General features: G+C 37.4%; 4 protein-coding genes and 1 long non-coding RNA gene across 9 annotated transcripts; 3 read left to right on the top strand and 2 right to left on the bottom strand.

Annotated features, from left to right (window-relative positions):
• The first annotated feature begins 24117 nt into the window (after positions 1-24117).
• On the top strand, positions 24118-25773 carry LOC121967969 (zinc finger MYM-type protein 1-like). Its single transcript, XM_042518500.1, has one exon. It carries the CDS (start codon positions 24118-24120, stop codon positions 25771-25773), a length of 1656 nt encoding a protein of 551 aa, XP_042374434.1.
• Positions 25774-27309: 1536 nt separating this feature from the next.
• LOC122055577 (vegetative cell wall protein gp1-like) lies at positions 27310-28608 on the top strand. Of its 2 annotated transcripts, none has more exons than XM_042617070.1 (2): positions 27310-28165; positions 28254-28608. In XM_042617070.1, exons 1-2 carry the CDS (start codon positions 27415-27417, stop codon positions 28427-28429), a joined length of 927 nt encoding a protein of 308 aa, XP_042473004.1. In that variant the 5' UTR covers positions 27310-27414; the 3' UTR covers positions 28430-28608. The 2 variants fall into 2 exon arrangements, with proteins under 2 accessions (XP_042473004.1, XP_042473005.1); XM_042617071.1 differs by having other exon boundaries at positions 27311-28165; positions 28257-28608.
• Positions 28609-31526: 2918 nt separating this feature from the next.
• Positions 31527-35623, top strand: LOC122055574 (calnexin homolog). Its single transcript, XM_042617067.1, has 6 exons — positions 31527-31727; positions 31821-31890; positions 33601-34730; positions 34830-34901; positions 35006-35122; positions 35212-35623. Exons 1-6 carry the CDS (start codon positions 31647-31649, stop codon positions 35356-35358), a joined length of 1617 nt encoding a protein of 538 aa, XP_042473001.1. The 5' UTR covers positions 31527-31646; the 3' UTR covers positions 35359-35623.
• A 478-nt stretch (positions 35624-36101) lies between these two features.
• Positions 36102-42623, bottom strand: LOC122055575 (chloroplastic import inner membrane translocase subunit HP30-2-like). 3 transcript variants are annotated; one of them, XM_042617069.1, is made up of 7 exons: positions 42221-42623; positions 38491-38606; positions 37940-38066; positions 36647-36795; positions 36483-36545; positions 36338-36407; positions 36102-36189 (listed from the first exon to the last, which is right to left on the bottom strand). In XM_042617069.1, exons 1-6 carry the CDS (start codon positions 42548-42550, stop codon positions 36380-36382), a joined length of 813 nt encoding a protein of 270 aa, XP_042473003.1. In that variant the 5' UTR covers positions 42551-42623; the 3' UTR covers positions 36102-36189; positions 36338-36379. The 3 variants fall into 3 exon arrangements, 2 of the variants coding, with proteins under 2 accessions (XP_042473003.1, XP_042473002.1); XR_006132901.1 differs by having other exon boundaries at positions 36145-36189; positions 36314-36407; XM_042617068.1 differs by having other exon boundaries at positions 36145-36407.
• A 24130-nt stretch (positions 42624-66753) lies between these two features.
• On the bottom strand, positions 66754-68685 carry LOC121968026. 2 transcript variants are annotated; one of them, XR_006107900.1, is made up of 4 exons: positions 68663-68685; positions 68368-68553; positions 67986-68055; positions 66754-67146 (listed from the first exon to the last, which is right to left on the bottom strand). It is a non-coding gene; the product is annotated as an uncharacterized LOC121968026 (long non-coding RNA). The 2 variants fall into 2 exon arrangements; XR_006107901.1 differs by having other exon boundaries at positions 67132-67146; positions 67976-68055.
• Positions 68686-72089: the final 3404 nt, after the last annotated feature.

The raw sequence follows: 72089 nt of genomic DNA, 5'->3' as shown, positions 1-72089 counted from the left end.
GGTGATATGTGAATTCTTTTGGATACAACAAATGATATGAGAGTCATGATCCAAACTGGATGTTATGTGTGGTGGCCTTAAATGAAGTTGAGGAGAGGCCCGGAGCAAGTCAAGGGTGACTCGATGTTTGTGGGGAGGCTTGGAGCAGTTTAAGAGTAATTGGATACTTGCGAAGAGGCTTGGAGTAGGTCAAAGGTGACCAGATGATTGTGGGGGCTAGAGAAAGTCAAGAGTAATTGGATATGGATGCTTATGTGGAGGCTAGGAGCAGGTCAAGGGTGTCCGAATGCTTATGACGAGACCCAGAGTAGGTCAAGTGTGACCGGATACTTACAGGGAGGCCTGGAGTAGGCCAAGAGTGACCGAATGTTTGCAGAGAGGCTCAGAACAGGTCAACAGTGACATAATGCTTGCGGGAGACCCAAAGTAAGTTAACAATGATCGAATACTTACGAGAAGGTTCAAAGTAGGTCAAGGGTGACTGGATGCTTACGAGGAGGCTTGGAGCAGGTCAAAAGTGATCAGATACTTGAGGGGAAGCTTGAAACAGGTTAAGAATGATTATATACTTACGAGAAGGCCTAGAATATAAGAGTAATGGTGGTTCTTCATTTGAGGGGCAGATTGTTGGGAATACAATCAAAGTCGCATATTGGAAAGATATGAAAAAGATCACGAGTTTAAAAAGAAAATATATCTCTATTGGTATGAGGCATTTGGGTAAAGTTCAAATACAAAATCATAAGAGCTTAGACCCAAAGTGGACAATATTTCTTTTGGTCAAAACATTGTCAATCTTAGTTGATGTTATGCTAAACTGGATATCTAGTGTCAACTAAAAATAAAATAAAATCTTAGGTTGATGTTAATGCGATAGTGAATTTGTCGATTTGTTGATAGCAATGACAAGTTTATGGGTTGATGAAGTGTATCACAATTATTCAATTTGTTTAGATTCCCTTTTGATTAGCTGAGACACCCTTTCTAATAATTAAGGTGCTCTGTCTAATAAATGCATTCTTTAAGATGATTCTAATGCCCCTAGGGCGCAGACGATGGACACATAACATCTCTGACGTAATAATCAGGAGTTGATTCTAAGGAATTGACGACATGAGATTTACCTCACCATGAGCCTATGGCATGTGTATCTGTATTTATGTCTCTCCATATCCATGGAGCCGACACTAGGGGGTCGTTAAGGTTGTTGGGATCCTTCGTACGGCTAGAGAGGGGGGTGTGAATAGCCGACCCCAAATCTCTCGCGTTTCTTCCTACAATTCGTTAGCGCAGCGGAAAATACAAAGAAACGAAAGAGAAGAAAACCAAACCTTAACACGAGGATGTAACGAGGTTCGGAGATTAGGGCTCCTACTCCTCGGCGTGTCCGTAAGGTGGACGAGTCCAGTCAATCCGTCGGTGGATGAGTCCCCGGAGAACCGGCTAATACAATATACTCCTTGTGGGTGGAGAAACCTCGCCACAAACGTTTGCAACAGCAAACAAAGAGTACAAGAACAAAGAGTAAGCAAGAAATACAATAAGAATACACAAGCACTCTACCAATCTTGCTTTCTCGTCGACTGGAGTCCGGATGAAGCAGCAGCTTCAAAAACTCTAACAGCAGCAGCTGTTCCAGTCGGTGAAGCTCACGCGAAGCTTTGGACGAGCTCAACAAAACTCAAGCACAGCAGCACTTAGCAACAGGAAGGAGGAAGAAGAGTTGTCGCACAGAAGATGCCCTCGATCCTTTTATACCTGCGAAGAAGAAACAGAAGAAACTAGCCGTTGCGTCGCAACGGCTAGAACTCTGATCGGTCACCAGACCGATCAGCCTAGGCGTATGAACCCTCTGTTCGACACCTGATCGGTCCCCAGACCGATCAGGTGTCGCGATCGAATCCCTGATCGGTCCCCAGACCGATCCCAGCTCTCCCAGCTCTCTCACAGACAGAGAATCGCACTCGTCTCTTGATCGACCGTGGAGACCGATCGGCATACACCTGATCGGTCCCTGGACCGATCAGGAGCTTCTTTTCTCCGCTTCTGATCGTTGCCTGATCGGTCTGTGGACCGATCAGGAACTCCACAGTATGCTACTGAGTGGAATCTGATCGGTCACAAGACCGATCAGGAAACACTGAGTATCACTGGATCGGTCTGGAGACCGATCCAGAGCTTGGTTTTTGCCCAAACCAAGTCCAAACCAATATCCGGTCAACCTTGACCTATTGGTTCATCATGCTTAGCATCTGGTCACTCCCTTGACCTGCTAAGACTCCCCACCAAGTGTTCGGTCAATCCCTTTGACCTACTTGGACTTTCCAACACCAGAAGTCCGATCATCCCTGATCCATCTGGATTTTCCAACACCAGAAGTCCGATCATCCCTGATCCATCTGGATTTTCCCTTGCCTGGTTTCACTCACCAGGACTTTCCAACTGCCTAACATCCCAGTTAGGACTTTCCCACTGCCTGGCTTCACTCACCAGGACTTTCCACACTGCCTAACATCCCAGTTAGGACTTTCTCATTGCCTAACATCCCAGTTAGGACTTTTCCTCGTGCCAAGCTCACTGCTTGGACTTCTCCGTGCCAAGTCTCCATACTTGGACTTTTCCAGTGCCAAGTCTCCATACTTGGACTTTTCGCGTGCCAAGCTCCCTGCTTGGACTTTTCCAGTGCCAAGTCTCCATAGTTGGACTTTTCCAGTGCCAAGCTCCCTGCTTGGACTTTTCCGTTGCCAAGTCTCCATACTTGGACTTTTTCCCGAATCAGGTCAACCAGGTCAACCTTGACCTACGGTTGCACCAATAATCTCCCAAACATCTATTCTTGTCCCATATCAAGAATAGAATTCTCTCACGAGTGTCAAACATCAACATGCAACTTAACTAGGTCAACCTTGACCTAAGGTTGCACCGACAATCTTCCCAAGTCAAACATCAAAATACAACTCGAGTCAAGTCACCTCGAAGCGGGTCAACCAGGTCAGCCTTGACCTAAGGTTGCACCAACAATCTCCCCCTTTTTGATGTTTGACAAAACTCATAATCAAGTTAGGTTAACCCGATAACCTAACTTAGGTTTCCCAACCATCTTCCAATGTCCAATGTTCTTTCCTTGAACATTCTCTGGACATTCTCCCCTTAGGTTAACCCGATAACCTAACTTGGGTTCTCAATAATTCTCCCCTTTTGACACACATCAAAAGAATTCCAATGTTCTACCTTGAACATTCCTTGACATTCTTCCCTAGCTTAGGTTAACCCGATAACCTAACTCGGGTTCTCCAATAATTCTCCAATGAACACTCTCCCTTTTGACACACATCAAAAGAAAAAGAGATATCAAGGTCAAGAGTTTCTTCCTAATGAAAGTCCCATACCTTTCATTGAAACTCTTAATTTCCCCCTTGATACTAAACTCAACAATCAACTTAGTGATAACCCCATATCACTAATCCTCAAAAGTCTTAAGGAGTAAAAACTCCTCCTAAAAGTCAACTCCCCCTTGACAATTAGGTAAAACATCCCCTAAAGGTCAACTCTCCCTTGACCATTGCACCAACAATGTCTTGGAGAGTTTCAAACCCTTAGAAACCTAAACCACAAACTTTCACAGCTGGAATTTCAGATATACAGTTGAAATTCAGCTTTTGGCATGCCCTGATCGGTCACCAGACCGATCAGGATCCCATTGGATCGGTCCCTAGACCGATCCACTTTCCCTGGGATCGGACTGCCTCTTACTGGATTGGTCTCCGGACCGATCCACACTTCCCTGGATCGGTCCAGTGACCGATCCACTCCTTTCTGGATCGGTCCAGTGACCGATCCAAGATCCCTTATCAGAATTCCTGAATTTTTACCCGAAATTCAGAAACCCATAAACAATTCTAGAAAATTTCAAAAATTATGAAACTTTGAGGATACACTCCTCATAACACATACTATCAAGGAAAAATAGTTTTCTATGAAAATAACTTCCATTTTTCAATCTTGATACAAAGTTCAAAAACTTTGAAATAGTTCAAGTTTAACTCAACTTTGTATCACAATGTTCAATGATGAATGCTATCACTAGGAAAGCTTCATCAAGGTTTTCAAATCAATTTTAAAATGCTTTTAAAACCATTTGAATTTAGGACCATAATCTTAGGGCTAGATGTACATGACTTGTACACAAGCTTTCCCTATGATCCTCCTTTCTTGAATTAGGCTCATCTAGATACAAGGACTATGCACCTTGATCCTAACTCATGATCCTAATATCTCACACACATCTAAGGTGTATCAAACCATATTCAAGTCAATTTGATGTGAGATATGGGTTTAGGTATCTTAGACTAAGGTCTCATGCATTTTCTAAACACAAATTTGATCTCAATATCAAAATGTGTTTTTCATCCTTAAATCAATTCAATTGATTATTAATGCAAGAGGTGATGACATGGCATAAAGTTTGAAACTAAACTAACACATGACATATAGATAACCTAATCATTATCATGACATTTCAAATGATAATTAAATTAAATATGATGTCATGGCATGACATATGGCAACCAATCATGGCAAGTTAGCACAAATAAAATATCTAAATTCCCTATCTAAGTATCCTTAATCACTTAGCTAACTTAAATTCTAATCCTAGATTGCCCAAAGTGCTCCAAGAAAATGTCAAAACCCAAATTGGCATTTCTTGATCTCTTGTTTGATTTATACCATTTAAAATTTTACAAGAGTAGCACTTCTAAATTAAGGCCCGGATTGCCTTGATTACCTAAGAGAATATCAAAATCCCAATTTGATATTTTTCTAGGTTTTTCCAAATTGTGCCAATTGAGATTAAAAATGAGATTTCCAATCTTTAGGCACATTTAACTCTTCAAAGGAGTAAATGATAATTCATTTCATTTTCAAAGGTTCACAAAACCTTGAAAATGCTCCTTGAGTGTCAATTTCCTCAAAGTTGGGTTAACTACCCTTCTTATTGGAGTTGACACTCTCTAACCCATTTATGGGGTAGAGAAGATGCTCCTAGGAACCCAATACCTATTAGAGCTCATTGGGTTCACTAAATATTCACTAGGGATAACTTCCCTAGCAACCCTCCTAATGACCCTCTTAGGCTTTGAAGCCTTGGTCATTTGGGTCTCATCAAGGTCAACTATAGGGGTGACTCCTTGTAACCTTGGTAATGGTCTTCCTAGCCCTAGGTTTTGTTCCATAATCAAATGGAACATTGTGGTAAGTGGGCTTGACCATTTGAGACTTAGGTTTGTGACCCAAACCTTTCTTGTCCTTGGACTTGAGTTTTTGACTCTTAAACCCTAGAGATGACTTCTCCATGTTTTTAAGAGCCTTTTCTAAATTATCAAGTCTTGACCTCAAGACTTGATTTTCCCTCTCCAATACCTCAAGTTTTAATTTGTCATTTTCTCTTGAGATATTCCTAGGCATGTGTCTAGTCTTCTTGGGATTTCTACCTAGGTTTTCCTTAACTTTAGAAGCGTTAATCCTAGGGTTGGTATTTCTAGTGTTATCCTTACCTAGGCTAACATGTTTAGCTCCTAAGCACATGAATTGGTTCCTAAAGTTAACATGCTTATCATTATTAACAATTGCAACAAAACTACTAGCATGAGTTTTATTAGAATTGCAATAATGAACCTTAGAGGTTACCTTAGGGTTTGCCTTAGCTCCCCCTATCGATGTGCCCGGTCTCTTGCCCTTGTGAGGTTGCCTCCCCCTCGGACATTGGCTCCTATAGTGTCCCCTTTGCTTGCATTGGAAGCACACCACGTGCTCCTTGCCTTTGCGTATCGGGACTCCGGCTTCCTTGACCTTTGGCGCCGGTGGAGTCTTTCTTACCCTCTTTGGACACTTACTCTTGTAATGTCCATGTTCCCTACACTCAAAGCACATAATGCGTAATTTAATTGAACTTAAATTGCTCGAGTTACCTAGGGTTGAGGGTGGATGCGAGCTCTCTTCTTCATCCCTTTCGGAGGTAGAAGCTTCTTCTTCTTGCTCCGAACTTGAAGAAGAACTTTCCTCCTCTTCGTCCTTAGATGTTGAGTAACCCTCAACTTCTAATTTGCTCCCTCCATGATGTGAGCTACTTGGCTCACTAGGCTCCTCTTCATGGCTTGAAGTGGAGCTCTCCTCATGGTACTTGGCCAAGTTATCCCATAATTCCTTGGCATTGTTGTAACCTATCTTACACAAGATGTTAGTAGGCAATGAAAATTCAATTATTCTCGTTACCTCTTCGTTGATTTCGGATTTGTGAATTTGTTCTCTTGTCCACTCCTTCTTCTCAAGTGGTTTTCCTTCCTTATCCACCGGAGGAGTAAAACCTTCTTGTACACAAAACCAATTCATTATGTTAGTCATAAGAAAGTACTTCATCCTTACCTTCCAATACGCGAAGTCGCCGCATTCGTAGAAGGGTGGAATGGTGACATCTTCTCCATAGAGATCCATTCTCTAGCTTTGCTCCCACGGGTGTTGATCCGATGAAGAGCGGCCTGGCTCTGATACCACTTGTTGGGATCCTTCGTACGGCTAGAGAGGGGGGTGTGAATAGCCGACCCCAAATCTCTCGCGTTTCTTCCTACAATTCGTTAGCGCAGCGGAAAATACAAAGAAACGAAAGAGAAGAAAACCAAACCTTAACACGAGGATGTAACGAGGTTCGGAGATTAGGGCTCCTACTCCTCGGCGTGTCCGTAAGGTGGACGAGTCCAGTCAATCCGTCGGTGGATGAGTCCCCGGAGAACCGGCTAATACAATATACTCCTTGTGGGTGGAGAAACCTCGCCACAAACGTTTGCAACAGCAAACAAAGAGTACAAGAACAAAGAGTAAGCAAGAAATACAATAAGAATACACAAGCACTCTACCAATCTTGCTTTCTCGTCGACTGGAGTCCGGATGAAGCAGCAGCTTCAAAAACTCTAACAGCAGCAGCTGTGCCAATCGGTGAAGCTCACGCGAAGCTTTGGACGAGCTCAACAAAACTCAAGCACAGCCAACAGGAAGGAGGAAGAAGAGTTGTCGCACAGAAGATGCCCTCGATCCTTTATACCTGCGAAGAAGACGGCGAAGAAACTAGCCGTTGCGTCGCGCGGCACCCGATCGGTCACCGGACCGATCAGCCCTTCACCAGATCACCTCCCGATCGGTCCCCGGACCGATCGGTGGTGCGATCAATCTCGATCGGTGCGGACCGATCAGCTCTTCCCTGATCGGTCCCGGACCGATCCAGCCTCTCACATCAGAGAAACGCACTCGCTCTTGATCGACCGTGGAGACCGATCGGCATACACCGATCGGTCCCTGGACCGATCGGGAGCTTCTTTTCTCCGCTTCGATCGTTGCCCGATCGGTCCGTGGACCGATCAGAACTCCGATATCAGTGGGGAATCGATCGGTCACAAGACCGATCAGAACATCCCTGGATCGATCCGGACCGATCCAGAGCTTGGTTTTTGCCCAAACCAAGTCCAAACCAATATCCGGTCAACCTTGACCTATTGGTTTGCTTAGCATCTGGTCACTCCCTTGACCTGCTAAGACTCCCCACCAAGTGTTCGGTCAATCCCCTTTGACCTACTTGGACTTTCCAACACCGAAGTCCGATCATCCCTGATCCATCTGGATTTTCCCACGCCGGTCATCACTCACCATGGATTTTCCCTTGCCTGGTTTCACTCACCAGGACTTTCCAACTGCCTAACATCCCAGTTAGGACTTTCCCACTGCCTGGCTTCACTCACCAGGACTTTCCACACTGCCTAACATCCCAGTTAGGACTTTCTCATTGCCTAACATCCCAGTTAGGACTTTTCCTCGTGCCAAGCTCACTGCTTGGACTTCTCCGTGCCAAGTCTCCATACTTGGACTTTTCCAGTGCCAAGTCTCCATACTTGGACTTTTCGCGTGCCAAGCTCCCTGCTTGGACTTTTCCAGTGCCAAGTCTCCATAGTTGGACTTTTCCAGTGCCAAGCTCCCTGCTTGGACTTTTCCGTTGCCAAGTCTCCATACTTGGACTTTTTCCCGAATCAGGTCAACCAGGTCAACCTTGACCTACGGTTGCACCAATAATCTCCCAAACATCTATTCTTGTCCCATATCAAGAATAGAATTCTCTCACGAGTGTCAAACATCAACATGCAACTTAACTAGGTCAACCTTGACCTAAGGTTGCACCGACAATCTTCCCAAGTCAAACATCAAAATACAACTCGAGTCAAGTCACCTCGAAGCGGGTCAACCAGGTCAGCCTTGACCTAAGGTTGCACCAACAAAGGTAACGAATATGCTTTTTTTTTAAGGTGGTTCTAAGCACTCTTTAAAGACAAACAACTTATAGAATTAAGTCTTGTAAGCACAATTTAATGAGTTATTGGCTTATCTCTATATCAAATTTAGACATTTTAACTAATTATAATAACAATTTAAGTTTTCATGCTCAAGATTAGTTGGCGTAAACTGAATACATGGTGTTAACTAAAAAAAATAATTTATGTTATTGATACAATAGGATCCAAAGATTATTATTATTATTGGTAATTTTCATTCTTTTGGTATTTAAAGTATTTTTGATATTTTAGGTATTTAGGTATTTTTGGTACTTTTGATATTTTTAGAATTATGAATATGTTAATAATTTTTCCTTTCTTTTAGAATTTTTTTTCTTTTTTTTTAATAAGATAGGATTGTAGTTTATATATTATGAATTCTTTTCTTTATTTGAATCTTAGAATCTAGAGTCTATAAATACTTGTTTAGCTATTTTAGAAATTATCCTCTATTCTTAATAATTTTTTTTAAACCTAGAGAACAACGGGGTCAGGAAAGTTTCGGCTGAGGAAGTCTTGTATTATGGTCGTAGCATCCAAGATAATATTGGGGATTTACAAAGACAAGTTACAGATTTAACCCATTGTTTAGCGATACGAAATCTTGAAAATTGTGAGATACGTTATTGAGAGAATCAACATGGAGACCTTGGATTTCGAGTTAATTTACTCAAATTTTTTGGTACGTTAGAGATAGAATTTTATTGATTAGATCAACAAAGTGGAGCGTTCTTCGACTATAAGCAAGTTCCAGATCGGATGGAGGTAAAGTTGATTGCCATCAGACTCAAGAGTCGAGCACCAGTGTGGTGGGAGTACTTGCGGGGCTCACAAAATGGACAAGGAAAAATCAAAATCAAGGATTGGGAGAAGATGAAGAAAAGGATGAAAGATTACTTTCTTCCTTTTGGGTATATTCAAATTTTGTTCTAAGAACGATTAGGTTTTGCGATGGAGAATGATAGTTTCGACGTCCAAGATACTTTGATGGATTCAAAGATGATTTGGAAGAAGTTGATAAGATATTTTATGGTGATGACCTTGAGACTTTAATTATTCGTGAGAGTTTGTTGATTGAGAGAGATGTGGGAATCGAAACTGAGATGATTAGCGAGTTGGTATATGACAATTATGGAGCGAATGAAGTATTTAATGATGATCCATTATTCATTCCATATTCATGTTCTGTACAATAAGACGGTGCTGAATTTATTCTAGAAGATCTTCCTCTTGGAACACTCATGGGAAGACTTGAATATCAAAGAGGTAATATTGAATCTGCTGTTGGGGTATTCGATGGAATAGACCTTCAAGATGCTATTCAGTGATTACGAAGTTCTAGTGATGAGAAGCCTCCTTCAAAGAGGAATAGATCGCATGGCTAGTCTTGTACTTGAAGCCATCTATCTGAAGTCCATGTCATTACGTAAACTAAGTTGCTGAAGCTGCTCCGGAATGCAACAGCGTCCTTGATCCTGTGGAAAAAATGTTCCAACCTGGCACACCAAATTTTTCAGTTGAGCAGAAGTTATAGGAAACCGTTAGTATGGCAGTTGAGCTACTTCCAGAGCTCTATAAGCTAGATAGCTGGGTGCCATCAGGATGCTTTTGCTTTTAATAAAAAAAAAATGAAGGGTTTTGTTTCTGACCTGCCACGAAAAGTATATTCTTTACAAAAAGCATTCTCGAGGACTGGATAGATTTCTCATTGCAAGGAGATATCGATGGGAAAAATTCTTAAAAAGAAAGTTTTCATTAATGTTGTTGTATTTTTTACGTGTACTACGAAGTGGGGGCAGCTGCAGCTGCCACTAGCCATGTTATAGACCTTTTGAATGACACCAGAATTCATCCAGACTCGTACCAACTTGTAAAGAATGTTGCCAAGGATATCTATGATATATGAGGACGATCCAAATGAAGGAAATTTTACTGATAATGAAATGCTGGATATGGGTTTTGAGCCACAAATTCAAAAATAAAAAATAAAAACCTAAAAGAAGTATCCAATATCGCATGTTCACTACTTGGTCCAAAGAAGTTAGAACAATTGTTATATATTTTGTCGATTTGGTGCCAGATGATATTTCTTCTGAGCTACCATCTGAAACTATTCTAAATTTAAGGATAATTTTTTTTTAATCCAGGATGATTGATACAGGAGGATCCAAAAGATTATTATTATTATTAGTAGTAGTAGTAGTAATTTTTATTCTTTTGGTATTGGTATTTAAGATATTTTAGTGTTTTATGTATTTTTTGTTAATTTCTATTTTTTTTTGTATTTTTTTAGATTTGAGTTCGTTTAGGAATATTAGTTTGTTAATACTTTTTCCTTCCTTTAATTTGGAAAATAGAAATTGTACTCTATATATTAGGATTTCTTTTATTTATTTGAGTCTTAGGTTTTAAATTCTATAGAAACACATATTTATTTGTTTGAGAAATTATCTTCTATTCTTAATAAAAAAAATTTGTAAAACCTAGAGAATGGTGGGTTTTCGCGTCAATTTCTTATTTTCGCCTTAATTTTATCTTCTTATCAGTCCGTAGGATAATTACTATCTTGCCCAATGTTAGTTTTGAATAATACTTACATATACTTGAGTTAATACTACTTTATATATATATATACACACACACATCTGTCTATTGCATACTCCCATATTTACATCGAGCTGCATGTTTGAGACATGCTGCCGGCATGACAAAAATACTTTCATATATTATTGAAAGCATTTGTCATAATTTTAAATATTAGCAGTCATCCTGGGATGCATCGTCATCAGCAATTTACAAAAGGGTGCACGCAGAATTATATTTGACATTTACCAAAAGACACACTATAGTTTAATATTTATCAAAGGATGTAATCAAATATGTAGTATTCCCCTTCTACTCCTCCCACCAACCTCCCCTTTCCATATGCCGTTTTCCAAGGCATTCGAACCACATTCTAAGAAATTCTTATTCGAAAGTGATTTTTGTGGTTTGAATGCACGTCATCTCATCATGTATCTCACCCTCTCTCTCTGTTGATACCTCTTCCTATTCTTATAAACACAAACCCCATCACGAACCTCTTCCTGCTAACCATACCTCTTCCTACAGTTTGGTGGGATTGCAAAAGAGTAAGTAGAAAACGGGAGTATTGTTGACATACATTCAAGAGGCGATTTCAAAGGATTCATGAGGTGACTTGAAGAGGCATTGAAGAGCATCAACGTTGAAAGACAAATTTCAGGCAAGACTGAATTTGGTAGAAGAAGACAAATAAAGATTTAGTGATGTACATATTAATTTGCTACTGTAAAATTGATTGGTACTATAAAAAAAATAGTATACACTTTTATAGCAAAAGATTATTACAAAAATTATATTTATATTGCCCACCGATGTATGGGGAAGATTTACGGAACAACACCAGCAATATGGTGTCCTCCATTACTTACTTGGTTTGCGGGGTGCTCTACTGTGATGCTAAATTTTAGCTAGGCCTTGGTCATGATATCTAAGATACTAGGCTCATGTTTGGCTGATATGGTATGTATCAGACCCACATTGGGCTTGATATGGATTCATAACAAACTTACTTTATTCCTTGATCAAAACTTTGGTTTGGCACCATATCTACCTTCTGCTTGCCCAATCCTTCCTAGTGATTATGAGTTTGAAAAAGTCTAAATACCCTAGGTTCATCAGTAGGTTTTGACCAAATCCATGGATGAATCCAAACATTTCAAATTGCACTCATTATATTTCAAGTCTAGTGGGTTTATGGTTTTACAAGGAAACCCATCTAAGAAGACGGAGTACCGAGAAGTTACGATAATTTTCATCGCTACATTAGCGACAGAAATTACATTTCATCTCTAAATTAACAATATAATTAAATTTTCCTCACTAATTGAGCGACAAAAATTTATTTTCGTCGCTAATTTAAATAGATTAAAGAGAAATGATATACATCTTGAATTTGCACCTCAAAACTCCATCTCGACCGACATGGACTCTTGCATGGACACATTCACGTCAGCACAAAAATTAGACAAACCTCAGCTGCATCTCTCCTTTCTCCTTTATCTCCTTTCTCTCTCTCTCTCTTCTCTTGCCCTGGCCTAAATCTCCAATCTCCGTCCCCAGGGCGTAGCGCAGACGGTGGGCACATGGTATCTCTGGCGTAATGGTCAGGGGTCGATTCTCAGGAACTGACGACCTGGGGTTTACCCCGCCATGCGCCTATGGCCTGTGTACCTGCATGAACCTCCCTCCATATCCGTGGGGCCGGCACTAGGGGGGCCGCTAAGGTAGCGGATCTACCTTTTTCCTTAATCTCCAATCTCCTCTCCTTCGAACCCTCTCCTAACTTAGCCCTCCCCTACCCTAAATTTGCTCCTCTCCTTCATTTATACAGTAATGCCCGGCTAACCATCCTTTTCCCCCAACGAAGGATTCAACCAACGAGCAACGAGTAGCCAAGTAGTGAAGAGTCATCCCTCCCCTGTCCTAAATCTCCCCTCCTTCTTTTCTTTGAAGATATCGGTGAAACCCTCCTCCTTCCCCTAGAGAAGGATTCAACCAACGAATTGCAGAATCAGCTCCTTGCCCTAGCTAAAGCTGCTTTCACGACTCTTTCAACTAGCTCCCTACCCTCTTGCCCTCCCTCTCCAGACCCTAGGGTTGTGAAGTAAGGCCGTACGAAATACTTTGCACCATTACCCAAAGGTAATTTATATTTATCGTATAATAAACGTTTGTGTGTGATTCAATTTTATATTTATAGTTGAACTAGAAGCGCTAAGATTGAGTTGGTCCTTCTTTTGTGGGTTCTCCTATGAATAAGACTTTTTCCCTTATTTGATTTCAACTCCCTCCTTTCTTATCTCCAATTCCTTGCTTTTCGTTTGGATACTTCACTTTTTAAATTTGTTTTCTATTTTTTTTAAAATAAATGTAGGTGAATACTTACCTACCTTTCATTTTTGAATAAATGTAGGTGAAGAAATAGTCATGGAACAAGGAAAAAGTTATTCAAATGAAGTAAAGGATAACAACGATCATGCGCATCAAGACCCAATTCCATCTAGCTTAAATGAAGTCAAGATTCCTAAGATTGGAATGCCTTTTTCATCTGAAGATGAAATTCATATTTTTTTATAAATCCTATGCTCAGAATGGTGGTTTCCGTATTTTAAATTAAGTGGAAAGGGAGATGATGGAAAGCAAAAATATTTTTGTTTTGGATGTGCCAAAAGTGGTAAAATAGTATCCCAAGAAAAATTTGTTGCGTACTCTAGACCTTCTGTTGGTGCAGTAAGCACTAATGATCGAACTTAGGTTTTGATGAATGACAAATAGTTTAAAATTAGATGTTATGTTTGTCTAACCTCTTTACTGAGTGTGTAGGAATTAACGAGTCTAAAGGGCTTGACATCGGGTTGAAGTCCAGATGTACGATTCTGGCAAGAAGTCCATTTGGGTCTGTAGGACCTGTTAGTTGGCTGAAGTTCAGTTGGGATGTTCGATTGCAGATGATTGGCTAAAGTCCAGATGTACAATTTCTACAAGAAGACCTGGTGGATCAAGAGGCAAGTCAAGAGACTATAAATGGTAAGTGACGTAAGTCAACTAGAGGAGAGTGATCCAGTGAAAATAAGCCCCAATGGGACTGTAAGTGCTGGTGTAGCTTAGATCTATTTTGGAAGTCTAAGCTAAGTCCATAACTAGATCTCGGTCTTGGTAAGATATGATCTAACTCATAAATAAACTATTTGTGCATATATTTTTCTAACTATGTGTTGTAGATACATACACATATATTCAAATTTTACACTCGTGGCTACTGACATAGCCTGATTCTGAGTCCAGAGTTAAAAGATATGGCCTTCAGAAGATTGCTGTGTCGAACTAGTGATTAGAGGCGCCTCAAGTGGATGGAGTGAATCAAATCGGACTGAACCAGATTGGACTGAATCGAGCCAAATCAAATTGAATCGAAGCAATGGATAACATCTGAATTATTTAATTAGTTTTCTGTATTGAATTATATGTAAGATCCCAAGTCAGAAAGTTTATTTAGAATTCAATGGATCTGATAAGAATATGTTCATCTATTAAAGGAGGTTAGATGTCTAAGAAAAAGATCAACACTTCTACGTGATCCTTTCATCATTTGACTGCTCCAACTACATGCATATTGCTATGCTGCTGCTCCGCAACTATTCTTCTACATTCAATCGTTGTCGGCAAACCGACACCAACACACAAGCACTTCAACTTCTACATCATTGTGTTGGTAAAATTTAATTTACAATTATTTGCTTTATTGCTTAGGAAAGTATAGGATGTTATACTTTCCTCGTATCATTCTTTGTACTCAATTACTCTATAGAAGCTAAGTTTACTAGTAAATAAATTTAGGGGATTACCCATCGATAGGTCGGAGGGACCCGAGTCTTAGAGTAAGAGTCACCAAAGGCTCTGAACCACTAGTCCAAGTAAACGATTGTGTACTTTTGTTTTCTTACTCAATTACTCTATAGAAGTTTCACCAAGGCTTCAAAACTAATAAGGTATATGGCCAAAAGAGTCAAATTCACTATAACTAATATCTAAACCACTAATGGTACATTCCAATTTCCTAGATTATGCCCACAAGAAGTAATGCGTTCACTTCCTAACCTTGACTCTATTCATCCTAATCTTTCATGACATATTTCACTATTGCCTTCATCACACAAAGTATCGGTTACCATCCACTTTTGCCAGCCATATTGCCCATATCCATAATACCTCCTTTCAAAATTATTAGTCAATCTAGAAACATATACTAATGTTCTTTGTCCATAGTCCCTGCATGGTACTGTTAGGACCGAAAAGTAGCTAGAGGGGGGGGAGGGGGTGAATAGCTCGTCGCGTGCTCAGTGCTTGGCGTTGATTGTTTCTTCAAGAATGCGCAGCGGAAAATACAGAAACAAAAGCATACAACGCTAACACGGTTGGTTTACTTGGTATCCACCTCACAAGAGGTGACTAATCCAAGGATCCACACCTACTCACACACCCTCCACTAATAAAACTCTCCTTTATGGTAACTACCAAAGGCGGAGAAGCCCTACAAGACTCTCAATACAAGAAGAAAGGGAAGGGAAACAAAATACAAGCGCAAAGCTTACACTGAGTACAGAAAACCCTAACCCTAGCTTCTCTTCTTGACTTTGATCCGTCTCTTGACTTGGAAAACCTCCAAGATCCTTCAAGAACTGGCGATCTGAGCTTTAAGAGCATTGTGGAGGAGCTGGCGAGAGATCTGAGATGAAATAGTGGAGAACTCCTGAAGGAGACGCCCGCCTGCAGCTCAAATACGACGCAACGATCGGATCCCGATCAATTTGAAAACTCCCAATCGATCGGGGAGGCTTTGGATCGATCCACGGATCGATCTAGAGCGCCTCTGTGCTCTGAAAAAATGCCTGGATCGATCCACGGATCGATCCAGCGCTTATCGCACGAACCAGCAGCGTCCCAATCGATCCACTGATCGATTGGGACCTCTGGATCGATCCACTGATCGATCCAGAGGCTCTCTGTTCGCTAGGAAAGGCCTGGATCGATCCACTGATCGATCCAGTGGCTTTTTGTTCGCTGAGAAAATCCTGGATCGATCCACAAATCGATCCAGCTCCTGGATCGATTCACTGATCGATCCAGCTCTTGGTTTTTGCCCAAAACCAAGTCCCAAGCCTCTCAAACCAACATCCGGTCAACCTTGACCTGTTGGTGCATCATGCCTAGCATCTGGTCACCCCCTCAACCTGCCAGGACTCCCCACCAAGTGTCCGATGAATCCCTTTGACCCACTTGGACTTTTCTCTTCGTGCCAAATATCCGGTCACTTCCTTGACCTACTTGGACTTCCACCAGATGTCTGGTCAACCTTGACCCATATGGATTTCCTCGTGCCAAGTATCCAATCAATCCTTTGACCTACTTGGACTTCCCAACACCAGATGTCCGATCATCCTTGATCCATCTCGATTTTCCCTTGCCTGGCTTCACTTCCAGGACTTTCACCTAGCTTCACTCACTAGGATTTTCCATCTGCCTAGCTTCACTCACTAGGACTTTCACCTGGCTTCACTCACCAGGATTTCCTTCTGCCTAGCTTCACTCACTAGGACTTTCCATCTGCCTAACCTTCCAGTTAGGACTTCCCAGTCAGGTATCCGGTCACTCTTGACCTATTTGACTCTTCTTCATCCACACTGATCAGTCCCTGATCAGAATCTCCCCACATGAACAACTGCACCTGCATTATCCATGTGTCTACATGTATTGTCAAACATCGAAACTATGACCAAGACTCAAGCTTGGTCAACTCAGTCAACCTTGACCTAAGGGATATTGCACCAACGGGTACATGTTCAAATTTTGTATTGTCGATGGAGATGTAACTTAATGATGCCATGAAATATCAACCTAATAATCAAATGAGAATTACTTAGATTAAAAAAAATTAATATAGTACACCATTGGTAGATTGAACAAATTACAACATTCATAGATTGTATGCTAAATTAATTCAAAAACAGGAAATAAGATATTTTACATTACTGTATAAATAAGCAATAAGTACCACATAAATGATCTCATCTTGATAATAAGCAATAAGTAAAACATAAACTTATTGCTTCAAGCTATCTCATCATTAATTTCTCATATCTAAGTATCTCATCTAACAACTTATTTATTTGGATATGAGATACAATAAACCAACTACCAATCTCTTGAGAGACAAGAATGAGGGTTCACTTCACGGAGAGAAAAAAAATTGACAGAGAAAGAACATAGAAAAAGCAGATCCAATAAGAAAAAAAAAAAGAAAAATACACCCCCCAAAAGAAAGGCAAATATCAATGCAGGCTCTCTGTCACATTTTATTTTAAAAACTTACTAAACCAAAGCCACTACTCCAAAACAAAAACTAAAATCAAAACCAAAATCCAAACATCAAGAAATTCACATACACTCACAAATCAGTTGTGGTTCAGGGACAAAGTGGTTTCTCCAAATACAATTTGCTACTACATATTGAAGTAGAGTATACAAGTATCAAAATAAGATAAAAGAATGGAACAACATAAACTTCAATAGAATTTAGTCAAAATTGTTAATTAAGAGTTCCATTGGCTCAACTTTTAATCTGAAACACCAAATGATAAAAGACATAATTTGAAAGGCATACGTGTTGATGGCAAAATTAATAAACACAAGGGGATAAGACTATAAGAGGCAATCTCTACCCACATCAATGACTTTTTTTTTAAAAAAAAAAAATAGAAAACTCCTAGTTTTGAGTAAAATGATATATGAAAAATCTCGAATGTCCACCCTAAACTCGCAATGCCTTTTCATAATTTATACGGTAAATATAGATTACCTTTGAGAAATGGTGCAAAATATGTGCCATAGCCTTGCTTCACAACCCTAGGGCAGGGAGAGTCGAACCGAGTAACTACCCTAGGGTGAACCGAGCAACTACCCTGGGCCAAATCGAGCAGCATTAAGATCCAAACAAGAGAAAGTCAATTGGGGCAAAAACAACATAAAATTTGTAAAATTAGCTAAGGAGCTAGCGTAACCCATTCGAATACTCATTGAAACACCTCATACTTTGAACCAATATGTTAAGGGGGATGAAGAATTCCTTTGCTTCGCCGTGGCTTCTAGGTTCGCTTCATCGGCGGGAGAGGGAGGGCAGAGTGGGGGAGGGTAGAGAGCTTGTTAGGGGAGGGTTTGAAGGAGAGGAGATTGGGATTTAGGGCAAGGGAGGGGAAGAGAGAGCGAAAGGAGAACGGAGAGAAATGAGAAATACATTTGAGGGTTGTTTAATTTTTGTGTTAGCCTAGATGTGTGAAAGGAGTGACGCAACTAAGGGTTGTCTAATTTTTGTATTGACTTGGATGTGTCCATGCAAGCGTCCACGTCGATCTAGATGGAGTTTTAAGGTGCAGATTCAAGATGTATATCATTTCTCTAGATTAAATATGATTTTTGATTAATAGCGACCGAGATTATATTGCGATAGAATTATAATTCTGTTGCTAAATTAGCGACTAAATTTTATTTTGATCACTAATTAGTGATGATGAAATTATAATTTTATCACTAATTAGCAATGAAATTATAATTTAGTTGTTAATTAACAACCAAAATATTATTACAATAATCATCACTTGGATTACTTTTATATTTAATTTATTATAGTAAAAGATGATTACACTCATCTCATACGTCCCTCACAACTTGTCTCTAGATTATATGATTGGAGGTAAATCATAAATCAGCTTATATATATTTAACTTATTGATTATAGGTAATGCAATTCTTGATGTAGATCAAATTACCTATTCTTCTAGAACATTCATTAATTCGGTTATCTATTATTATTTTCTAACGGTAGATTTGGATCTATTGTTAAAATTATATTTTCGAAGTGTAGTATCAATATATTGACTTTATGAAAGAATTACTTTCAAATGTCTTAGAAAATTTAATTCATAGTACTATATTTAATGCACGAGGTAAATATCCCTCATTAATTATTTATTTCTTTTCAGAGAGTATGAGGTCTTCGTAGAAGAACCCCTAAGATAACAAATTTGTTAATAGCGATGACAAGTTTATGGGTTGATGAAGTGTGTCACAACTCTTTAAATTGTTTACATTCCCTTTGATTAGTTGAGGCACCCCTTTCTAATAATTAAGGCGCTCCATCTAATAAATGCCCTCTTTAAGATGGGTCTGGCTCTTTAAAGACAAACAACGAATAGAATTAAGTCTTGCAAGCACAACTCAATGAGTTATTGGTCCATCTCCGTGTCAAATGTAGATATTTGAACTAACTATAATAATCATTTAAGTTTTGAATTATTAATTACATATATTAGAGTTAGCACGACTTTATTACTTCCATACAAGAATATTGTGAGCACTAAGTATATATTTATTTTTAAATTAAAGTTTAAGATTTACGGTATACTTTAATTTTAAATATTAACTGTCATATGGGATGGCAGGGATGGCATCGTCATTCATGTCAGACAGCCTCACCAACTTCTGTCAAATCATTCACATTATCACCTCCACACTGAAGGATGCTCTGGATTGCCAATGCGATAAAATATAAATGTCTCATTCTCTTTTTACGTGAGAGAGATTAATAGAATTGATTCGATTCTTAATTAGTTGACGAACTGCAAGAACAAACTCACTTTGTTACTCTCACTCAGCTCAATAAGTGGCCGTCAATCCGCAAAAAGTGCGTGCGAAGGCGGCTGCGTGTCTCTTCTGCAAATGTCGAACTGAACCGATAACTGCATTATCAGTAGTTCTAGATGGCCTGTGCGTTGTTTATGTTAACCAGTCTTGTTACGAAGATTATTGTCAAAAGGAATCGTTTGAATTTGAAATTATAAAATCGAAATTAAATTTATTGTCAAGATGGCTTCGACGTCTCTGTCGAACGCTGATGGAAAGTCGAGTACCAAACGAACAACGGAAACTTGATTGCCCAAGCCCGAGTGAGATGAGTGTCGAGTCCTAATCACTTGAGGGCCAAGTGGGCTGAGTGTAGTGAAATCCGACAAGAGTGTTGAGCTACCCGAGCGCCGCCAAGTGGTACGAGTCGATTGGTGAGAGGCCTAAGCACCGAGCCAACTGAGTCCGTAGTCGAACAAATTAAATCCAACGTCGAGTGTCGTCAGAGTCCAAGCCTGAGTGGATTGTTGTTAGCAGAGCATCGAGAGAGATGTGTGACATAATTTTCATAAAATAAATTTATTCTTCTTATAAGAGTGCTCCGAAGTTAGGATAGATATTTATTTTTCAAAATATGGTGACAAAATTACGATCGCAACCTAACTAGAACAAATTGTTTGCATCGCACTGAGTACGTACCCAAATACTATCACTTTAAAGCAGATTGCAAGACAAAGAGGAGGAAAACAAGGGAATGAGACAAATAGAGTTTTTGCTCACTATTTCTTTGCGTCTCATTTGTCTTTTTCACTAGAGGTCACAATCTTTTTGTATACGAGCTAGTACCGACCCTCAGCTACACTAAATAACTGAATAAAAATCATATGGTCGATATATGGTTCAATTTGTTATTAATGTTGATCCAATAATAATAAAGAGTCTCACTAAAGAAAGGTCCAAGTAAGAAAGGCCGATTGATATGGAAAATAAGATCAAGCGAGATGATCAAGTATGGCTAAGCTGACTGAGGATGGTTGAATAGACCGAGTATGACCAAGCGGACTAAGGATGGCCGAGTGGACAGAGTATGGCCGAGCGGATTGCACACACTTCCTGGCCGGGTAAAGATAGCCCTTTGAACCACAGAGAAAGTTAAGCAACTACTGGGCTCATTGACTGGGCTCCACGTCTGGTCAAACGGAGATAACAGATGATGGTCAGGAAGTAAGGAGAATGACGAGCTGGCAGGTCCGAGGGACATGGCTAAGCGAGGGCAGCGCGACCGGACGAACTTCGATCGACTGCGCATAGGTACACCAAATATCTTAACATTTTCTTTTAGGAGTTTGTGTCACTGACAGCAGGGCATGTCTAGCAGACAAATCGTACTTTAGAAGCTTCTAGACTGTCACATTAGAAGGTTGCATGGTTGCTTAAGGAATACATCCGACCCTATATCCGGTGGTTCTTATACATCAGATATCCGGTAATTTGTCAGTTATTTAGATATCCGACCCTATATCCAATGAAATATAAAATATAAATATAAATAAAAAATAAAATATTTTAAAATAATAATAGACATTACTCATTAAATAGTCACTTAGACAATAACTCAAAATCTCAAATAAGTTAAATCTTTAAAATGAAAAATAAAGTCTTCCAAATGAAAAACTAAGCTTCTTTATTCCTAGGTAAGCACTTCCAATTTCATCTTGTCTTCTTCTTCTTCAATCTTCAATCTTCAGAGTAACAGAGGACATGCATTAAGTACTCGAGTGCATCCCAAGTCCCAGTCGACCGGTTACATGATGAGCCTCATACCATCCAGGCCCGGACCTGAGGTGAGGCCCAGGAGGCACTCGCCTCAGGCCCAGTTTCAAGAGGAGCCCAGATTTTATTAATTGATTATATAATTTAATATTTATATTTATAGTTTAATGAAATTTGCATCTCAATTCCTTGCCTAATTTCCTCATTGCGACTTGTGAAGTGCGTGAGCATCTCTGTCGATCGCCGCCTGATCCTTGCCCTAAATTTGCCGTCGCGAAGTGTCGTTGTGTTGATCGCCTGATCCTCACCCTAATTTCGTCATCGCAAGGCAAGGTGCCGCTGTGCCGATCCTCGCCCTAATTTCACCGTCGCGAAGTGTCAATCCTCACCCTAATTTCACCGTGAGCTCTCCTCTTCAAGGGTGGTTGTTTTTAGTTTTCTACACGGTCGGCGATAGCAACCTACTAGTCTCTTCGATTAATCTTTTATTTTGGTAAGTTTCTATTTGATCTGTGTAGTTTTTATTTTCAATCAATTTCCCTGTTCTTGCTTGCAACACAATGACATTAGTTCTCTACTTTTTTACTTTTGAATTGTTGTGTGTTTAAGTGTTTTGTGCTGTTACAAAAGAAAGAAAAAAGGAAGAGGAGACAAAATAAAGAAGCTGCTATTGTTTTCAAATAAAAAGGGACAAAGGCATTTTCTTCTAAGAGGATGGATATTAAGATGGAATACGAGTAGTAGACCTTCGGGCACCACGAGAGGAGCCCTAGTAGGAGTTTCAAGTCTGAGGTCAACAACTGGTTTAAATCAGCCTCTCACCCCTCTTTTTTAGGAGGTAAGCGAACAAAGACAAAATCATCATCACAATAAGAAGTTTAGTTTTCAAGAGCCGGAAACACTTAATTCAAAAATTTCTTGTTCTCTTCTACTGTTATGCTCCTGCTCCTTAATTCCTATTAACTCCATCCAATTTGATTCAATTAGTTTCTATCATTAAATTAGTTAGCTTAATTTTTGCATCTGAAAGCGAGTTGGAAAAAATGATTCTGCACCTCCTTCATAGGAAGAGGCGAAGAGCATGAGAGATCTAACAAGCAAATCCACATCTAACAATTCAATTGGGTCTTGCATGACTGATCACTAATTCAATTGTTCAATTGCTTGTGCCTAAAATAATTCCTTTAGACTGGTTTGGCAGAATGTTGACTCATAAAATTTGATTGTGAACGCAATGAAGCACGAGATATGCTAAGATGATTTTTTTAGATGTAAGTCGTTGTTTTCTTCCTATTCATTTGTTTAAGCGTATCTTTTTGGCTCCAATCTACCATTTTGATTTTATTTTATGATCATTTGTCATTGTAAAGGAGGACCTAATTGATTTAATCTCCCTGGAAAAAAAAGAAGCAATGAACAGGATCCTTTGTGCTACACTTGAATTGTAGCAACAAGAATAGGCCACTGTAGTAAGTGTTTCTTTATTTCTAATTAGGACTTCCTTTTGTTCCCTCTTTGATGGATTGAATGGATGTTAGTGAGCGTTTCTTTACTTCTAATTAGATATACTTTTGATAGATATCCCTCACAAAGTTGTGTCTACCTCACACTTCGAATTACGTTTTTTTTTATTTGGATGTATTCTTTTCCAAATGCTTATTGTCCTTATATTGTCGGGGACCTACAGGGGAAGTGAAGTGGATCAATCTGGCATAGCCGAGATCGCAATGTTCTTCCTAAACTACACACGACGACGAAAACCCTCAAGTATTTTTTTTCCTTATCTTTCTTTAGCTCTCTTTTCTTTTTCTTTTTATTCTTTAAACTTGTTCTCTTTTCCCTTATTATTATTTATTTATTTTCTTACACATTGATTTTTAATATTGTTTAGGTATAATATATAATCATGCCTCCAAAATATTTATCTGGATCTCAAAAAAGAAAAAGAAAACAAAGAGAAGAGGCACTTATTCAAAGTCAGACAGGAGATATTAATAAATACTTTAATATCAATAACAAAATAATTATGGAACAGAAGATTGAAAACATGATGGATGTTGAACAAGAACTTGTGAATGACTTGGATGAAGAAGATAATGATAATATTTCTGATATTCAGCCTGAAACTATAGATCAAGAGATTATTTCACATTTGAATATTGATGATCCTGGAAAATGGGAAAAAATTGATCAAAAATTAAGAGATTTTTTAGTGGAAAAGGGTCCAACAAGAATTGACGGCATCTTGTTTCCTAAAGATAAAGTTGGTAGACATTTTGATGCATTGCATTATGACCGAATACTGCAAAATGGAGAAAAAAAGGATAGAAAATGGCTAGTTTATTCATCTTCCTTGGATAGAATATTTTGCTTTTGTTGTAAGTTGTTCATAAATCACAACAACAAGAATACAATTAGTCAATTAGCTACTGAAGGCTACAAGGATTGACATAATTTGACTCGATGTCTTACAATGCATGAAGGAAGTAAGGAACATATTGGTTGTATGACAACATGGAATGAATTAGAGAAAAGACTGAAAAAAAACAAGACAATTGATGAAAGCATTCAGATAGAAATTAATAATGAAAAAGAACATTGGAGATTAGTGTTAAAGCGGTTAATTGTTGTTGCCTATAGACTTGCAAAAAATCTAGCATATCGAGGAAATTGTGAAAAACTTTATGTTGAGAATAATGATAATTTTTTGTAAATGATTGAAATGATTGCTGAGTTCGATCCAATAATGCAAGAGCACATACGACGTATTCAAGCACATGAGACATATTATACATATCTTGGTCCAAAAATTCAAAATGAACTGATTCAGATGTTGACAAATGAAGTAAAAGCTACAATTCTTAGAAAAATCAAAGAAGCAAAATATTATTCAGTTATACTAGATTGCACTCTAGACATAAGTCACGAGGAACAAATGTCTCTTGTAATACGTTGTGTGAATAATTCAACAAGCTCTGTTATGGTTGAAGAATACTGGGTATCTTTTTTGAAAGTAGATGATACTTCTGGACTTGGACTTTTTACTGAACTAAAAAATATGTTGAATGATCTCAAGCTTAATATTGATGATATAAGAGGACAGGGGTATGACAATCGATCCAATATGAAAGGAAAGTATAATGGGGTGCAAACAAGATTACTTGAAATAAATCATAGAGCCTTTTATACACCTTGTGGATGTCATAGTCTGAATTTGGCATTATGTGATATGGCTAATTGTTGTTCTAAAGCTATGTCTATGTTTGGAGTGATACAACGTATTTATACATTATTTTCCTCTTCTACAAAGCGTTGGAAAGTTTTTAAAGATCACGTAGAAGGCCTGATAATTAAGCCATTATCACAAACTCGTTGGGAAAGTCATGTTGAAAGCATGAAAACTATAAAAGAACAAACATCAAAAATTAGAGATGCTTTACTTGATTTGGCACAAACGAGTAAAGATCCAAAAACAAAGAGTGAAGCTGAATCATTGGCAACATATGAACTTGAAAATTTTGAATTCTTGCTTGGCATGGTAATTTGGTACAAGTTGTTACATGCGATCAATACTGTGAGTAAATTTCTTCAAGGTGAAAATATGGATATTGATATTGCAATTAAACAATTAAAAGGACTTATTCTTACTTTTGAGGAGTATCGAGAGTTTGGATTTGATAAGGCCATGATAGAAGCAAAGCAAATGGCAGAAGAAATGGAGATTGAAGCTACATTTAAAGAAAAACTCATTATCCGAAGAAAGAAACAATTTGATGAAAGTAGTAGTGAAGATGTGATGCAATCAGCTGAAGAATCTTTTAGAGTTAATTATTTTATTTTCTTAATGGATCAAGCTATTTCTTCACTAAAAACTCGATTTAAACAATTTCAAAAGTATGAAGAAACATTTGGTTTTTTGTTCAATCCAGAAAGATTAAAGTTTGCTAATGATGATAATCTAATGAAATCTTGTAAAAATCTCGAAGAAACATTGAGATATAATGTCAAGTCAGATATTGATGGAGATGATCTGTATATGGAGTTATCAATCTTGAAACAGTCTTTACCAGTGGAAGCAAAAAGAGCAATAGATGTTTTGAATTATCTGAAAAATATGGATGATTGTTATCCAAATACTCATGTTGCATGCAGAATTTTATTGACCATACCGGTTACAGTGGCATCTGCAGAAAGGAGCTTTTCCAAGTTGAAGTTAATTAAAACATATCTTCGATCAACCATGTCACAAGAAAGATTAAATGGATTGGCGATGTTGTCTATTAAAAAGAAAATAGTTGAACATCTTGATTATACAAGCTTAATTGATATTTTTGCAGCTAAAACAGCAAGACGTGTTGTATTCAAATGATTATTGGTAATATTTATTTTTTATTATATTTTGAAATATTCATGTTATTCAACTCTTTATTTTATTGTAAATTTTGTAGCTTCGCTAACAAATTTTGATCGCACATGTAAAGGAGGATTATATTTTGAAGTGTAGATGATTTTTTAAAGTTAATATAGTAGTAAAACGGTGTAAGGGGGCCCTTTTTCTTGAAATTCGACTCAGGCCATCGAAATCCCAGGTACGGCATTGATACCATCCTTAGGGGAAGAAGGAGCTCCGGATCACATCAACTATCCAATTAGTCAGAGCTGCAGCCTCATTCGACTAGATTTGAGGGGGAAGCTTGTGATCTAGTAATGACGAGATGTCCCACCAAGGAGATGTCAAAGTAAGGAAGATTGACTAACATGGAAAATAAGGTCAAGTGAGGTGACCAATTATGGCCGAGTGGACCGAGGATGGTCGAGCGGAACGAGTATGGCCGAGTGGACCGAGGATGGCCGAGCGGATTGAGTATAGCCGAGCGGATTGCACACACTTCCCAGCCGGGTAAAGATAGCCCTTCGAACAATAGAGAAAGTTAAGCAATGGTTGGGCTCGCTGATCAAGGTCCACGTCCGATCAGACAGAGATAACAAATGATGGTCAGGAAGTAAGGCGAATGACGAGCCAACAAGTCCCATCTACAAGAAAACGTGCATATGCTTAAGGAATGGTGACAAAGATATTTTTTTTAACTTGTCTTTTCCTAGGACATCTAGGAAAATATGTATATGCTTTGAGATGCGTGCATGAATACTATAGTGTCGTTATAAAAGGGGGTTCACATCTACATGAAAGATATGCGTAATTTTATTTTCTACATCTTAGCTACAGTTCTTCATTTTTTTAGATCGTCGGAAATTGACTTGAGCGTCGGAAGGCCAACGTCGGGAACCCTTTCCTGACCCGACACTGATGCGTTATGTCGCAGGGCTATGTGAAGTCTTTGTCGCGCCAACTCTGAAGTCACATTCTTAGCTTGTCACCTTCACCATTTTAGATAGGATCAAATGTTGATCGTTTTCAAGTTTAACCATTAATGCATCAGTTAATTAAGCGGTTAACAAAATAGATTCGGATTATAAAACATAGATTGATCCGCTTAGACTCCAACATAAATCGTGCTCAAGTTATTATCGCACAGGAGTTACTTGAACTCAGTGTAATTCATATCCTAGGTTTGCATTCATTCTGCGGCACATGTGCGAGAGATACTCTCGTTTTTAGTTTCCGTTCCCTGAGTCGATAAATTGCAGAAGAATCATCGTCGATAAATAGATCACAAGCTTGATTCAGAGAAAACTGAAACAAGGTCCATGGAGAATCAAATGCATGCATGTGAAGTTTTTGGCTTTGTAGATTATTTATTTATTTATTATTTTACATCGGCCGTAGATTTGATGCCCATCTCCGGCCGTGTACGTCGCCATCTTTCCACGGCTGGCTGTGCGCCATTGTTATTTCTCGGATCTGATTCCTTTTCCCCTTTTCGATCTCTCTTGTCAATGCAGTTTCTTTCACAATCTCCACGGTCGCCACTCCCTGCGACTACAAATAGGCCCTCGATCTCCCTAATTTGACGTAGTACGATCGATTAGTTAGCATTCAGCGCCGGCGATGGCAAGCCAACTGCCACCTTCGGGCCGCCCCTGGTTGCTCCGCCTCGCCTCACAGGCCGGCCGGGCCGATCCGCAAGCCGAGGCGTCGTCGCCGCCGCAGCCGACAGCTCCCCAGCAGGCGCCGCGACCCGTCGGACTGCCCATTCGCCAGGCTTCGTTGGCGCTCGGGCGGTCGCCTCTGGTGCCACCTGCCGCGGCGACCCAACCGTCACAGCCGCCGCCAGTAGCAACTCAGCCTGCGCCATTACGTCCGTTTACACTCGCTACAAACGGTTCCGCCGTCGTTACGCCACGCCAGTCGCCGACGCCCCCTTTAGCGATGGCGAGACGGTCTCCTCCTCCTCCGTCTCCCAAGGTGGTCACGCCAGAGCCCGCGCCGCCGAAGACGGTTCCTGAAATCCAAGTGAAGCGCACCGTCGAAGAGCAGCAGCCGAAGAAAAATGGAACTGCGGTAGAGGGAATTAAGAACGGTGGCAATGGCAACTTGATCCCGCCGCCGCCGCCGCCGCCCTCTATTAATTCCGCGGCAGCAGATCAGAAGGAGGAGAAAAAGTACTCCCCAGCATCCGGAAAAGGCTGGGCAATGCCGACGAGCGCCGCGGCGACGGCAGCAAACAAACAAGGAGCGAGAGATCATATGGGGGGCATCACCATCGCCGGGTACAACGTCGGCGCTTTCATGGATCTCGGCACGTCTTCTTCGTCCTTCAGCCATCAGATACGGAGGCAGCAGGTCCGATCCATGAAAAGTAAGTTTTGATAGATCAAACCAATTGCCACTTTTACCTCCCTCCATCGATTAACACGAACTAACTTGCGCGTTCCTAATCGGACCAGTAGATGAATATTCTGACGCAGAAGACGCGACGAAAACAGAGGGCAAGACGAAGAAGCCATGGCCGTCGATGGTGAACAACAACGTGCAGAGCGTGAACAACTCGTTGGTCTTCGGCACTCGGCTTGTGCAGGGCAGCCCCGGCGTGCACGTAAACCTCACCAAGAACCGCAAGTGAAGTTCGACATCATTCTCTTCAGCACTGAGTTCCTCTTCTTCTTTCTTGTTTTCCGCCGCCGCCGCTGCAGATAGAGCAGCAGCATGTTTCGGCCTAAATAATTACTACGCACTGTTTCCCTGGTTCTACTTGTTCGAGTTAATTTATCTTTTCTACCGAATGAATACTCTTTCCTAATCGATCTGAAATGGGTGAAGAAAACCAAATGGAAACTGACGTTCTTTCACAACACGACTGCACACTAATCTTTATAAAACAAAAGTGAGAGAATCTAATAAAGGCGCATACCGGTTAATTAATCCTTATAAGTAAACACGATGAGCACCAAGGAGAATAAAAGTGAAAGAAACCATAATTTTTCTTTGCTTTTTGGCCAATAAGGATCTGATGCGCGCGGTGAGAATCTACTCCTTCAAGTTTGTTGACCTCCCACTCTGCACGAAGGGTCCTTCTTCCGTTCTTCGACCGTACATCAGATTGGAATTTTTAATTTGACGGTTGATAGTTGCTCAATATTGTTAATGGCCGCTCAGTGATTATGTTATTATTATTTTTTTTAACAATTCAGATATCCCATCTGGTATGACATCTCACAGATCGTTGAGAGATATAAAATATTATCATATTAAATTAATGGATCGAAATTTAACGCGTCTCAATAAATTTTTCTTTATTTTTTATCACTGTACCAATGATTATCACTGTATCAATGATTAATAGTGATCCATAATTTATTTTTTTTATATTAATTCAGAGACGAATTGATAGTCGCTAGGGACGAGCTAGCAAATTACTTTTTATCACGTTAGGTATATCATCTCACTTTTATGAAGGAAAATCATTCTTACCACTATGCTCTTTCAATTGAAGATGATAATCTGGGACATCTTTAATATCACAAATTTTGACTGCAAACTCAAATATGTAAAGGGAAAATAAATTATATGGACAGCTTATAACTCAAGTGGTCAGAGAGTGAATTTTTTTTTTCAAGATATACATCATTTATAAGCCTCTATACCTCTAGATACGTAGTCATTTATAAGCCTCTACACCTCTGCGTACGCAGTATTAAAACACTCAAATGAACAAATAAGAAAATCTGGAATCCTACGACTAATAGTCTGAAGGTCGGTTTTTAAATATATATATATAAATTATGTTCTGAGTTTATATATATTATGTTAATAAAATTTTATCGGTAAGATTTAGGAATTGAGTTATAGTATTAAGTAAAAAAAAAAAATTATATATATATATATATATATCGTAAATTTATGTTACGAACTTTAATCGCGACAGCATGTTTCATTTTTTTTATTTTTTATTTTTTATTTACGATATCTCATTTAGGATTTTTATCTTTATAATTTAGTAACTGAGTTGTAATATTAAATAAAAAAAATCAAATAGAAGATTCTTTTTAGATATTCATGGATATGTGGGGTAAGGTCTATATATCACATCTTATCCTACACACATCATCATGTACACCTATTTTTTTTAAATTTAAAATATTTTTTATGCTTAATATTATAATTTAATTTCTAAATATTAAAAATAAAATTGATTGGTAAAATTGAAAGCTTAAAAAAATAAAAAAAAAGGTAAATTAGAGAAAAATCCCTAATCACAATGTTAAGCATGCAATCCCTGTGTCTAAAAAACTTTGTTTTCACTCCCTGCATGTAAAGTATTAGTTGTTTCAACTCCCTCATGCAAATATTGATACCTAAATTGCCCCTCAGATTTTTTAGGTACAAACATTTCAAAATTGAGTACAAAAAGTCTAAAAATGAGTATAATTTTTCTTAAAGTCAGTACTTAATATTAAAAATCGAGTATATTTTCTATCAAAATTGTCCCTCTTATTTTTTAGGTATAAAAAATCTAAAAATAAGTATAATTCATGTTAAATTCAACACTTTACATTATAATCTAGTACTCTATACTATGATCGAATATATTTTCTATCGAAATTAACCCTCATATTTTTCGGTACAAATAGTCTAAAAATGAGTATAATTCCTAATAAATTCAGCACATTAAACTAAAATCGAGTATATTTTAAGGTGAAAAAAGAATCGTACTTAATTTGATAGAAAATATACTAAATTCTAAGTTAATATACTCAATTTAAGAGAATTTATACTGATTTTTAGACTTTTTTTACCTAAAAATATCATGGACAATTAGATAAAGATGTTTGACTGAGGAGTGAAAATAAAGATTTTCATGGATGTGAACTGCATGCAAAGATTTGTTTGTCAATAGGGACTGCATGCAAAATTACCCAAAAAAATAAACTAAAAAAAATCAACGTATTTGTTTACTGTGTCTTTCGACTATAGACATCGCCCATACCTGTCAAACATGCTAAAAGTCATTTATATATGGTGACAAAAGATGAATACGTTCGTCCCAGCGTCCCCGTCAATCTGTCTCAGGACCAACACGGAAGAGGTATATCATGGATCGTTACTAGTCTTTAAAATAATGATTAACATATAAGAAAGATATTTATCTTGACTTTATCAAATAAAAATCACCTATATATGATTTGATATATTATATTCGTCTCAGGACAAAGTTGAATTTATTAGTAAGAAACAGAATTACTATTAGATATTGCTAGGGCCGACCATGTCAAACTCTTGGGATGGAAGATTCCATCTTTGCTACCGTTGATATACCGTATTCTTATGCCATAAATTTTTGTTCGTGTGGTGCTTAACACTAAAAATTCAACCACTAAACCTTTGCTTAAAAAATTAATAAAAAAAATTACGCTGGACGCAGACAGGTGCCTGTTGCTCAAGCGGGTCCCACCCTGGTGGATTACATGGCATCCAGGAGCATCGCTTTTTTTTCTAAGAGGTGGGTCCCACCCGATGAAGAATATTTAATTTTTTATATTTTACTAGAAGCGGGTCCCACCCTGGTGAATTACATGGCATCCAACAGGATGCCCTTTTTCTTTGAAAGAAGTGGGTCCCACCCTGATGGATGACATGGCGTAACCCTACTGGAGAAGCCGACGTAGTCTCTCATGTCATTGGCGGAGACAACTCACTATTGACCTTTTTAAACGAGCTAAGTGAGAGACAGAGAGAGAAGGGTCAGCCGTGAAGGTGAAGGAGTGTGGTTCGCTCCTTCGATCTGGTCTCGGATCTCTCAGATCCCCATCCGAGGTCGCTCGCTCCTCCTTCCCTTCACTATGACCGGCAAAAGGACGGCCGCCCCATTTCTCTCGCTGCTAATCGCGTCCTGTTTCCTCCAGATTTGGGCGTCGGATCCGGTAGTTTGTCTTTTTTTTTTTTTTTCCTTTGCTTCCTTCTTCCAGTATTGTTGTTGCTGAGATGTAGGAAGTGATTTGTCGTGTTTGATCCAGCTGTTCTACGAGTCCTTTGACGAGTCGTTTGAGGGGCGGTGGATCGTTTCCGACAAGGCGGACTACCAAGGTAGATTGCTTCCGGATCTATTTTTAATTCTCAGTAGATCGTTCATTATCAGATTAAATATTCATCTTTCAGTTTCTGCTTCATCTTATCATGATCGGATAGATGAGTCTGTGGACAATGTTCACAGATCTAGAAATGACTAACAAGAAGCATGAGGGATTAGGGAATTATTATCACAATTAATGTTATGCTAGTCTACTGCGTTACTTTAGATTACTTGTATGGATGCTAAGTTTTTTTAGATATTCTTCAGGAAGGTAACTAGATTGGTGAATGAGGATCCGCTCTGTCCTGCAATGAACATAATCCGTAAATCTTCCATTACAAAATATTAGATATTATCTAAATTTGACATTTACGTGTGGCAACTTAACCGAATATGTGGGAATAAATTTTTTGAGCAGATGAATATACTTGGCTTTAGCATCAAGTCAAAAAGCTTGATGTAGCAAAGAATAGAAATATTAAGATGGATGCATGGAGTTACTAGAAGGAATAAAGTAGACAATATTTGTATTCTAGAGCAATTATCCATAGCTTCAATGCTAATAAAATTTGAGAGAGAATAAATTGAGATGATATGGACACACTTAAAGATTACTAATAAATTCTATGCTTAGTAGAGTTGAATTGTTAGTGTAAGATGTCAGAGGTCGAGAGATAAAGATTACTAGTGATATTGCCTACCATAGAGTTAAATTGAGAAATAAGTTTACCATTCATCTTTGCACAGTTCAACCTCTCTAAAGAGCATACTTAACCAAAATAATTTTATTTATTTCCCTCTATGCACGAAATTTCTATTTTTAGAAATTTATTTATATCCATGTTTTGATCCCATTCATTAGAAATGATTTCAATCTGTTAAAACCAAACATAACAGAAAAAATTACTGGCCCACCTATCATTTGATTTCATTTTGAATCTAAATACATTGTATCATAGGTTGTCTATGCACATTTATCCTTTACTTGATGTAAATGTTCTTTTTAATAACAAATGTAATATCTTGAATAATAAATAGGGAATTCCTTAAAGATGTCATCCTCTCACCAACAAAATATTAGTCTTTATAAAATAAGGTTAGCAATTCTTTTTCTATCAGCTGTAGGATTCTTATTAAGCAATATGTTCTTATATTTTGTTCATTCTAATATGGGAATGATCATTCCACCAAGAGAGAGAATGGAAAAAAAGACCTCTCCATTTAATCAACACATGTCAAAAAACCACGAAAAATTAAAAAAAGAGTATTAGTCAATATTATATATAAACTGTGTTTCATGACATGAGTATATATTGCATTTTTGTCTCTAATGTGCTTTCAGAATAGAATTTTGAGCAAATATGTACACTATAGTCTCTATACAACACCATAAGTTTTTTATTGTTTTGTTTACATATATCAATCATCAGGAGTTTCTCATTATAAACTCATGTTTCCTGGATAACTTGAATAACTCAAACATCATCAGCAATGTGCCCAGAATGTGAATACTTATATACGGGGTAACATCATCTTGTTCGCATGCTTGTTTCATAGATACAGAAAATTTGAAGATGGGGTAACATCATCTTTTCCACATGCTTGTTTCAAGATACAGAAATAAAAAAAATGTAGTATTTGCTGACATTTTTTTTTCTTTTGCTTCACTTATGTTTTTGTCAACCAGTGCCACCATTCTTACAAAGTTTATCTTGGCTAATTAGGTACATGGAAACACTCCAAGAGTGATGGCCATGATGACTATGGGCTGCTTGTGAGTGAAATGGCGAGGAAATATGCCATTGTCAAAGAACTTGAGGAACCAACTGTTCTCAAGGATGGAACTGTTGTTCTTCAATTTGAAGTTCGATTACAAAATGGACTTGAATGTGGAGGTGCATATTTAAAATACCTCCGTCCTCAAGCAGCTGACTGGACTCCTAAGGGATTTGACAATGAGTCTCCATATACTATCATGTTTGGACCTGATAAGTGTGGGTCCACAAATAAGGTGCATTTCATCCTCCAGCACAAGAACCCTAAGACTGGCAAGTATGTGGAACACCATCTGAAGTATCCTCCATCAGTCCCAGTTGACAAACTCTCACATGTTTATACTGCTATTTTGAAACCTGACAATGAGTTGAAAATTTTGGTTGATGGGGAAGAGAAGAAAAAGGCCAATTTCTTGTCTGCGGATGACTTTGAGCCAGCTCTAATTCCACCCAGGACAATACCTGACCCTGAGGATGAGAAACCTGAGGACTGGGATGAGAGAGCAACAATTCCAGACCCTGATGCGGTAAAGCCGGACGACTGGGATGAAGATGCACCAATGGAGATTGAAGACGAGGAAGCTGTCAAGCCAGATGGATGGCTGGATGATGAGCCTGATGAAGTTGATGATCCTGAAGCCACAAAACCGGAAGATTGGGATGACGAAGAGGATGGAGAATGGGAAGCACCAAAGATAGATAACCCAAAGTGTGAAGAAGCACCTGGGTGTGGAGAGTGGAAGAGACCCGTGAAGAGGAACCCAGCGTACAAGGGAAAATGGTCTGCTCCTCTAATTGACAATCCAAACTACAAAGGTATCTGGAAACCTCAAGAGATAGAGAACCCCGAGTACTATGAACTTGACAAGCCCAATTTCGAGCTCATTGCTGCTATTGGTATTGAGATATGGACTATGCAGGATGGCATTCTATTTGACAATATTTTGATAGCTAGTGATGAGAAGGTTGCTGAGTCTTATCGGTTGGAGACATGGAAACCTAAATATGAGGCTGAGAAGGAAAAACAAAAGACTGAAGAAGCAGCTGCTGGGTTCAAAGATGGACTTTCAGGTTTCCAGGTGATGTTTCCATCTGCCACTCTAGGCTTTAAATCTAGTTGCTCCAAGTTAATCCTTGTCGAACACGACATTCTTAATCTGTTCCATTTTTTGTTGCAGAAGAAAATTTTTGATCTCCTTTACAAGATAGCAGATATTCCTTTCTTGGAGCCGTACAAGATTAAAATCATAGTGAGTGGCTCCAAGTTCCTTTCTTCAGATTTCCTATTTCAATTCCTGGTATTGAGTTAAAAATTCAGTCTTATTTTCAGATCTGATGACTGGTTTCTTTTTAGGATTTTATTGATAAGGCAGAGAAACAAGCTACACTCACCATTGGAGTCTTGATTTCCATAGCAGTGGTATTCATTACTGTTATATTCAGACTTCTCTTTGGCAAAAAGAAGCCTCAGGTAAGTTTTGAATTTATCTTGGTTTAATGCAAATTTCTTTTTGAGCTAACGTAACATCTTAACTCCTTGAACCTCATTGTATCTTGTAGACGTCCGCGGCAGCTCCAATTTCCACTGAAACCAACGTCAAAACTGCTGAGAATGATGCTCCAGGGGTCTCAGATAATAAAGAGGAGAATGAAAAAGTTGATGATGCATCCGGCCCTCGACCTAGGAGGTCCAGGAGGGAGACATAAGGTAGCAAGGTCTTTAAATTTTGTGTCAACGGAATTTGCGTTCTCAGGCTTCTTGAACGAGAGACATCATAGTCCTGGGTGGAATGTCACTGTTTGCCAACACTTTTTACAATTGTGATTTAACTTAATAGGTTAGATGGTACTCGAGTTTTCCGACTCTTAAAAGGGTCTTTGTTACTAGAATATTATGGAGATGTATTTTTCCCCCCTTTTAGCTAAAGGGTTTTTTGGAAAGTTTTTTTGTTAACAAAAAGGATTCGTATGATTGGTTAGTCTTTCCTTAGAGTAATTCAATAAGCTTATTTGGTTATCACAATAAGTTGTGATCAAATTTTAATATATAGAATGTTTTTAAAATGAGTAATTCAACCGCATCGTGGCCTGCAGCTGCACTGGGGACGAGAATAAAGCTAATAGTTGCCCTTGCATCACTAGGGAAAAGAATAAAGCTCGTTGTTGCTCCCATCGACATAGGTCCAGAATGGCCATTTACCTCTTTTCCACGGGACTAAGTGAGTTTGATTCTCCTTTGTAGAATGCAAGGATTTATTTATTGAAAGCGAAGATTTATCTTGTATGCTGAGCAAAAAAAAAAAAGGTTCTTCGAGCTGACTGATAGGTTCAGAATGGAGATTACAAAGAGAAAATAATAATATTTTGATAATCATGGAGAAGAGGACGCCTCGTGTTAGAGAGATCTTAAGCGATTAAAAATTGATGAAGATGATGACGATGTGGAACTCTTACATCAACAGCTGCCTTCACATTTACCAGCAAAAGAAAACGGGCAAACAGAGAATCCATTCCTCCCTCTAATTATGGTGCAGTGTGCTTCAACATAGGAAAAAAGAATGCAAAGAATAGATTCAGTTCATTTTGTGGGCTTATTATAAACGAAAGGTAAAAGCAAAATGACCAAATGAGGATAACAAGAACTACTATATCTATAACGAACAACAAAGAGTAACTCTTGATGAACCGGGATAATATAAACTGCTCAAATATGCATCTGGGTAGTACTTCAGCTCCCCTTCCTCAACTCTGGGTTCCTGAGAATGTTAAGCGTCAAGTATATGAAACAATATTTAGGATTTTGATTTCGAGGCGCAAGAAAAGCTTACTACCTGTGTATCTGATCGAGAATAAGAAGCCTAGGTCCGGGTGGAATATTGATATCTTTAAGTGCACTGACGACAACAAAGTATCATGAGAGAGATTAACCACATAATTTACTAAACCAAATGCAGATCCAGAAATCTGTAAGAGTTTGGTATAACAGTCAATTCACCTATCTGTAAGAAGAGGCAGAGTATTATCTGTAAGCAATCCTTTCTTAAAATTATTCTCGTATTTCTGAAGACCAAGGCTAGTTAGCAAGCCTCTCGTCTGTGAGTAATGTGTATCCTCTGTAGGGGAAGGCGTGAATTTCTGACCCACCTGAACCATATAAAAAAAACAGATGTAAATGTTTTAGTTAAAACGGCTCATCATCTCGTTTACTTGGGAAGGAGCAGACAAACAAAGGATGGTCGAAGAATGGAAGGGAAACGTAATTCATTGACATGCATACTTTGGCAGAGGAGAAGAAAACAGCACAATTTGTTTTTTTTATAGTGATAACTAGCCCCAATCCAGTCTGAGTTTGATCAGCCGTGAACGACAATCACTGACTGGAAACTACTTCAACAGGTCAATTCCTGGCTTTTTTTCTTTTGTATCTACTCATCTGCCCTGTTTTGAGCAGATTATTTTTTCCCTTTGCTCATCTACTCAAGTAATGATTGGACAGGGATCGTTTACTATTTTCATGAAAACGCAAACAACATGCTATGTCAGGCAATAATACTCTCTCCACAAAATAAATAAATATATAGCACTAATGCTACTAATTCCCTGCTTATTTGGATAACAAATAATCTACAGGATTGGCCTATTCTAATACTCTAAAACACCATATACTGAGAGGTTTGAGAGGAATATCCCAGCATCAGAATTAAAAATATTAAATAAGGATATGTGACCAAAAGGTCACGGGTTCGAATCCTGAAAACAACCTCTTGCAAAAAGCAGGGTAAGATTGCGTACAATGGATCCTTCCCCGGGACCGCGCATGACGGGAGCTTCGTGCACCGGGCTACCCTTAAATAAGGATAAAGAGTTAAACATCTGTACATGCGTCGGTTGTCTAAAAGGGTCCTTTTACAGGAGAAAATCCAAAGCTAAAGGTCATCATGTAAATAACTTATTTAGCCTTTAGTCTCAGAAATCCTTATAATATTAAGGGAAAAAAAACTATTTTGGTATCAGATTCTGAAAGGTATTATCATATTCACAATTCTTGTTAAAGGAAGATTTAAAGAAACTAAAAATCTATAATATTGTTACTACACCATAGGCAATTGTTCTTGTATATGATATCAAAAAAGAAATATCACATAATAGGATTTGAAGAATTATGATGGAATAGAATAGCTGTGAAATTGCATTGTCCATAGGACAAAAGAACAATGGTAACTGAAGCTGAACAAGAGGAATTCAATGAGACGACAACCAAATGAACTTGCAGTAAAACAATGCTTACCATATACATGCCGCCTTGAAAAAGTGCAAAGAAAAGTCCTGAAGTGACTGCGTTAGCTGCCTGATTTGGCCCTCCAACTCCGCTAACCAATGAAAACAATGCTCCAGAACCAAAAGCTGCAACCATGCTGCAACAAACAAAGGTTCATTTCTGTAAGGATCCAATGGTCCTTGGTTCATCATAGTTCAACATCCTCATGTCTTCTTCACACAATAGATTCTATGGACAAAACTAGGAGTTCATAGTGAAGACAATCCATGATGCATTATGTAAAGCAAGTACATATTCTAAGAGATTATGACCCATTGAAGCATCAGCTTGTATATGATAGTGCACTTGCTGTTGCAAGTAGAGAAGTGGAACACACAACAGAAAAAATCCAAACAAAACAGTTTTTGTACTATTAGTTCCATTGCAGGAGTAACTGAAAAAAAATTGCTTTTTATATCGCAAATCTCTTTCCTACTTTTATGACTCAATGTTCACAGTAAAGAATAAAAAAATTGTAAATTATTGAAGTGGCGCAAAGAGTAAAGATTGTTGTGCTGCACCTGCTTTGAACGTCCTCCACACCCCTGATTCTTTTCATGACAGATGATATGCCAGCATTTGCACCCGCCATAACTGCAAAATTACGAGCTTGTACCAAAGGACCACCAGCAAGAGCCTATTATCCATGTATATAATTATCATGATATGTACTAAAATTTTCTTTTTGGCATATGTAATGTCGATGGAGAAAGATAAATAAATGTGCTGAATAGCTATAAGAAAGCATCACAAACATAATAATAATATGGATTAAGAACAATATTAATGGATTGTAGATATATCTTAGAGTATCCAGAATCGTGGAAGCTCTCCAAGAGCTCCCTTGATGTCACATCAAAAGTAAAAACCTTCACACATCTCTCCACTAAAAAAAATCTCTCAAAAGCTACTTTATGAGTCCCACACTTTTTCATTATATATATTTCTCATCTCTCCTTTATATTTTACATTATATATAATTAAATTTCTAAAAAATTTAAATTCAAAAATTGTTAACATGGAATAACATTAATAATTAAAAAAATTACATAAATATTACAGTACATCAAATAAAAAGGCATAAATTATAATAATATATAAAAATAAACTTAAACACATCCACACTCCTGTTTAATTTTTTCAACCATTTTCTCATGTATATGAAATTGTCCTGGTGTCATCTCACTAGTATGGATTAAGAACAATATTAATGGATTGTAGATATATCTTAGAGTATCCAGAATCATGGAAGCTCTCCAAGAGCTCCCTTGATGTCACATCAAAAGTAAAAACCTTCACACATCTCTCCATTAAAAAAACCTCTCAAAAGCTACTTTATGGGTCCCACACTTTTTCATTATATATATTTCTCATCTCTCCTTTATATTTTACATTATATATAATTAATTTTTTATAAAATTTAAATTCAAAAATTGCTAACATAGAATAACATTAATAATTAAAAAATTACATAAATATTACAATACATCAAATAAAAAGACATAAATTATAATAATATATAAAAAAAACTTAAACACATCTACACTCTGTTTAATTTTTTAAATCATTTTCTCATGTATATGAAATTGTCCTGGTGTCATCTCTATAGTATATTTCATAATCCTTATGAAAGATCTCAGTTTCCCGCAAAGCCATTTTTGCATTTGATATTTTTTAATATCTTGCCAATCTTTGTCGATGTTTTATTCCATTGTGTCGCCCTCTCTGACTTTGGATTTGCCCTTCCTTTTCGCTACCTTTTGCCCTATCAGACGAATGTAGACTTCAGAGTCATCCACGTCAACACTCATATTTAGATTTGATGTTGAAGTGTTTCCCTTGATTCGGATGTCCTTGCCTTCTTGCTAGAGTAACGATCAACTGATTATAGAGCATGTTTCTCAGTCTAGAATCATCCACACATGCATATACTTGAATTCCTTATTATTATTGTTAGCTTTCCACATATTCAGTGTGTTCTCTACAAAGCATGATGATGCTTATTGTAGTAGCTATACGTTTCCAAAAAGAGCGATCCTTACCACTGCGTCGGTGCCGATAGTTGCCTATGACTTCGCAAGGACCACATCTTCATCAAGAGACCAAAATTTTCGTTTCGAATCATCGTTCACCGGTTCAACTTCACTTGTGATGAGTGTGGTGGCCACTAAGTTGCTAAAATAGATGATGATGTTATAGGTTCTTTGTCACTGATAGATGAGTCGATAGTAGCCCTTCTTAATTCATTCGAAAGTATGACTGAAGGTTGAGGAGAAAATATGTAAAGCAAAGAAGACATCCCAAATTGGTTGTCCATGGCTGACCAATCTTGAGGTGGATACATAACAAATAGAGTTAGGACGGAGTTATATTGATTCATCGAAATTTTTTTAGAACTTTGGGAATTTTGGAAAATTTAGAGGATATTGTAGAACATATGAAATATTTTGAAAATTTGAAAGGTATTGTGTGTGAGAGAAAAAATGAGGATATTGGGCATTTGGAGGAATGCGAGTATTTTGAGAAAGAAAATGTATTTTCTTCTATATTTGAAGAATTCAAAAGATTTGTAAAAGAAGTATTGAAATTTTCATCCATCTCGAATACAACTAGAAACTGAAAGGAAGAAAGAAGTAGAGTAAAGAATGATAAGATGAATTTTAAAAATAAGAGAATGGAGATATATTTATAGATTTTTTTAAATAAAAAATTAAATTTTTACTCTTGAACAAATTAGCCGTTGAACAATTATTAATTTTTAGTTGTTGTTCAACAACATGTTTCCATTTTTTTCAAAACAAAAATAAAAAAATCATTTTAATTAAAAAAAATTGGAGGAGCAGAGAGCCGCTCCTTGCGGAAATTGAAGGAGCTCCCTCCGCATTGCCACGTCGGCAATGGGAGCTTTGAACTTCCATTGTGGGTGCCCGTAACAACTTGATGAAGTGTCTAGTAACCTCCTGAAGCATTTTTAAGTTGTATGTTTAAGCTAACGACATCCATAAGGAGCTCCCATTACCGACTTGGCAATGGGGAGGGAGCTCCTTGGATTTCCGCAAGGAGCTGCTCCCTGCTCCTTCAATTTCCGCAAGGAACGACTCCCTGTTTAGGGAGCCGCTCCTTCAATTTTTTTAAATTTTTATTATTAAAATTATTTTTTTGTTTTTTTTTAAAATGAACATGTCGTTCAATAGTACAAATTTTATTTTATTTTTTTTAAAAAAAATCTATAAATACATTTCCAATCTCTTTTTTTTTTCATTTATCTTATCATTTTCTTCCCTCTTTATTTTTTTCATACCATGCCTTATTTGTATTCGAGATGGATGAAAATTTCAATATTTCATTAACAAATCTTTTGAATTCTTCAATGTAGAAGAAAATATATCTTAAAATATTCGCATTCCTATAAATGTCCAATATCCTCATTTTTTCTCTCCCACATATAATACCTTCCAAATTTTCAAAATATTTTATATGTTTCACAATATCTCCAAATTCCCCAAAGTCCCAAAGTTCTCAAAAAATTTTGACAAATCTATGTAACGCCGCCCCAACTCTATTTGGTATGTATCCACCCCAAGATTGGTCAGCAATAGACAACCAATTTGGGATGTCTTCTCTGCCTTACGTATTTTCTCCTCCTCAACCATCAATCATGTATTCGAATGAATCAAGAAGGGCTCAGTGGCCACCACGCATACAAGAAGAGCATAAAGTTGAACCAGAGAAAGATGATTTGAAACGAAGATTTTAGTCTCTCGATGAAGACGTGGTCTTTAAATCATAAATCTGAAAGATTATCTTGCACACAACTAATAGTCATGCACTAAATGTTATTTAAAATTGATCAAATTATACATGGGGTATAAAATGACACTGATGGAAGAAAAAAGTGGTGGTTAACAAGTTGTGTGGCTACATGAATCTCGTCCAGCATAACAGCATTTGAGCTATTTGCAATTCCATATCAACAGAAACGTTCATATAATTTCTATGAATCTGTTGTGTTTGAACATGTTTCTATCAACAGGTGAGATGTTTCTACGAATCTGTTGTTTTTTGCCCTAGTTAAATATCAAATGTGCTAAAAAAAAACAATTCTGGAAGAACAATTAGCTATAGAAACAGAGAGCAACCAAAAAATCTTCTGCGTCAAACTAGATCCCAAGTAAACCAGCAAGTCACTAGTAAAATAATAAACAGAAACGATTGGAAGGATGGTTTAAATATTGTGAGTGAGGAAGCGACCTGAGCGTTCTTAAAGGATGCCATGGCCTCCGGATTAAGCCCGGCGACGTTGTTGGGCGTTGCGGGGAGAGCGGAGGATAGATCCGAGGTCAAGGTGCCAAGGAGACCTCCTATGGCAGCGCCCTGAGCGGCGTTGGTAGCCGTGACGACGGCAGCCTCGACAGCGATGGACTGCTTCGCAAGCCAACCGCGGAAACCGATCTCGAGATCCTTAAGGCGGGCCTGCACGAGAACTATGGGATTCGGAGGGGAGGCCGGCGGCGCTAGCACCATGCCCTGCATGAAACCGCCATCTCCGCCACCGCCGCCGCCGCGTCCAACCTTTGCCATTCCCAACCACGAGACAGGACCAGGATTTGAGAATCGAAGGAAATAGGGTTGGACAGCGCTGCCTAAACCTAACTTTTGAACTACGCACTTATTATTATTTTTTTAAAGGGTTAATACGTAAACAGCGCTGCCTAAACCTAACATCTGGGAGGTTTTTAAAAAGTGTTGTGAAATGAAAATCTCGAGAGAAAAATTGATTTGAAATTCTTAATTTAAGAATGGTAATAAAATTTCAAACCTATCTTTCGTCGCAAACTTAATAATATGAGATCATTAATTAATGATGTAAAACATTAATAATGTAAAAAAGTTATAAGGAAAGCTTTTTAATTGTGGATAATAATAAATTTTTAGAATTCAGGGTTAATATATTCTTCACTACGAAAATATTGTTAAATAAATTAAGTTTTGTAAGAGTATGGGAATTTTTTTAAAAAAAACTGTTTTGCTTTTTGCAGTATATCATCGCATTTAATTTCATTGGTACCAATCTAATATTTGAATGGGAAAGAGGAATTTCAAATCACACGTTGTCCCTACATTAATCAGTCAAAAATGGTTTAGTTGGAAGAAGTCAACAAAGCAACCCCAACACCGCAGTAGCTCTACCTATTTTGTTTATTCATTTCAAAAATTGCAGAACAATCACGGCGTTCCCCGTCAAAACAACAGCTCATATCATACAAATTTGGAGGACTTGCATAGGCGGGAAGGATCCTATAGTGCAGAATCTCGAATCAGTTTTAGACTTTATCTATTCATTGGTAAGATAAATTAAATCCTACCTATTTAATGGGCAGGGTCTTTCTTGATTTAAAAATCTTGAACTAGAGGATCTAACCTCTTGCATAAGATGTGCTAGTTGACCAAATCAAAAGAGATGACCGACCGACGACCTAAGCAGCCTAATGGTTGGGCGAGTTGGTCGCTCTAGTCAAGTTGGTTAGGTTAAACAAAACCATCAAAGTTAGCAGGTTCACGCAAGTTGACACAAGTTTGGTCGCTTGAGTCGTGTAATTAACTAGATTAAATGTTAGCACCTTTAGCTATGTCACTCTAGTTGCCTATATCAATGCAAAGCAAAGGGGACACACGACGTGAATATGAAATCAACATAAGCATGACTATTAATATTGAAGATGACCAAACCTTTATTACAATACAATGCTCAGTTATTCTAAAACGTAGAACATCGATCGATCATCCAAGCACAAAATTAGGTCAAGTTCAGGGACACTTGGGCGTCCCTTTCTCGGTCATCCAGTTGTTGTAGCAAGGGCACTCCTCCTTGTTGCCGAAGGTACCAGAAGGAACACACAAGCACTTAGCACAACACAGGTTGCAGTACTTCAAGCAAGGTTCGTGGTTAGAGGCCTTAGAGCACCTGACGTCACACGCTGGGCCACATTCTGCATGCCGATAACCGTAAAAAAATATATACAAAAGATAATCTAATGCACGAAGCTCTTATAATTAATGTTGAATTGAATTAGGTAAAGGGAGTTCGTTACGTACGATCAGGGAGTAGGGAGCCATCTCCGCCTGTCTGAATTATCATGAACAACACAGTAAATATTTCATCAGAAAAAGATAATTCAAAGAAAAAGAATATACATCCAAAGTTTCCTTACCACTTGATAACTGGAAGCATTTCCAATAACTAACACACCCTGAAATTAAAAAATATATATTTATATTTATATTTTTGAAAAATAAAGTTTAGGGATGACTGAAATTAATCAAATGCAATTTAAAATTACCAAAAAACAGACTGCAAAGAGGAGAAGAAGAGGAGAAGGAGCCATCTTTGTTTTCAAGAAAAAAGAAGAAGAAGCCTGTGATGTGTAAACCAAAGTTAATAGAACTGTGTATTTATACATTGAAAGTTGTTATCATCAAATTATACATGTTAAGTAGTAATTAGACCGTACTCAAATGGACATGCACATAAAAAATAATTCTGCAATTTGATTTTTTGACTAGTATAAATTGATTTTTATCATGGGTTTTTATTGCATTGATTTCTATGGGGGAAAAAATATGTTTCTTCCAAATAAGGTCCCAAAACCATTGCACCCTAACATAATTATCAATGTTTTTATATATGGGCAGACAGTTGTGTGTACGTAAATCATTACAAATGCTTTGCCAAACCGTAAACCCTAAAGATTGGTGTATAATAATGTCCATAAATTATTTTACAAAGTGTAGTATGATAATTTAAAGAATATATAAGATTTTGTATCTAAATTATTTAAAATATAAGAATAAATGTTATAATAAAAATTTTGAAATCTAAAAGAATATTATTTACAACTATGCATTCAAATGCCAAATTTAGTTATTTTCAATACTTTGGTTATTGAAAAGATTTCTTTTTCTTTTTCTTTTAATTATATATTTTTTATTATATTAATAGAAAATTTTCTATTTAGAAACCCTAATGATCCGGTGGTGAAGGAGGGGGCCCGGTCGTACAATAGTCAACGACACGTGGAAGTCAAAATTAAGATGGGCAAACCAATGTGTTGGCCGAGCGGGGAGATCACCTCGCCGATCGGCCATAATAGCGCCTAGGCCGGCGCGAAGACAACTCGATCATAGGTCGAGTTTCCGATACTCAGAGGATTTCGTATAAAAGAAGCGATGCGCCGACCGACGAGTCCGCTCGGCCGAGCTACCGAACGACTAAGGTTGCATGCCCGTCCGAGTATGTGACCGAGCGGCTCACCCGCTCGGCCTAGTAATAGACGAGAGAGAAGAGGACAAAATAGATAGCTGGCGATATCCTTCTCGAGACATGCGCCACCGATAGACAGCATAGTCGGCGACCAAACCGGACAGAAGATCGTACGATAGAAGTTTCCATTATCATGTCGGAGATATGCTCGGGCGGTTGCGGTATGGCGTCAGACATACTTTTCTGACATGTCCATTTTGAGGTATGCTTTGAGGAGCGTGCACGCCTCGGGAAGCGTGCACGCGCGCCCCCAGGATCCTATATAAGGACCCCCAGACTTCGACGGAGGTATGCGCGATTATTCACTGTATCTACAGTTTCGTTACTCTGCTTCCACTTTATTTCACCGGTGCCTGACTTGAGCGTCGAAGGGTCGTCGCCGGGAACCCCTTCCCGGCTCGGCTTTGTTGTAGGTTCGCCGGAAGTCCACGTCATCTTAGAAGTCATCTGAAGACAATAGCGAGTGTCACGTCCCCAGCGTCTGTCGACTCGATTCTCGGACAGGATCACCTAATATATAAATAAATTATTTTTTTATATAATCATATATTAGAATGTCATTAATTTTGAGTTACATTATACCATCAATCAGAATTAAATTAACAAAAATAATTTTTTAATAAACATGAAATATAGTAACAAAATAATTAGTTTGTCTTAACTGGGAAGAGAATATAAAAAGATAAATAAGAAAGATTTAATTAGTCGAATTAATCATGTGTTAAAATAACGGTAAATTAGAGAAAAATTTTCAATCACAATGTTAACTTTGTATGTAATCTCCATGTTCAAAAAACTTTGTTTCCACTCCCTGCATGCAAAGTATTACTTGTTTCAACTCCCTCATGCAAATATTGTTACCTAAATTGCCCTTCAAATTTTTTAGGTACAAAAAGTCCAAAATTGAATACAAAAAGTCCAAAATTGAATACAAAAAGTCCAAAATTGAGTATAATTCTTCTTAAAGTCAACACTTTATATTAAAATCGAGTATATTTTCTATCAAAATTGTCCCTTTTTTTTTTAGGTATAAAAAGTCTAAAAACAAATATAATTCCTGTTAAATTGAACACTTTACACTAGAATCCAACACTCTATACTAGGATCGAGTATATTTTCTATCGAAATTAACCCTCATATTTTTCGATACAAATAGTCTAAAATGAGTATAATTCCTAATAAATTCAGCACATTAAACTAAAATCGAGTATATTTTGAGGTGAAAAAAGAATCGTACTCAATTTGATAGAAAATATACTAGATTCTAATTTAATATACTGAATTTAAGAGGATTTATACTGATTTTTTGACTTTTTGTACCTAAAAGTATCATGGGCAATTAGGTAAATATGTTTTACTAGGGAGTGAAAATAAAGATTTTCATATAGATGGGTACTGCATGTAAAGATTTGTTTGTCAATAGGGACTGCATGCAAAATTACCCTTAAAATAAAGAAGCCGCCCTATGTCTGAGATAGAGTATGTATCAATGTGATGTACATTGAAAAAAAGATCCTGTATTCATTATCGCATACAATATCAATGTCGGATAAAATACAGATTACTCGTATAACTAGAGACTAATCGATACGGTTGCCCGACTTTAATTCAATCCAAAAAAAAATACATAGGCATTTAATATTTTATAATTTAACATTAAGGAGATTTAATTTGTTGCTTATTTTTTTTCCATTTTATTTTGATTAGCTACCCCTTCCACACTCAAAGTCCATGGATATGTTTCATACTCAAAGCTCAGCGCATTTCTAATTTCTGGATTCGTCCTCAGGGTCAGTTTATAGTCGACCGTCAAGTAATTAGGAAATAAAAGGAGTTTTTTTTTCTGAGAGTAATGCAACTATCCGAAATTGATCTTTGTCTCATTGTAATAAATATTTCATCCTCTAACCTTGGTATTCGTGGAGATAATTTAGAGAATAGCTCAATTCTTCATAAAAGGCATACGTTGACCCCGGATGTCCTACATAATCTACTACATAATTATTTATAGAAAGGTAAATCACAAGAGGTGAATCAATGTTCAACACGATTCAAGTAATAGAGGAACATACAGGGCAATTTTCATTAACGGTAATTCTTGTTGGCCAGAATCTGGCCAGCTAGAATTTTTTATCCTCCAATTAGAATGCATGCATGTACATGCATGTAATTAATGTACACAGATGATATTATTAAAATATCCATGTGTACACATGCATGTATTGATTCTAGCTGGCCAGATTCTGGCCATTTAGCATTAAGGTGTTTTGACCAAAATAATTTGACAATTAGCTTGCAGTATTTAGGTTCGAATTTCAACTGCGGTGTACCGTAGGTTACTCCAGTGACAAGCAGGGTTTAAAAATATTGGTTGTCTAGATGGACCTCCATGAGCACTTCCTAATTTATTCTAGTGGTCGATGAAAAATTTCCGTGTGATTAGGTCGGTCATCCATAATTAGTTGGTTCGAATAACTGAATATTTGTGTCAATTAAAAAAATGAATTTTAAAATTTCCTATTTTTTTTTATGAAAAAAGATAAATAAATATCATCAAAAACATACATAACCAATGCTATCGCCGGTCCACGCCCGTCATGTATGAACGTTTCTAGATCAAGTGAGGTACTCATCAAATGGGTTGGTGTATGCACAGAAATACCAATCTACATTACTGTCGAACACATTCATTCATACATGGCACAATCACAAACATAATCACAGGATACATCAACTGCCCTTAATGTATCCATCATTATCCTTGCAATCCTGCCAGCTCGCAGCTAGTCTGCCAATCCTGCACAAAATCTTGGCAACCTCCTTGTTAGTAATGTATGCCCTATTCAAATGGGATAATGTGATTATCTCATTACTCCACTAATAAAAGTGAATGCTAGTAACTCCACTAATAGAAATAAATGACTCCACTAACAAAAATAAATGTTTATAACTCCCCTAATAGAATGATTATCTATATTTTTATCTTCTTCTATAAATTGATACTTTTTGTATGAAGTATGTGAGGAGTTAAGGGTTGAAGTGTTGTGACATAATGTTAACAGTTAGAGATACATGACTATCATCTCAACTTTAAACAATCCATGACTAGAGTTCACAATAATTTTGAAGATTAACAGTTAGAGATACATGGCTAGAATTAAATCCTACTTATTTAATGGGACGGGCCTCTCTTGATCCAAAAGTTCTCGGACCAGAAAATTTTGTCTCTTGCATAGGGTGGGCTGGTTGACCAAATCAAAAGAGACGATTGACCGGCGACCTGAGCAGGCCCAATGGTTGGATGAGTTAGTCGCTCTAGTCAAGTTGGTTGGGTTAAACAAAACCATCAAAGTTAGCAGGTTCACACAAGTTGACACAAGTTTGTTCGCTTGAGTTGCGTAATTAACTAGATTAAATGTTAGCACCTTTAGCTATGTCACTCTAGTTGCCTATGTCAATCCAAAGCAAAGGGGACACACGACGTGAATATGAAATCAACATAAGCAGGACTATTAATATTGAAGATGACCAAACCTTTATTACAATACAATGCTCAGTTATTCTAAAACGTAGAACATCGATCGATCATCCAAGCACAAAATCAGGTCAAGTTCAAGGACACTTGGGCGTCCCTTTCTCGGTCATCCAGTTGTTGTAGCAAGGGCACTCCTCCTTGTTGCCGAAGGTACCAGAAGGAACACACAAGCACTTAGCACAACACAGGTTGCAGTACTTCAAGCAAGGTTCGTGGTTAGAGGCCTTAGAGCACCTGACGTCACACGCCGGGCCACATTCTGCATGCCGATAACCGTAAAAAATATATATAAAAGATAGTCTAATGCAGGAAGTTCTTATTATTAATGTTGAATTGAATTAGCTAAAGGGAGTTCGTTACGTACGATCAGGGAGTAGGGAGCCTTCTCCGCCTGTCTGAATTATCATGAACAGCACAGTGAATATTTCATCAGAAAAAGATAATCAAAGAAAAAGAATATCGATCCAAAGTTTCCTTACCACTTGATAACTGGAAGCATTTCCAATAACTAACACACCCTGAAATTAAAAAAAAAATATATTTATATTTATATTTTTGAAAAATAAAGTTTAGGGATGACTGAAATTAATCAAATGCAATTTAAAATTACCAAAAAACAGACTGCAAAGAGGAGAAGAAGAGGAGAACGAGCCATCTTTGTTTTCAAGAAAAAAGAAGAAGAAGCCTGTGATGTGTAAACCAAAGTTAATAGAACTGTGTATTTATACGTTGAAAGTTGTTATCATCAAATTATACATGTTAAGTATTAATTAGACCGTACTCAAATGGGCATGCACATAAAAAATAATTCTGCAATTTGATTTTTTGACTAGTATAAATTGATTTTTATCATGGGTTTTTATTGCATTGATTAATAGGGGGAAAAAATATGTTTCTTCCATAATTATCAATGTTTTTATATATGGGCAGACAGTTGTGTGTACGTAAATCATTACAAATGCTTTGCTAAACCGTAAACCCTAAAGATTGGTGTATAATAATGTCCATAAATTATTTTACAAAGTGTAGTATGATAATTTAAAGTATATATAAGATTTTGTATCTAAATTATTTAAAATATAAGAATAAATATAATGTTATAATAAAAATTTTGAAATCTAAAAGAATATTATTTACAACTATGCATTCAAATGCCAAATTTAGTTATTTTCAATACTTTGGTTATTGAAAAGATTTCTTTTTTTATTATATTTTTTTAATATATTAATATAAAATTTTCTATTTAGGAACCTTAATATATAAATAATTTTTTTTTTATATAATCATATATTAGAATGTCATTAATTTTGAGTTACATTATACCATCAATCAGAATTAAATTAACAAAAACAATTTTTTAATAAACATAAAATATAGTAAAATATAATTAGTTTGTCTAACTGGGAAGAGAATATAAAAAGATAAATAAGAAAGATTTAATTAGTCGAATTACTCATGTGTTAAAATAAAGAAGCCGCCCTATGTGTGAGATATGGATGATAATTTCACCCGAATTCGATGGTGGATCCGACATCCGACCCGAATGAAGGAGGGTATGGAGGGACTATCAATACCCGATACCCGACCCGAATACCCGATTAAATAATATATACATATATTAAAGAAAAATTTCTTTTTTCAAAATCAACTTACTATTTTTGTTGATGTTAGGAGGAGACTATATAGATGTTTAATCTATTTTTTTAATTATATATATATATATTTAATAGGTTGTTAATTTTAATATATTTTTGTTGAATGATAATAGTTGGATAGAAAGAAGAAAAATTATAACTATAGAAGATATTCGATTATTTAATGGGTATGGGTATACCCATCGGAGATCCTATACCCGATGGGTATGGGGACGAAGAATATAGAATCTGACCCGAACCCGACTCATTGTCATCCCTAGTGTGAGATAGATCGTATCAATGTGATGTACATTGAAAAAAAGATCCTGTATTCATTATAGCATACAGTATCAATGTCAGATAAAATACAGATTACTCGTATAACTAGAGACTGATCGATACGGTTGTCCGACTTTAATTCAATCTAAAAAAAAATACATAGGTATTTAATAGTTTATAATTTAACATTAAGGAGATTTAATTTGTTGCTTATTTTTTTCCAATTTTATTTTGATTAGCTATCCCTTCCAGTCAAAGTCCCTGCATATGTTTCATACTCAGAGCCCAGCACATTTCTAAATTTTGGATACGTCCTTAGGGTCAGTTTATAGCCGACCGTCAAATGATTAGAAGATGAGAGTAATTTTTTTTCTGAGAGTAATGCGACTATTAGAAATTGATCTTTCTCATTGTAATAAATATTTCATCCTCTAACATTGATACTCGTGGAGATAATTTAGAGAATAGCTCAATTCTACATAAACGACATACATTGACCCCAACTGTTCCACATGATCTACTGCATAGTCATTTATAGAAAGGTAAATCAGAAGAGGTGAATCAGTGTTCTACACGATTGAAGTAATAGAGGAACATACAGGGCAATTTTCATTAATAAGGTGTTTTTTGTTGGAATAGCGGGCCGGCAAGAGGGGAGGGATAAGTTGCCTGAAACAGAAAAAGATACTCTCCTCTATCTTTCAACTCTTAAAGTGCAACAGAAATAAATAAAAGAAAATAATAGAACTTAAGAAGACTCAGAGGTTGACTTGGTTACAACCTGTTAATTCAAGGCAGTTGCAAGAGCTAAGTAAGAATCTCCTTCTCTGAAGGCGGAGAAGCCTTTTACACACTATGAAAGCTTAATCGTTGCTAGGAATTGAGTACAAGAGTTGATTTCTATTTCCTAACTCCAGGGGCCTTTTATAGCTCCTGAAAATTCTATCTACAACGTTGAGGGCGCCTCCAACGCGGTGGTGGATAAAACTTTATCCACCGCCGAAACGGTCATCTTTGACTGGTCGAGGGCGCCCTCAATGCCGGACAGCTATGGAGGGCGCCCTCAAGGAATGGAGGGTTCCCTCCTGCCTGAAGAAGGCAAAGGCGACTGGGTTGCCTCAAAGGTGCCTTCAGCTTGCTTTTTTAGCTCCTTTTGACCTTCTGAAGCTCCGATTGCTTGAGTGATTGTGGCAACCCGAAATAAGGCTCACCCGAACCCAATTTCTGACATTCTCCTCAAGCAGGCTTCCATTCCGGCTTCTCGTCCCTTGAACTTCACGTATGTTCTTATTATCCACCGGTGTAGTCTTCCGCAGCTCTTTCGTCCCTCGGACGCACCGAGCTCCACTACAAAAAAATAGGTCTTTAGGCGCTGTTTTAACAAACTATAGAAGTGGTTTTCAAACGATCCTAAAGCTTTTGAATCAGTTACTTGACCGATCCAACAACTTGCGCTCCTAGCATCAATGGCATTGGTTATAGCAACCGGTGGTGAAAACAGAACAACCGCTGCTGATGTCTCTATAAAAGCGGTTATTAACCGCCTTAATAGGTTGTAATACCAGCGGTCCTCAACCTATCCAAATGTGGTTTGATGTAGCTGCTAACCTCACTTGTTAACTACTACAAATGCGATTAATGACCATTTTTATTGGTATGTAGTAGAAGCGGTTATGAAACCGATTCTGAAGTTAAATAGTGTAGTGGTTTGTAACCACTCCAAAAGTAATTTAGCAGCAGTTTGTAACCACTCCTGCGTACCATGGTTAGGAGCGGTTATTAAGCCGTTTCTAAATTTATTTACCTGGATCGGTTATTTACCGCTTCTAATAAGTGTATTAGCAACAGTTTAAAACCAGTCATGTTTCAAATAATGGACCCCAATGAAGCTCCTATAATCATTCCATTTTTCAAATATTTGTTTACAAAATCTTTTGAATTCCTAATTTTTAATAATCAATACAAAACATTCAACAAAAAAAAAATTAAAATACCAATAGATTAACCAACAAAACATTCATATTAAATCTTTCAATTCACAAGACCAATAAGAAATTCATTTATAAAAATCTGCATACCCAAAACACCACCATATCAGCAACAAGTACGAACTTCTTTTACAAAAAATTAATTTTGATAGGTAAAAAAATTACACATTACCGACCATATTAAACTTGTGTCAATAATAAATTTAAATTACCTGTCAAATAAATTTTTGTCGATAATTAAAATTATTTACTAGCCAAAGTACAATTTAGCTGGTAAATCTTTTATTTACCAGCCAAATTCAATTTAGACAGAATATTTTCGCTAGTAAACACAACTTTTCCCATAGTCAAGATTGTATAGATAGGGATGCAATTGACCCACAAAATAAATATTTAAGGATATTTTTGACATAATTTTTGCCGCAGTTACATACCGCTACTAATTAAATGTTCTCATTACAGTTGTAGGAGCGGTTATAGAAACCGATTCTAAAATATGTCTTTTGCCGCGGTCACAAACTGCTTCTAATATTGATATCATGTAGCGACCACATTTGGCAGCTGCAAATTATATAATTTAGAGTCGGTTATGTGAACCGCTGCAAATCAAGATATATAGCAACAATTTCTATAAAACCGATTCAAGCTATAAGAGCGGTCATTTGACTAGTTCTAAAAAATCGATGCTGAAACCTCCATTTCTTGTAGTGCTCGTCGGCTCCCTTCTCGTACCGTCCTTCTTGCTAGCTGCGTCTTCCGCTCGACTTCTTATGCTCATAAGTTTCTGCACACTTAGACAGAGGGATCAAAACCAAATAGGACCTAACCTAACTTGATTGATCACATCAAAACAACCACTGGATTCAACAATCTCCCCTTTTTTGATGTGCATCAATCCAAGTTCAAGTTAGGGTAATAACAAAAAAGAAATGACAAAAAAATATTTTAAGTATCACGTTTGCAATAAAAGAAATTGTAATACTAATTATGATTTATCAAAATTCAGACTTATAAAATAGAGTTTGGCAAAAATTCATAAAATTCAGAATTTTGATAAAAATTCTAACTCCCCCTACTCCCCCTAAACTTATACCTATTTCTCCCCCTTTGATCACATCAAAATAAATAATATGTAATATTAAGTTTTTAGGGAAAAGAAAAAAAAACTCGATAAAACATGTAAAAGAAATTTAAAATAATTTTTAATTTATAAATTTTTTCAAAAAAAAATTGACAAGCATTAAAAGCAATTATTTTAATTAATTTCACAAGCTTATCAGTTTTTCAATTAAATATTTAATTCAATAATCAATTTTCAGGTTATAGCGAGGCACTAGGCCTTCTTGGTTATTGGATCATCAACCACTTCTAGACAAAGTCTTTTAGAGAATTTAAACATTTAATCTTTTCTGAAAGCCTTAGAAAATTGTTTAATCTAAGTAAGATTTTGGAACCCAATATAGGTTCCTTCCTATTGGGTTAATCAAAAATTTATGAGGTATATATTCTTTGGAAAATTTTCTAATTTGACCATGATGCGGCCTAATATACCAATTTAACTTACCATAAATTCTAATTTTTTATTTTTGAAAGTTATTCAAGCATGCATGCTCATTTTTCAATTTTTTGATTTCTATTTTTATTTTTATTTTTTTCTAATTTTAGATTATCATATAATTGTAGAGGACATGTTTTTGTTAAATTCAATTTTAATTCAGTATTTTCCTTTTCTAGTTTAACTATATCTTTAGCAAGACTTTTAATGAATTTAAAGGACTGTTTGGGAGAGAGAGCATGTACCTCACTTACCTCAATTTTTGATGCTCCCCATTCATCGCTACTTTCTTCTTCTGATGATCTTCCCCCTTCATCTATGCTCATTTCTGAGCAGGTCTCATCTTTATCTTGGTGGATTGTTGTTAGAGCAAGTCCGGTGTAAGCTTCGACTTTAGATTCGGAGGATGATGGTTTATCCTATGTGGCCTTCAGACTCTTGCGTTTAGAGGGTGTCGGTCTTTGAGACTTTTCTTTCTCCTTGTCCCTTTTCTTTAATTTTGGGCAGTCATCCTTGATGTGCCCTTCTTCGTTGCAGTTGTAGCATCGGACCTTCCTTTTGTTTTGATAATCTCTCTTTGTCTGCGATTTAAACTTATTAGACTAAACAAATTTATTGTGTTTTCTTACCAGAAGAACTGCTTCGTTTTCATCAACTGATTCGTTGGAGTCTGAATCATTGGTTCTTGCCTTTAGGACAACATTCTGACTTGATCCTTTTCTTTGTCATACGTACCAAGATTCATGTAATTCATAAGTAGAAAAAACAACTTTCTAAAGTACTTACATCAAGATCCTTGGATATATAGTAGGAATTTACTATAGTTGTCCATTCGGATGTTCTTGGAAACATATTTAATGCATACCTTTGTGCGTCCTGATTCGTTATCGTTTCTCCGAGGTTTATTAGTCTGGTGATTAGCTCCTTGATTCTTCTGTGTAGTTGTCCTACTGACTCTCCTTCTTCCAACTGGAGGTTCGTCAGTTGATTCCGGAGCACGTCCCGTCTTGCAAGTTTTGTTTTGGAAGTCCCTTCGTGTAGCTCCAAGAATTTTTCCCAAAGTTCCTTTGCAGAGTTGTAATTTCTGATCCGATTTACTTCCTGAGGTGGCAGAACACTAAGCAGGTGGAACTTAGCTCGTCCGTTCGCTACGAAGTTTGCTTGCTCCTTCTTGGTCCAGTGATACTCTTCTTTTCTTCTCCTTGGGGATTTTGGGAGCTATAAAACCATATTTAATTATTAATAATTTTCAAAATCGATTTTGAAAAATACCTCTATTCGTTTCTTCCATGACGCAAAATCTTCCTCGAATTTAGGTGGAAGGATTGTCGGTCCGACCATCGTCTTGATCTTGTTGCTTTAGACGGCAGTTAGTCCTTCTGAGGCAGTTGGGCTCTGATACCACTTGTTGGAACAGCGGGCCGGCAAGAGGGGAGGGGTGAATTGTCTGAAAAAAAAAGATACTCTCCTCTATCTTTCAACTCTTAAAGTGCAACAAAAATAAATAAAACAAAACAATAGAACTTAAGAAGACTCAGAGTTTGACTTGGTTACAACCTAGGTGGTTGTTAATCTAAGGCGGTTGCAAGAACTCAGTAAGAATCTCTTTCTCTGAAGGCGGAGAAAGCTTTTACACACTATGAAAGCTTAATCGTTGCTAAGAATTGAATACAAGAGTTGATTTTTATTTCCTAGCTCCAGGGGTCTTTTTATAGCTCTTGGAAATTCTATCTACAACGTTGAGGGCACCTCCAAGAGTCTTGGAGGGTGCCTCCAGCGCGGCGGTGGATAAAACTTTATCCACCGCTGAAACAGTCATCTTTAACTGGTCGAGGGCGCCCTTAATGCTATTGAGGGCGCCTCAGATTACTATGGAGGGCGTCCTCCCGCTTGAAGAAGGCGGAGGCGCCTAAGTTGCCTCAGAGGTGCCTTCAGCTTGCTTTTCCATCTCCTTTTGAACTTCTGAATCTCCGATTGGTTGGGTGATTGTGGCCAACCGAAATAGGGCTCACCTGAACCTAATTTTCGGCCTTCTACTCGAGTAGGCTTCTGCTCTGACTTCTCGTCCCTCGAACGTTGCGTACGCTCTTCTCATCCACCGGTGTACTCTTCTGTAGCTCTTTCGTCCCTCGGATGCACCGAGCCCGTCGACTCCCTTCCCGTGCCGTCATTCTCGCTAGCTGTGTCTTCCGCTCAACTCCCTGTGCTCCTAAGTTCCTGCACACTTAGACACAAAGATCAAAACCAAATAGGACCTAACCTAACTTGATTGATCACATCAAAATAATCACAGGGTTCAACATTTTTGAATAAAATAATTTGACAATTAGCTTGAAGTATCTAGGTTCGAATCTCAACTACGGTGTACCATAGGTTACTCCAGCAACAACCAGGGTTCACAAATATTGGTTGTCTAGATGGGCCTCCATGAGCACTTCCCAATTTATTCTAGTGGTCGGTGGAAAACTTCCGTGAGATTGGGTCCGTCACTCAGAATTAGTTGGTTCGAAGAACTGAATATTTGTGCCAATTAAAAAAATGAATTTTAAAATTTCCTACTTTTTTTATGAAAAATGGTAAATAAATATCATAAAAAACATACATAACCAATGCTATCGCCGGTCCACGCCCGTCATGTATGAACATTTCTAGATCAAGTGAGGTACTCATGTGATACTGTCAAATGGGTTGGTGTATGCGCAGAAACACCAACCTACATTACTATCGAACACATTCATTCATACATGGCACAATCACAAACATAATCACAAGATACATCAACTACCCTTAATGTATCCATCATTATCCTTGCAATCATGCTAGCTTGTAGCCAGTCTGCTAATCCTGCACGAAATCTTGGCAACCCCCTTGTTAGTAATGTATGCCCACTATGGGGAATTCATATGGTGTTAATAACATATTCCCACAATGGGGTATCCAAATGGGATAATGTGGTTATCTCATGACTCCACTAATAAAAGTGAATGCTAGTAACTCCACTAATGTAAATGACTCCACTAACAAAAATTAATGTTAGTAACTCCCCTAATGGAATGATTATCTATATTTTTATCTTCTCCTATAAATTGATACTTTTTGTGTGAAGTATGTGAGGGGTTAAGGGTTGAAGTGTTGTGACATAACGTTAATAGTTAGAGATACATGACTATAATCTCGACTTTGAACAGTCCATGACTAGAGTTCACAATAATTCTGAGGGTTTGTAGTGCCGGAGATTAGTGCATCACCAATCAAGGTATAAATTTAATTTATGCAAAGTAAAAGTAAATTATGTGCTTTGCTGTTATCAACATTTAACATTGGTATCAGAGCAAAGTTGGTTTAATGTAATTCGTTGACCAAGTGATCAACGAATTCCTGAGTGAGAAACTTGCGAACTCGACTGAAAATCACGGGCGTAGAGTTTTCTCATGACGTCCGAGCACGCAGAGATGCTCAAGAAGACCAAGAAGAAATGCTCGGCATGTGTATTCGGCCGCACACTAAACTTCTCAACTGCACTCTCGGCGCAGGTGCTTAGGAATGCAACCGAGCCATGGTGTTGGTTAAGAACTGCGGTGCTGGGTTCTTGGTACACGAGTGCAATTCTTGGGAGTAGAGGTCTACAATGCTTGACAAGCAGAGGTGTTTAGCACGAAGTCCTGTGTGGCATGTACATTGCTCACCACTTGTCTAAATTACACTCGATTTATGGCTCAAAGTGGGAGAGAACTACTTGACCTTGACTTGAACTGAGTGTCTCAAGGTAAGATGAAGAGGTCCAACTTTGAGACATGTGACATAACGCTACCGGTGTTTGGCGATATGTGGACTCACGGTGGCACGTAGGTTAGCCTTGAGAGTATAATGTGACTATTTATGTACAACATCTTAACCTGAATGGCGAGAGACAACTTTAGGTTGTAGTGTATGATGTACGTTGACTCATACTCTCGTCTTAGAATTTATATTTGAGTCATTTGAATTAAGATGATTTATAGGTTTCCAAAACCTAATTAAGCTAATAATGAATTATATATTAATTCTCTCTTAACTATATCAATATATAGTCCTCTTTAATGAGTTGGATTAGAAAGCCCAAACTCAACTCATTATGCCTTAACAAAAAATTAGCTCATTAATCGCTTGGTTTGATTCACAACTTAGTCAAGTTGGTTCATGGCTAAACTAAATTAGTTCAGAACTAAACCAAATAAGGTCCAACTCTTTCATAAGAGATGTGGTCCATCCGCGCTTCCGTTCTAATAAATATTTCTATATTTATTTTATATACATTCTAACTGAATATTTATCTCTTGATTTGAGAATCCTATTCTCTAACTTATTTTAATTTACGTCTTTTAGAGACTTGTAGTGCATGTGACCCAATAGATTTCCAGTTTATCTTGATTGTCTATAATTAACTACTTAATTATGAAGTGATCATGGGTGACATCTAGTAGTACATCATGATTCTCAATTAATCAAAAAATCACAGTTGATCTCAGAACTAATTCTGAACCCTTCAACAGCTTCAGTGAGTCATGTGTCGTTCCTTTCACTCATCTTATACCCACTTAATTGAGGACATGGTCTATGTGTTTGCCCACACTAGGCTGACTACGTCACACCTAGTCCAAGTAATACTTTCTCGTTCTATGGATTCAAATTACTCATACATGTGAACAAGAGTCCTATACTCTTAACATGTTATGTTTTGGCCAAAGACTTTAAGTAATAATCCTAATGAGTGGTCATAAGGTATACGCCTCCTCGCAAGGAGCGGTGAATCCTCTGTGGACTATCCAAATACCTTCAAACACTTCGACTGTTGGTGCGGGAAGCATCCGACGATAGAACCTATGTTTTGATACTGACAAAGTGTTCAAAGTTAAGGTCATTTGTGTCTAATGTATTTGAATGAGCTTGCAGGAAAGTCCTAAGTGTACTTAGGCAAAGGTCCTAGCTGTTATTAGGTAAGTGAAAAAACCCAGGGGTTGGTAACCCTAGGTCCTAGGGGGTGGTAACCCTAGGCGAAAAGTCTTGGCGAGTCGAGGGCTTCGGACAAAAATCCTAGGGGGTGGTAACCCTAGGTGGAAAGTGGAAAGTCCTGATTTCGCGAACCAGGTGGAAGATTGGACGGATCGTGGAGCGGACATCCAGCAGAAAGTCCTAGAGCCTCAGGCTCTGAGCAAAAGTCCAGTCGGTCTGGAGGACCGGTCTGGCAACAGGTATACTCTCCTGAGTGGAGTAGGTGATGACGTGTTTCCCGATGAGGGAGTAGTAGGCGTCGGTTCGACCTAGGGTTTTCGGACGAAAATCTAAAGTCAAAACCGGACAGTCCGATGACTGTCAAATATTTATCTTAATCTTATTGTATTATGTCTAACTTTTTCTTGTAGGATATATTTTGTATTTTGGACTAACACATCTTACAGGGAGCAAAAAAGATGTATAACCTCGGATGAATAGTACCCGAGGCACCTTCCATGGAGCTTGGAGGCAGCTCGGGTGCACTAGCCGAACACCTCCGTGCAACATGGCAGAGGGCGCCCTGGACACTGAGCATAGAGCGCCCTATATGGAGCTGAGGGCACCCTGGACGCAGGTGGAGGGCGCCCTCTATACGGTTGGAGGCGCCCTTGGGCGGATAATTGAGGAAGAAGTCAGGGCTTATCCACGCTGTGGAAACGACGGGGTTGAGGGCGCCCTCCATGGGCTTAGAGGCGCCCTCCACGAGCCTTTTAAGGTAGTCTCGAGCAGCAGCTTTGCATAACAACAAAAACACGATCCATCTTTCATGCACTGCTCAAAGAATCATCCGATAAAGCTGTAGCAAGACACCGACGACCTGAAACTTCAAATTTCCTATTCTTAAGTTGTTGGTATATTTTCTTACTGTACTTAATTTTTGTACTCTAAATTGTAATTTTTGTGAACTTATAGTGATTGCCCAAAGTAAACACTCAACGAGCGTGGGCTTTGGAGTAGGAGTCACCCCAGGCTTCAAACTAAGTAAAAACTTGATGTTTGCGTGTTTGCAATTATCTTATATATTTCTGCTATATTTTACTCTTAATCTTCCAAAACGTAAGTGAAAGCCACGAGAGCTATACATCCCCCCGTCTAATCTCAATTTATGAGCAGTATCCTACTATTGTGTTGATCTAGCATGCATTTAAAGAGTATTATGGCACCCCGTTAGCTCCTAAGTTGAGGATGTTGACCTATAAATTCATAACTCATAAAAAGAGGTTTGATCATACTATGAAGCAGCATTTAATGCCTATGCCAATTGAGTTTTAAGTACTAGGAGTGATCCAGTATTTACTTGACTCATGGGATATTGTTAAGACCTATTTCACACATACTAAAAGTATATGTACTTTCATGGATGTGAATAGACATTGTGAGCTTAAGGAGGAGCACCGGGAGGTGACTTGGTCTGCTTCAGATTATGCTCACTTTGCAGAGTCAAATTAGCGCTCCTGGTGTAGAAAGTGTGAGTGGCACAAGCCTGAGAAGAAGACCAAAGGTCATGGTAAAAAGAAACCATTTGTAAAGACCAATGAAAAAGGACAGAGACAAAAAAGCAAGAAGAAGGAGCTTGTAAAGAGCAATATAATGCTACTTATGTGGTAAGCCAGGACATTTTGCACATGAATGTAATGAGCGAAAGGTATATCCTTTTTCTTTTTATGGTATGAGTTATATGTCATCTAGTATGATATTCACTAACTCATCTCCTTTATAGAATGTAAACTCATGAGCCATAGACCATGTAGCTTGTGATAAGAGTGCATATATGGAATTCCGTCGTTTTAGCCCACATACAAGAAGATTGTATGTGGGAAATGGGGCATTTGTGGAGGTGAGAGGGTTTGGTACTTATAAGATGTTGCTGCAAAATAATCAAGTCATGTATCTCTATGACATGTTATATGCAATGGAAATAAGACGAAATCTAGTTTCTGCCCGTAGTCTAGACCAGTTAGGATATTATGTTATAATTGAAAACTCTAAGCTTTCCATCTCGTATGTCAGTATTTTAAAAATATCCTCATCCATAATTTTAACCTAATATATTGAGTGTGGTGATTTTTAATCCGAATTTGGCCTAATTCGCATTAAAAAATCACCTCACTCAATATATTAGGTTAAAATAATAGATGAGGATATTATAATGATTAGGAGAATAATACGAACACATAGAAACTTATTTCATAAAATTTTAATATCTTCATGTCCATATTTAGTGAAACATATATAGTTACTGTTAATTAAGAAAGTTAATGTTCAACGCATATTCGTATATGTGTCTAAAACGCTAAATACGAACACAGAAATGTCGGAATTTCATGAAATAAGTTTCTATGTGTTCATATTATTCTCTTGATCATAGGAATGTCCTCATTCATAATTTTAACCCAATATATTGAGTGTGGTGATTTTTAACTCGAATTTTACTTAATTCGGGTAAAAAATTACCATACTTAAAATATTATGTTAAAATTATGGATGATGATATTTTTATGATCAAAAGAATAATATGAACATATAGAAACTTGTTTCATGAAATTACGACATCTCTATGTCTATATTTAGGGCTTCCGATTATTTTTTATTAGTTTTTTAATTCCGACATCTTTAGGTTCATATTTTTACTGTGTATCAATAATTTTGCGACAAATTAATTTTCATCCCAAAATTCATCCTAGTTCTAGGATAAATACATAGATTCATCTTAGATTCTGGGACGAATCCACATATTTGCCCCATAATCTAGGACAAAAATTAATTTGTCACAGATCACAAATTTTTTTATATTATTATTTTCTTCGCCAAATTCGTTGCAAATTTTGTAACAAAAATAATATTCATCGTAATTGTTGTTTTTGTCGCAGAGTTAGTTATTATATTTTTACGATAAATATTATTTTTGTTGCAGAATTAGTGATGAATTTGGTGACAAAATTATAATTCGTTGCTAATTTTGTCGTTGAATTCGTTCTCAATTTTACAACAATTTTGCGATGGATATAGTTTTTGTTATAAATTTGACAACAAATTTGGTGACAAAAATATTATTCGTCGCCAATTTCATCTCCAAATTTGTCGTCAAGTTGGCAACGAGAATTTTGAGAGGAAAATTTTTTCATCGTAGAATTCATCCCAAAATACTGTTTTTTTTTGTAGTGACTCTAATTGGCTATGTTAATGCAAAGCAAGGGAGAAGCCCAGCATGAATATGAAATTTTGCATTGGTAAAAGGAGAGATGGTCATCTTAATGGTCCTTAAAGTTCCAAATATTTAAAAAGAGACAGTATTTGTATTTATTGGAAATAAAATCATATGTCTATGACGGTAAATCTTATTCGATGCCAACTCAGCTATATCGGTAGGTCCCCTTAAGTGGGAGAGTTATTTATCACACTCGTGACTTGATCTATTGCTCATTGATGTAAGTCTACCATTTAGGTTTCAACTCAGGTAAGACCCTGAGGACTATGAAATTTTGTCTTTTGGAATAAAAAGTAAAACTGTCACCTTAGTGACTCATCTAGGACAGCCTTACACTCTATAGAAAGGAATAAATCATGAAGGGCATTTACCCTAACCCAACGACCCTTTGCATGAGGAAGTCAAGCACCAAGTGAGACATTTTGCACCCGTTAGGAAATTAACATTGATTCCAAGACCTATTGGAACAACTACGTCAATCCGTGGGAGCATGAGATTTTGTATCTTTTGTAGTAAAAAAAAAAAAATGATTACGCTCACTTCAGGTGCCCCTCATAATCCATTCTCAGGTTATGTTAAGGGAGTTAAATCACGGGACCAGGTGAAATTTTGTATCTTTTGTAGCAAAAGGTGATTATGCTTACCTCAGGCATCCCTCATAGCACGTCCTCAGATTATGTGAACAAAAAATAAGTAAATCACGGGGTCAACTATTAGCCTACCGCCAAATAACTAGAGGGTTTGAGTAGTTATTTTCATGAAAATTTGCATCTTGTGTGGCAAGAAGACGATTCGCTCGTCCCAGCACCCCCGCCAATCCGTCTCTATACTAACACGGAGAAAGTAAATCACGGATGCCTACTAACCATCAGTGTAGGTGGCTAAGACACGGGGTCAACCATATGAGTTTTGACCTCATATGATAATACTCCATGTTTCAACCACCGCACAGTCCCAATGAGACGATCATCAAAGAAGACCAATCACAATAACAACGATGATGATCATCGAATAAGGCCAAGCTTTATTAAAATGCTCAGTTATTTTAAAACATATTGAACATCATCGAAGCACACAAATTAGTTCAAGTTCAGGGACACTTGGGCCCCCCTTCCTTGGTCTTCCAGTTGTTGTAGCAAGGGCACTCCTCCTTGTGGCCATAAGTACCAGAAGGAACACACAAGCACTTAGCACAACACATGTTGCAGTACATCAAGCAAGCACTTTTGTGAGAGGTCGCAGAGCACCTGTAGTCGCACGCTGGACCACATTCTGCATGCCAACAATATAATCGATCCACATGTTAGTCGTAAAAAAAAGAACAGCATAATCTTGCGAAATTGAATTAGCTAAAGGAGTTGCGTACGATCTGGGCGTAGGGAGCCTTCTCCACCCGTCTGAATTATCATGGACATCACAGTCAATATTTCATCAGAAAAGATGGTGAAAGAAAAATAATATCAATCTAAAATTTCCTTACCACTTGATAACGGGAAGCATTTCCAACAATTACCACGGCCTGAAATTTAAAAATATCTTCTTTTTAAAAAAGAAAGTTTAGGAAATTACTGAAATTAGTTAATCAAATGCAATTTAAAATTACCATGAAACAGACTGCAAAGAGGAGAAAAAGAGGAGAACGAGCCATCTTTGTTTTCAAGAGAAAGAAGAAGAAGAAGCAGCAGCCTGTGAAGTGAAAGAAAGTTGACAGAATTGTGTACTTATTTATACATTGAGAGTTATGAGCAAATTATGTTAAGTGATAAAAACATAATTCAGCCATTTGAGTTCTTGACTAATAAATCGATTTTTATTAGGGAGGATCTGAATTCATGCGTTTTTTTTATTGCGTCGATTTCTATCAAATAATATTATGTTATATATATATATATATACACGTTGATGTTTACTTTGGAGAATAATTAGTGAGTTAACATCTTTCTCTTTTTCTGTTTTCCTTTTTGTTCGTGAGGCTTCCAAATAAGGTCCCAAAACCGCTTCACCGTAAATATAATTTTCGATGTTTCTATGGGCGGACAGTTGTTTTTAAATCATTACAAATGCGTTATTAAACCTTGGTTTAAAGATTTGAGATAACACAAATGCGTTATTAAACCTTAACTTAAACCTTGGTTTAAAGATTTGAGATTTGTTACATTATCTAAGTTTAATTAAATAATATTTGATTATATTTTATTCTTTATAATTTTAATTATGTGATTATCTATATATAATAACTTAATCAAAGTACTATAAAGATATGAGATTTATTTAATTAATATATTAGAGTATCCATAATCCACTCCTATTATAACATCCACCACATCATAAAAAAATATGGGGTTCACTGTCATACACTTTTTATAACAACACATCTCTTTTACCTATATTTTTTTAAACAGTAACATTCATTATTTATAAGTTGCATTATATCATATTAAATAAATATATTTTTAAATATTAAAATTATTATTATTTTTAATTTGAATTAAATAAAAAATAAATTGTAAATAAATAAAATAATATAAAATACAAGCCCAAACTGTTGAAAAAAAATAAATATAAAAATCAAATTATTAATGTTTAAAAAAATAAATAATATTATTATTAAAAATACACTCATGTTTTATTATTTATCCATTTTATTCAATTTTTAATTTTGAATTTAATAATTTTTTAAAATAATTAAAATTTTGAAAAATAATAATAATACACTCATGGGTGGGCCAACCCTAACTCACCGCATACCATCTTGAACACATTCAAGATGATATTAATACTAAAAGGCTCCGTTTGGTATGCATAATAGGATAGGATTATATTTTTAAAAAGTTTTTAATTAAGTGTTTGGTAGAGTTGATTAGAGGTAGGATTGTGGATGATTCAAAGTAGGATTCATAATACCTTGATCTCAAAAAATAATTATTTATCCTACCTTAATTATTTATCTATTCAAAATAAATAAATAAATATATATATATACATATCCTCTGAACAAAACTAATCTATGTATTATGCCTAAATGTTATAATAAAAATTTTAAAATAAAAAAATATTATTTGCAACTATAGACTCCAAATGCCAAATTTAGTTATTTAAAGACTCCTAATTAACAATAAATTCAAGCGATAGCCGAAGGACAATTTAGAAAAAAAAAATTGTTCTATGATACGGATTATATTGAGTGGAGTCAAAAAAACTGATGTAATAGTATGAGTCAAGATGATGGGACAATCAAAATTAAGGTAATATGATAATTATACTCAGAAAAGAGTAATATCCCCTCATTTAACCTGGATTAGCCGTCAAGTGTTAAGGTTCCTCAAGCTGAGCGAGTCAAGAAATTTGGTGTCTCAGGGCCAACTAGATTTTAAGGTGACCATGAGCGAGGTTGGTCGACCTTAAGGGTTGACCAAAACGATTGACTCACTACACAACAGACCAACTACTAGGGACAGTAGGTAGGTAAACTCGTCCGAGCATAAAGTCAGACAAACTTGTATGTCCCAATCGTATAAAAACTCGAGCAAGACAAATATAGCCCAGCCTGATATATTGATCAAGTCTCTCAGAATGAAGCGAGTCTTCTCTAGGTAACTTATCATACACTAGGTCAGGTAAAAGGACGACTGGACATACGATGCTTATACTTATATTATTATCGCCTGAACGGACTTCTAGCACAACATATATTATTATCAAAAGGATTTCTCGAGAGCATGATGCACTCCACCATTCTCTAGTGAGTATCTTAATGATACATAGAGCACTACAAGAAAAAAGTCTAACAACAACGGTTTTTCATCGTTGTCGTAGCCCCTTTCGGACTGTTGTTAAAGGCCATGTTGTTAAAAGGGGTGCCCAAAGACAACAGTTTTTAACCGTTGTCTTTGAAGGCAAAGACAACAGTTTTACAACGGCGAAAAACCGTTGTCTTTTCCTTCAAAGACAACAGTTTTTCACCGTTGTCTTTGAGTGTCTACCTTTAATAACAGGGTCTTCAACAACAGTTTTAAACTATCTACGACAACGGTGAAAAACCGTTGTCTTTTTTAGATAAAAAATAAAAAAAATTAATACACAATTTTCCAATATTATAAATCATTCAAAATACTAAATTTCAAAATAAAATTTAATATACAATTTTCTAACATTAAAAAAATAATATCTATAACATTTTGAAGAAATTTCATAAGCAACCAACAAAATTTCATAAGCAACTAACAAAATGATAACACTATTAAAACAAAGGTAGAACAATATAACACGAGATTTTCTAATCTGTTTTGACTGTTGAACTTTTGCTCCTAATCTGTTTCAAGGACCGCAGCGCTGCTACGATGCTCTTCATGTATAAGCTCTGCATATATTTAATCTCCTCCAACTCCGGAACCCTCCCACCTAATTGTGCCGGCTTTGGCACTCCATTTTGTCCATCGCATTCTGCTGAAATTGACAGGTTGTTGCTGGGGAAGAGGTGGTCGAGCATAGCCACACACTCCTTCACGAGTTTGTATAGGAGATCAGTTGTAAAGAATGGCTACTGCAGCACCTTTTCGATGAAGGGCTGCCTGATAAGTGCTCATGTTCTCTTGTCATACTTCTTCAGTATTTTCACTAGACCTGAATTCATCACAACAAGAATAATAAACCATCTAAATGAGTGCACAAATTAAAAAAAAAAAGAACCAGAAGAAAGGACAGAATAGTTAATCAATAAAAGGACAGAACAGTTAATCAATAACACTCAGATAATTGTAAACTATAATTAGGCTCTGATCATGACTATGCTAACATGAGTTTCCTTGTTAACAAATTGAGAAATAATGGTTTGGAGAAATTAACAAACAAGACATGTAATATCTAAAACAAATGGGAGAGTTTGATACCTAAATAAAATCAACCTTGTTCAGTCAATGTAAAATCAGTTAAACTGCATTGGTAGTAGGCAAATAACATAAAATTTTCTGTTGTGGAAGTTATAATGAGAGTGGATTGATTGTTTCACCAATGACAAGAGAAATATTACTGTGTGATTTGAAGAAGAAATCCAAACATCTATTCTGCTGAATGCTAATTTATCATAACCTAGCAAAACAAATTTACCAAGCTACTCCAACGCCCTTCTTAATCAATCTGATCAATTAGTAAACATGATTGTAGAATAAAACCCATAAATTGCCTCTGAAGCGAAAGTGCTAAGTTTATACTGGACTGAATGTAATTCATACACCATATGGATTGTTTGCAATGAAAATTACAAGCTCAAAAAAAAAAAAAACAAAGGTTTGGAACATAAAGGGATATCAATCCATCACAACTTAGATTGTTTGGAGGATCCATAGAAGTGTATTAATTTACATGTTAGAATACTTAAAATAAGCTACAGTGAAATCTTTAATGTGTACCATGGACTACATAAGAATAGATCAAGAAAAAGTTGAATTCTTACGGAAACCTACCCGTGTAGTTAATTATGTGATCTTCTCCCTAGCCTTTACTTTCCTTTGAACATTCTTCCTTGATAGTGATCTTCGAAATTATATTAATTGTCAAGATGCATGCTATAAAACTGTTCAAACAATCACTTAGATAAAGCACAAACAATCACTTAGTTTAATTTTCATTGACAGATAACATGTTGCATAAATACTTGACTAGCTGTAATATGAGTATGAAGTACTCGGGGATTAACTGTTGGAGTTATCTTTCAAATGTCGAATTAATGGAGAAGGACCTAACCTATCATAGTTTTCAAATAAAACATCTCAATAACATGGGAAATGATGGGATAAAATGATTATCACGACAATTTATATTAAACAAAAAGAGATTCCTACTTACATTGCAGGATAAGCCTATGAGTTTTTTGAATTAGATGATGATGCAGATTGACTGCCTTTTGTTTCCTTGACATTCTCTTTCATATCAGGACAATCTTCATTTTTTGGGTTCAAGGTACTTGAATCCATCTTCTGGACCTCCTCTTTTGTGTATATAAAAATCTGACGGACCATAGCACAAAATTCCCTGCAGAAAATTATACAACACCAGTTGTCAACATATCCACTTTATACATAGAAAATGGAAGATATATATACATAAGAGAAGAACATTAGGAATGTTGAAGCATGCTTACTGCCAAGGGTCATCTCCAATAAGCACTCATTATCAGTAAATACAATCATCCAATTTTTATTTGGAGACATCAATTCTCCTTTGAATTCAAATAGCTGATCTAACTCCTCGATCAATTGGTCATAACCATCAAACTTTGTCAAGTCAACAGATCTTCCAAGTGCAACACCCTGCTTATGAACCTGATATCAAAATGGAAACAGAATCATCTTCTCCAATAAAAAAGAGGTACATTCTATAGCATGACATTCTTGATCTACTAAGGAACTGAATGGAGATGGACACTACACATTAAGTCAAATCTGAAAATGTGATTTAAAATCATTGGATCTTGCATATACACCAAAATTCAAAAAGCAAAGGAACTAGAAAGATATTAATCAGTCAGAAGCGAAGAACTAAATGGATGTTACTACAAAAGGGAGAAATCATTTGATTTTAATGGAAGTTATCAGTTCTAGCATAGGCAGCATAAAGACTGTTGAGGAGTCACAGAGAAGTAGAAGTTATCCTAATTGCATTCAATCAAAACTAGAACCTAACGAAATTTTAAGAACAAGAAAAAACAAGAATTAAACAAACTAAAATGCATCAAATTAAACCTAACTCTTGGTTGAAGCAATTCATCGAACACGTTGTAGGCGTGAAACTAATTAAAAGTAATTAATGCAATTTAAACATGAAAGATCAAATTAGCTACAAGCATTAACAATAAGCATCAACACAAGTAAATTGACAATAAACATAAGAGAAACTAAGCTAATCCAACCACAATCAACACTTCAATTCTTGAATACCAACGACTACCCTTCGCCGTCACACGAAAGGCCCGGCTCGGAACCCCCAAAACCGGTGGACAGTAGCTCACTCTGCTGGTCGCTGCACTCTTCGACACAAATGGGGACGATGAACGAATCCTCCAGCGAGAACCCCTCTGCTGGAACCTGATTGGAAATGGAGATGAATCCGTTTGCTGCCTTCTTCTTGCTGCCGCCTGAACCCCAGAAGGCAGGAGTGAAGGAAGAACGTCCGGAGGTGAAGGTTCTTGCTGGAGAACCCTGTTAGGATCGGTTGAGCTAGAGGGGGTGAATGGCTCACTTCTTTTGCTGACCAACTTTGTTTTGCACAGCGGAAATCTGAAGGCAATGCTAACACCGGTATTTACTTGGTATCCACCTCCTCAAGGATCCACACCACTCACACTCTTTCACTATCAAAAACCCTCCTTCTCGGAATCACACCGAAGGTGGAGAAACCTTAACAGAAATACACCTCTCCCTTTTCTTCAAAATAAATATCACAAACGCTACAAAGAAGAAGTAGAGAAGGATTACAAGCTTTAATCAGCTTCTTCTTTGCAGGTGAGATTTCAGTACGTAGTGGAGAGGAGCTTGAACCCTTTGCTTTGAATCTTGATCACTTGAGAGCTTTCAAAAGGCTTGGAGAGCAATGGAACAGTATGTTTTTCGTTGTTGTGTTGTTTCCCAGTTTCTTCCCGTATTTTAAACGTTGAGAAAACTAGCCGTTTCTCACGCCGCCGTCACCGTGGATCGATTGAGGTTATATCCCAATCGATTCACAAGTATCCGTTGGAAGCCATCGCGTCAAGATCAACGGTGCATATTGTTTTATTTGACTCGGATCGATTGGGGCAGCGTTTGAATCGATTCAGCCATTTGCTCATGAAATCGCAGCTTAGTGAATCGATCGGCCGATCGATTCAATACCTTGAATCGATCGGTTGATCGATTCAGAATGATTCTGTGCTTCGCACAGAATGTTCATGGATCGATCGGCTGATCGATTCAGAATGATTTTGTGCTTCGCACAGAATGTTCTCGGATCGATCGGCTGATCGATTCAGTACCTTGAATCGATCGGCTGATCGATCCAGACGCATTCTGTGCTGCGCATAACTTATCAATCGATCAGCCAATCGATTGCCTTACCTTCAATCGATCGGCTGATCGATTCAGAGGCAATCTGCCGCACAGCTATGTCTGAATCGATTTACCAGTCGATCTCTCACAGTGAGGCTATCACACACATAATCTTGTGACTTGCAGGAGCTTCTCTTGCCAAGAATCCGGTCCCCGACCTTCTTGGACTTCTCTTGCCTTGCATCTGGTCTTCTGACCCGCAAGAACTCTTTTTGCCAAGAATTTAGTCCTCGACCTTCTTGGACTTCCCTTGCATCTGGTCTTCTGACCTGCAAGAAACTCCTCCTGCAAACTCACAATGCATGTTAGTTCCACCGTATTAACCTAAACTTAAATAATTGTCAACACATTGAAACTTCCAGGGCTTGATTGCACCAACAATCTCCCCCTTTTTGATGTTTGACAATCTATTTAAGTTTAGGCTATTTTCCAATACAATGATAAATAATGATTGTAGCTTGCTGAAATAATAATTGCATAATTGCAGTAAGCTTGATTTTAATTTACTGAGATAAGCATAAGCAATAAGCATGAACTTCAACATAGATCTCCCCCTTTGGCAAAAATCAAAAGCAAATAACTCCCCCTCAATAAGTGCACAAAGTAAATACGATAAATCCGAGGAATGCTCCCCCTAAAACACACATATATCAACAGACCATAACAACACTGAAATGTAGAATCAAAAGGAGATCTTAGCATGAAAGTATATCATACATTCAAAATGAAGGAGAGTTCACAGAAAGGACTCCAGAATAACCATCCATACAACAAATAAAAACATATCACATAGGAACATAAAACTCGATAAGCTCGTCGCCAGGAGGAGGGGGATCAGGATCAGCAGCTGAAGCGGACGTAGTAGCCGGAGCAGGAACCGCCGCAGAGTCAGGATCAGGGGCATCCTCAACAGGGGGAACAGGGGCGGGGGATGGACCAGACTGAGACGGGTGAACCGTCACCCACGAGCCCACTAAGTCCACTAGTGTATCCAGAGTCCGCTGCATCGAAGTCATAGTCGCCTGCATCGAAGTCTGCTGCTGGACCACGGTATCCAACGTAGTACGCAGGCTGGCTACCTCCAGGGTCAGCTCCTCAAGGCGAGTGGAAACCGTCTCCTCCAAAGTCGGAGAAGCTGGCCCTTGGAACTCCTCCTCAGCCTCATCCTCCGCAGGAGCCAAGGCCTGTGCATCCCCCCTGTGGCGAGCCCGGGGTCCCTCCCCAAAAGCACGGCCATCGATCCATCGAACTCCAGCTGGACGACCAATCAGACCCGACTTCTTGAAAGAGCGGGAAGAAATCCGAGAATAAGCCACTGTCATATGCTCCAGTCGTCCCCGGGAGACATCTACCTTCTGGGACGCCAGCCAATCTGTGATAAGATGCCCGAAAGGCATATGTATCGTCTGCTGCATGGGCTGGGTAAAATGAATGATGCAATGAAAGATGTTCAGAGCGATGTTGATGTCAAGGGAATGACGAATGGCA

Source organism: Zingiber officinale, chromosome 3B, assembly GCF_018446385.1.
Source record: "Zingiber officinale cultivar Zhangliang chromosome 3B, Zo_v1.1, whole genome shotgun sequence".
Taxonomy (NCBI): domain Eukaryota; kingdom Viridiplantae; phylum Streptophyta; class Magnoliopsida; order Zingiberales; family Zingiberaceae; genus Zingiber; species Zingiber officinale.
This window is presented reverse-complemented; position numbering and strand designations above follow the sequence as displayed.

Bases quoted from the DNA above. Each gene is read 5' to 3' on its own strand.
- LOC122055577 (XM_042617070.1), top strand. From the start codon at position 27,415: ATGGCAAGCCAACTGCCACCTTCGGGCCGCCCCTGGTTGCTCCGCCTC. The intron at 28,166-28,253 runs GTAAGTTTTGAT...TAATCGGACCAG, and splicing joins GCAGGTCCGATCCATGAAAA to TAGATGAATATTCTGACGCA.
- LOC122055575 (XM_042617069.1), bottom strand. From the start codon at position 42,550: ATGGCAAAGGTTGGACGCGGCGGCGGCGGTGGCGGAGATGGCGGTTTC. The intron at 36,796-37,939 runs GTAAGCATTGTT...TATATGGTTCAG, and splicing joins TTCAAGGCGGCATGTATATG to GTGGGTCAGAAATTCACGCC. The intron at 36,408-36,482 runs GTAGTAAGCTTT...TAACATTCTCAG, and splicing joins ATTCTCGATCAGATACACAG to GAACCCAGAGTTGAGGAAGG.
- LOC121967969 (XM_042518500.1), top strand. From the start codon at position 24,118: ATGATTGAAATGATTGCTGAGTTCGATCCAATAATGCAAGAGCACATA.
- LOC122055574 (XM_042617067.1), top strand. From the start codon at position 31,647: ATGACCGGCAAAAGGACGGCCGCCCCATTTCTCTCGCTGCTAATCGCG. The intron at 34,902-35,005 runs GTGAGTGGCTCC...GTTTCTTTTTAG, and splicing joins CGTACAAGATTAAAATCATA to GATTTTATTGATAAGGCAGA. The intron at 35,123-35,211 runs GTAAGTTTTGAA...TGTATCTTGTAG, and splicing joins TTGGCAAAAAGAAGCCTCAG to ACGTCCGCGGCAGCTCCAAT.